General features: G+C 44.8%; 1 long non-coding RNA gene across 1 annotated transcript; it reads right to left on the reverse strand.

Moving 5' to 3' along the window:
- Window positions 1-4,009: 4,009 nt before the first annotated feature.
- LOC118174048 lies at window positions 4,010-21,867 on the reverse strand. Its single transcript, XR_004754515.1, has 3 exons — window positions 21,617-21,867; window positions 20,993-21,133; window positions 4,010-4,113 (listed from the first exon to the last, which is right to left on the reverse strand). It is a non-coding gene; the product is annotated as an uncharacterized LOC118174048 (long non-coding RNA).
- Between the last annotated feature and the right edge of the window lie 50,222 nt (window positions 21,868-72,089).

Below are 72,089 nucleotides of genomic sequence, written 5' to 3' on the forward strand. Positions count from 1 at the left end.
GCTGAGCTGCTGCTCCTCATAAGAGCAGCTGTGCTGCTGATGACTGAAGACCCTTTAAAAGTCATTGCCTGCAAATTCATAAAGCAATATGTAAAAAGAAGAATGAACTTTACTACTAACATGTGATTCTAGGAGAATCTTGGGACATGGGATTTGCTTTTTGAAATGTGTTATTTAAATATGAGAAAAACAGCTTGAAAATGAGACCTCAAAAGTCCAAAGAGCTCAGAGGCTTTTTGAAAACTATTGAGTTTCCAAGTCAATTTCATAACTTAGAATGTGGGGAGGAAAGACCTGGTTTTTGAGTATGGCTGTCAGTGCAGGAAGACTACTGACCTTAAACTCGCAGAGCAATATTGGGGTTGAACTTGAGAAGCACACTCACTCGGGGGCAGAGCTTGCCCTAGCCACAACCAGGTAGCCTCGGGAAAACCCTTCTGTGTCTGAGTGCCTGGAGGCAGCAGTGCAGGCGCTGCTGCAGCTGTGGGTGAGCAGGGCCCCGGGGCACGGCGCAGAGCAGCTTTGCACAACATGCAGACCAGCTGCATATTGGCCTGGTTTGGATGTACCACTGCTGTAGGCACCTGGTGCTAGGAGCACAAGACAAAGCAAGCCACATGCCCTCTGCAATTTTTTTCTACTATTTTTTGAACAGTTTTCACACACCTGCGTATCATTCCAGATGTATTTACTATTATAGATGCTCACATTGTATAAGTGTGATAAAAATGATGGCAAACTGCTTAACTGAAGCTTTGTCTCCTGAAGGAATAAACGAATTATTTTTTTCCAGCTGCTGCAAAGCACACCTCAGCACAAGAGGGGCCGTTTATGTTTAAACACACAACGTACGGACAGCCGTCTGGTGGTTTGCTTTCACTATCAGAAAAGAGGCTTGTAATGACTAAAGAATAATAATCATACAAACATCACCTCAGGAAAGCACTTTAAGAAAGGCTTTGTCATGGAAGCACTGTAATTGCACAGCTCGCATGCTATGCTACACGAACAGAGCTAAGCATGTATTTGAGAATACTGAACAGCCCGGACAATTGGAACGACTTTGCCTATAAAATAAAAATTGCACAATGTCAAAAATGACAAAGTAGTAATTTGTTAATACAGCTTCCAGCAAAGATATGAAAAATGTATTTGCTAATAAAATAGGCATGGGAAAGCACTACAAGTGGACAAGGGCCTGGCGAGAGACAGGGAAATTGGAGATCCATCATTCTTCGCTTGGACACTGGGGGTAACTCCAAAGCAAGCTGCATGTTGCACAACATTCCTTACCAGGCTGAGCACTCTGGAACAAGCAGCGGTGGGACCACCATCTGCAATCTCACTGGCCGAAGAAAGCTGGGCTACTGCAGAAACTACCTGCAAGAACTCACCGCATTCAGTGGGCTGCCCAGAAGTGCCAGTTCAAACTCTCGGGAGAGCAACACCCAAAGGCAGCCAGCAACGCCACCGGGGATTTACAAAGGGTTCCTACTCCCAGTACATGCGGATGGCAAATCTGAGGAGCCACTTCATTTTGTAAGGAAATTAATTAATTCATTAATATCACTAATTAGTATTTGTTCCTTTTTAATCAAGTAGGGTTACAGACTGGAAGATGCTTATGCTGTTTATGTGACCTTTCTGTGCAAATTCCAGCAGTTCCCTGAAGACAGATCATTGATGACTGAGGCTGCAGAAACGGCTTCATTTTGTTTCCCTGGATAAATAGCTCTTGCAAATGGCCAATGAACAGGAAAGAAGAACTGCATTGCTGTCATCTTCAAGTCCTCTATGGAGGCTGGACTCGAATAATCCAGGCAATGCTTGCTAAAAGCCTGTCTTTTAGCATTTCCATACGAAGCGATTTCACTTCTTGGTTGTGGTGAGATCTAGTATGGTAAATTAAATAGTGTTTCTAGAAATAATTGTTGCTAAGAGCTGAAAGAGGAGACAAACAAAAGTCACATTTCTTGTTTTCTGTTTAGATTACCCATGTTTAAAATACAGCCTGTTTTCCTACTAAAATTTATTAAAATTATTCACTTAAAGATTAGGATGGCCGTGTGAACTGTCCATGGCTTCTCTACAAAGCAAAAATTAGAAGCATATATTGTCACATGTAGCTTTCAGGCAGGGATCTGTTCCAACCTCAATACCACCACTCTGGTGCAGCTGTAAATAAGCATCGGCAAAGTCACGTAACCAAAACCAACCCAAATTTACTCTCCCTTCCAGCTGTGGGGTGGGGGGCAGCTCTCCAGTCCCAGCCATGCTGCCCTTTCTGAGTGTTTTTACAGCAGTGCATGGTGCTCCTTGAGCTTTGGCACAAGTTGACCATGTAAGCTGTAGATTTTAAAGGAAATGACAAAACTGAAACCATTACATTTCTACTTCCTCTGAAATTTCAGGATCTTTCCTTGGGAAAAAAGAATTCTGCTGCCTGGCATCACTCTTCTGTGACATAAAGCCCAGGGTGGGCTCTAACCACTGTAAACAGAGGTTCAAACATGACCACCAAGCTTACGCACGGTCTTAGAGCCCAGCGATGCCCTGACCTAGCGTCAAGGTAAAACGTTTACAACACTAGAGGTGAGCGGCTTTGGGAGCACAGTTTATGAGACCAAATTTTAGATCAAAGTATTTGTTGTCCCGCCTCACAGCACACTGAAAGAAGGTAATTAAAAGGGTTCGTACAGCGCTGGGATTTACGGAGAGCAGCAGGGGCAGACGGCTGGGAGGGGAGGCCAGGCAGACCCCGAGCACCTCAGGCAGCTCCTGTCACCGCAGCGGGACGGAGCGGCCTGCTGTGCTTCTCTCCGAGCACAGAAGCACCGATCTGAGCTACTACCAGAGCAATCCCATCGATTTCCTACAACACCGTGCTGGTGCAAACCATGCCGAAGTGGTGGGCCTGTGCCTCGGGGCCCCGGCAGAAGGGGGGGACCCCGCGGGCGTTCAGCACCCACCGCCAGGGCCCTGCACGAGGGCCGGGCCGAGACCAGGGGCGCAGGCGGCGGGCTGCTGTCAGCCTTCAAAACCTGCCCGGTGTTCCCTGTGACTGGGGGGTAATGAATTGTTCCTGCGGCCCGAAGCGTTTCGCGTTACAGCTCTGGTTGTGGGTAACCATAGGGAACACGCAGCGCACATTTCCCACTGGGAGCTGTTCCTAATAACAGATGTGCTCGCCCTGTTGCACAAGCCTTGGGTGCATGTTACACAGAAGGGCTGGTAAAGACCAGAGCGAGTAATGTCGGTTTTCTTTCATTTTGGTGTTTCTATTTGATCAGATTGATTTAGAGTAAATTAGAAAACTGGAGAACTGTGCTTCTGCGTGCATGCATCTACGTGTGAAACAGAGAGAAAGAAAAGGACTCAGAGGAAAAAGCAAACCCAGGCCCTGCTATCTGCCCGAGAACCATTGCATCCATCTTTCTTTGGGTCCACCCAGGAGGTTTGATGCCCAGGCTTCAAACCTTGCTCACTGGGGTTGCTCCGCACCCCCAGACTTCCCATTTGTCCCAACACTTTGAATTTTGGAAGGAACAGAGTGGTGCCAACCCTTCCAGCAGCCTTTTAGTTTGGAAAGAAAGACCTCATGAAGAGAATTGTACTTCATCAATGATCTCCACTCCCAATTGCCGACTGCAGCAGGGTACAGACATCTGCACATTATTCAACACCTCCTCGTTCCCCTCCCCAGACAGCAGCGGTGCTCTCTCCTATGTGTCCTCATCACAGTATGGTTCTGAACAAAGTGTCGCTTCCTATGGGAAGATAAAACACCTCTCGGTGTGCTTTTCCATCCTGTTGCTAATGATTCCACCAAGAAGCAGCGCTAGGTGCCAAAGCTCTCAAACAATTACTGCTGCAGCGCGGTGACCTTTCCGTGCAGCCATACCCGAGGACACGTCTCGCCCTGGTGCCAAGGCCTGGAGAAGAGGGAGCAGAACAAAGCAAAGGAGCCCACAGGAGCCCCGTGGGCTGAGCACAATGTGAGGCTCGCGCCTTGGCAGGCAGGCAGCAGAAAGGGCTCTGAAGAGGTTCTTCAGGCGGCCATCAGGTAGCGGAGGTGAGGGACAAGGCTGCTCTTCTTGGTGCTTGGCAAAGGGCCTGGAGCAGATGAGGAGGGGGAGTTTTTCTGAGGCCATCGGGGCAGCAGCCGGTAGCAGGGCAGCTACAGGGGCTGCCCCGTGCTCCCTCCACACCCTCAGGGGACCGTCGGCACAGAGGGACCCAAGGGCATTGCTTGTGGGACCTGAGGTACCGAGCCACAGGTGAGGCTGCGCTCCTCAGCTCCTGCAAACTTCTTGTGGCTTCTCAACCGGCCGAAAGAGCTGGCTTTAACCAAAATAAATAAATAAAAAAAAGGCCAACAAAAAACTGTTGACTAAACACTGCAGCCTTTCTTCCACATGTATGAGCGTGTACTATAGATGAGCAAATGGCTTAATTTGTACCAGACCAAACAGCATTCGCCTGTGCCTCGGCCATCAGTCTCTTCATTAGAGCTACTTCATCAGTACCAACACGCAAGGGAGCCAGTGTTTTAACGCTGCCCCAGTGGCACGACCCTGTGTTCTTTACCTTGTTTCAGCTGGTAATTTACCTTGGCCCCAAACCCAGATCTCGACTGCCGCTGCTCCCACCTTGGCAGCACTCCTCCCATCCGGAGCCCCCGAATACCCCCTGAGGACCCCCCCCGAGCCGGTCCCTGCATCCAGCAGCCGTGGTGCGCACACTGTGCCAACCTGCACAGCCCGGCCTGTGCTGCAAGGGCAGCCACCGGTGCACTTCTGTATTTTTATTTTGTATTTTACGCAAATCTGCGAACAGGTTGGGACTTCAGGGCAGTTGCTGTTGAGCGCAGCACTGCTGAGCTGGCAATGCTGCAGTGAGGTTTGTGTTTTCTGATGTAAGAAAGAGGCCCCTCCAGCTCCGAGCACTGGGAGCATCTCTGCGCCTCACAAGCAGCCCGGCTCTCCCCAGTACATGTGTGGGGAGTGAGTCTGCAGGTGGGCTGGAGAGGGCCCTGGCCACGAGCTTCAGCCCCTCTGAAGTCACCGCTTACTTTCTGTCACTTTTCCATCACAAGGAGCTCGCAGTATATGCCTCTGCTTTGTGTGTTTTCAATTAAGCACAGTCAAATCTTCCATCAGTTATTTCCGTTGGCAGCCCCTGCGACTGTCCCAGATTTCTCCCTGCACACTCCAATACTGGCACAGATGACAACTCATTTTTCACTTGAGCAAAGATCCTAAATACACTTTACATGGTGCAAAGTCCACAGTTTATCTTCAGCTAAACATAAAAGAAAAGAATGACTAGAGAAAACGATGAGCAGACAGTAGTATGTTCATTCGGCTTCCAAGCAGACACAAGAACCATTCAAAACCTGGTTTCTTTTTAGCATTCCCTTTCACCTAGGCTGAAAGAAAAGCACCTTTACCGAGAAGGTGCATGCTGCTTTCCACACACTAGTACAGAAGTGGAGTTTTGGTTAGATGTCTTTCAATCACCCAATGAAGACATTAAACAAGTTAAGTATTTCTGTTCCTTGGAGCTGTCACCAAGAGAAATGTAATGGCTCTGAAAATAAGGAACAAGTGAATCGCTCCCTTTCTTGCAGTAGATTGAATATACGCTATCCAAAAATAGCTAATGTACATACTTTTCTCTGGAAAATGGAGGCAACTTCCAAAATCAAAGGTGTCAGCCAGGGATAGAATTGATGCTGCAGAGGCAGCAGAGACAGTCAATGGAGCTGTGAGCAATTTTCATAGCAAAGCCCTGGCAAAAGATCTCTAGTTTTGGATATGATCACAAACCCAAACCTTCCTCAGGCTCACGAAGCCTTCAGCCAAGCTAAGCCATATAAGAGCGAGCTGCAGCGGGATGCTGCCTAGCTGTGGAGCTCAGCCCCTAGCAGGTGAGGAAGAATTAAGTGGCTCAGCACCTTTCCAAGGCTTCCCTTTGGTCCCCTGCAAGCACCTGACCAGGGGAGCAGGTCGCCGCATCCCTGCACACAGGGGAAAAGGCAAACACACGTTTTGCTAAGCTTTAACGCTAGGCTTATGGAAAGAAAGTCAGACATTTGCTGAGCACGGTAGAACTTGACAGATATCTCCAGCATGTAAGAAAATTTAGTCATTCATGAATCTTCACAGCTGGAGGGGATGGTAACTATTTCCAGACAGGTTGGTGATTAAAAACTTCCATTTTGCAGAGGCGTCTTCAGCCTGCAAAGACAGACCGTGGCTGTCTCAAAGAGCTGGCACCAGCTCCCAGCCGCTGCAGGTTTTGGGCTTTGGGCAAGTCCCTGAGTGAGGAGACCTAGCAGGGCAGGAGGACGGACCAAAGACCTCTGAGGTCCCGTCCAACCTAAGTTATCTCAGGGTCTGTAGGATTTCATCCCTTTCCTCAGCGCTAATAAGATGTATATGAGAACAAAAAACTGTGCCTTCATACTTTCTTTGTTCTTATTGCCCATTTCTCACCCAAGGCTACAGCTTTTGATGGCCACATGATCATTTCCACAGCTGCTCGCTGAGATGTCACATACAGAGCATAATGAATTCCAGGGGGAAAATATACAGCAATGAAATACCAGGACCGAGAAATACATTAAAAGTATGAATCAGAAGAAGTGGTTTCAATCAACCTTACATCTGGTTTCATCATTTCTTTCACCGTATCTGACTGCCTTTTTCTATTCCGTGATGCCAAAGTCCTAGCACATCCATGTCATGAGATGAAACGTCCCGGCACATCATCAGCTCCAGGTCACTTCTTGCCCTTTCCTCGAGAGCCTTTTACCTTGAGGCATGGGGAAAAGGAGGCATCAGGAGTCTCAGGAAAAATAAGGGGCAATAAAGCTTTTTTTTTTTTTTTTTTTTTTTTTTTTTTAACATTTAAAGATTTTTGCAGCCGGAAAGATTGAAACTAGCTGAAGCTAAATTCTGAGAAACATTTAATGCCTGGCTACAAAGCTTTACAGAGCAGCACCTCCCGTGCTTTCCCACAAGAGCTGAATGCTACCTTAGTGACCCGGCAGCAGACGTCTTCTACTTGTGTTTCCAGTTCAAAGGCCAACAGGCATTCAGAAGAAACACGGCCGCTTCTTTCCGGTGTCTTTAAAAGCCATTTACAGCAAGCAAGCAAGCCATAGAGAAGAGTGGCTGGGCAACGTGCCCAATGCCTCCTGTGCGAAACCTCAGCTCTCCGAGCACCTCTGCTGCCTGTGCAAGGATGCAGATGTTCACAGAGCAGGTGGTGGTGCAAGTTCCTTGTACATAAATAATGAATAGAGAATACTGGGAGATGCTGATTCTTTAGCTTTCTCAGGGGCTGGATCACCAGAAACATGGCTGTGTTTGAATGGCTGTTTGCCTTCATCAAAAGGTCTGCAGCCAGGTGGGTGAAGCACTTCAGTGCCTTGCTCCAGTGGATTCAGCCAGAAATACTGCATAGAAGATTTGAATTAGAAATGGAGAGCTGTTTCCTCACCCTGAACTTAGGTTCTTCTCTGCATAGACCCTCTAAAATCTGATCTCGTAAGTACCAGGCATATTTTGCACTGGTCCTCCTGCTCCTCGTGGCAATAACTACTGGACATAGTTGGTCAATAAAAAAAAAAGTGAGGAGAGAGTTTTGCACAGGAAGCATTGCTAACTGCTCAGTGCTCTGCAGACTTCCAGGCCTGTGAGGCTGCTCGTAGGTGGGAAGCGAGCTCTGCTGCGCTCACGGGATCTTGGCTCAAAGTCCACGAGGGTCACAGAAAGAGCTGCGCTGGATTCGGTGAACTTACAGAGGACTTGATTTAGATGTTTTTAAAGTTACATGGTTATAACCTTTACGCACTCCTCCCTCATTTCTTGGCCTGGCCGAGGTCAATGGATTTCATTTTCTGAAAGTATCCTTGCCTGGAAAAGCTGCCGTGAAATAAAACCCAGGGTGGTTTTATTTGGCAAAAGCTCATCAGGCAAGCTTTCTACAACCTGAAGCCAAAATCAGTTGTGTGGTTTGCATAAATATTCTATTTTAATTCCAACCTGCAAAGTCACGGGGATTTGGAAAGTAACTCAAGCTTTGGCCCATCCCTATCAGGAAATATTAACCGGTGCAGCATTGCAGGTTTCACTGGGTATTTTCTTAGGCTTGCAAAGCCACCACTGAGCAGGGCTACCTCGTGCCACCCAACGGCCACCTTCCGGCCAGCCGCACATCTACCGCAGACGATTGTGATGTCATGCCCTTTTCCACGACATCACAATCTCCTTTAAACAAATCACATCCAAAGGTTCCCACTTCCCCAAGCACCGAGCCCACCTCATCTCGCATCAAACGCTGGCCTCCCACCAGGGATGGGTTCAGCTCTCGGAGCTGGCAGCCATCTGTGACCACCAGCTTCCCCACCACCGACGAGGCGCTGCTAATGAGCGGCTCTGTGCCAGCCGGGCAGTGCTCCCGGGGAGCTGCCCGGGCTGCTGGACAGCTCAGCATCCTGCCACAGGCAGCGGGCGGGTGACGGCAGGACACGGACAAAAGTGCGGCGGAGGCTTTGTGAGCGTTTGTCCCTGCTCTCAGGGGAAACCGATTTGGATTCCGAACCGCAATACCCAGAAAGAGCCCACATAAAACATCTGAAATGAACGATAAATATGTTTAAAATAAGGCGCACAAGACTTGTTCCGATTTGGGGTTTTTTGATTATTCTGAATATTCAAAATGCCCGTGCATACGAATTTTGGGTGTGAAAGGCAGTTTTTTTAAGACGGCTGTCTCTCTGCTGTCCATCACCGCAGCAAGAGAAACAGGGAGCAATGTGAACATTTTACAGCGTCTTCTGGATGCAGCATAACGCACCTGCATGCACAACACTGAAATGCTGATTCCAACCATTAAGAGCTGTATGTATATCTGGTCACTGAGAATGGAGAAGCATATGTAAGGAATGACTAATACTATTTTTTTTTTAATTAGAAAATGAGCAAATTGCAAATTTCATAAAGGTTTTAAAGGTCAAAGACACCATCAGCATTCTGCATCAGTTTTGCTGTTAGTCAGTTCACTCATGTATTTAATAAAACAGCCCTCAAGACAACATTTCAAGGCAGTGCATGCTCTTCGCCCGCACAATGAGTCATTTTCTGAATGCTCAGCTCTTCCTTTAAGCTCGGTTGAATAATATTTGCTTAAAACTCTTTCTAATTCTTATTTGTGGAAATAAAAGGCTTGGCTCAGCCTTGATGTGCAAGGTGGCTGCAGCTCTGCTCCTTTCAGTATAATTGCGAGATTTTGGCATCAGTGGAGAAATGGCAACTCAGAGTAGCTGCGAGCTATACAACAAAATCAGGCAACAGGAAAGAGAAGGAAAAATATTTAAATATTTAGGGAGGTGGAGCCACATCCTCAAGAGGCTTAGATCTTGACGTGTGACATAAATTACAGTGTGCTCAACTATTTGCACATTCAGTTGAAATTTAGTGAAAAATTCCCTTAGAAAGAGGGGAGGGAACATTTGGTAACACTGAACCATTTAAATTCAACCTAAAAAAAAAAATTGGAAAACATACAAAACAAGAAAAGAAGAAATTGCCCAGTCCCTTCTCTTGCTCCAAGTCAGGATCAATTATAGCTAAATCATTCCTGATAATACGTGCCAAACTTATTCTTAAAGACTTCCCATGATGGAGTTTCCTTAAGCTCTCCTGGCAGCCTATAGCAGTGCCTCACTATTTTAATCATTAGCTAGGTTTTCCTGATGTCTAGCCTAAATTGCCCTCACTGAAATGGGATGTTTCATCAGATTTTCTTTCTTGAATAGAGAGTTTGATTATATTAAAAGGGCCCTGCATAAAAATATATGTATACAATTTGTAAGAAACTGATCCATTAGAAAAAAAAAAAATGTACAGATGCTCACTGCAAAGAACAGAGGAGTGGCATGACTGTTGCCAACGCTCACGCAAGATACAAGAGACTCCAATGAGGCAAATTGCTTTTTAGAGCACAATTAGCACATGAGAGAAATAGATTTCGCATTCTGGAATATCCTGTAGCTTATTAGGTTACTGTTTGGGCAGATGAGTTTATAACCTGGCTCGAAGAAAGAGGTCTGGGAAAGGAGAGCAAAGGAATTTTGAGACAGTTCTCCAACTCAGCGAGAGCAGAGTCAGCAAGGTCAGCCCCCTATCTGGGGAAAGAGGGCAGGGGCTGGCAGGTTTTGCCCCCGAGCTTCACACCTTTGCTCCCGAACTCCTCCTGCTCTCACCCCTGCCCCTCACCACCTCCCAGAGCCGCAGCGTCCCAAGCCACAGGGAACATTTCCCCTGCCTGGCTGTGAGGGCCTGCCAACTGGGGGTACAATTTTAGGAATATTGCCCTTTCCATCCCTTGTGTGGGGTATAAAGCATCCAAACTGAAAAGGGAATAGCGCCTTGGGCTGGCCTGAACTGGCACGCAGGGTCACAAGAGCAGCTTGCACATTTACTGTGCAAGTTCCGGACACAACAGGACGACACAGGAACCGCGTCCCGCAGTGAGCACGGGCAGCCCTTTTCAGCATTTCTACCAGCACTTTGGTGGAACCCCACTTGCAGCTCCCCAAAACAGCCTTGTCGTGGTATTCGCCAGCAAAGAGCTCCAGTACGGAGGAGATGCTGCCGAGCACTCTGTGCCACCGCTAATTTTAGAGGATGACAGGGAGATGTGCATGGCACCAAGAAGGCTAATGATACAGCAGGGGTGTAATGAGGATAGCCTTTGGATTGAAAAAAAATAAAACCAACCCAATGACAAAAAAAAGGAAAAAAAAGAAGAAAAAAAAAAAAAAAAAACTCAAAACTGAACATGGGAATCAAACGATGCTTGATTGCTGCTTGGGCAAACGGGCACGGCTCCAGGCTGGGGGCTGCGTGGCTGAGACAGCACCACCAGACCCCGCAGCCATTCCCCCAGATCTCCACCTGACCTGGCGGGGCTGCGTGGAGAGGGCTTCACTGCTATCATTCCTCTCTGATCTGCTCGTCTCAGTCCTAAAATGAGTCTGCATTAGCATGACAGGGTGCAAGCAAGTGCACACAGATGGTGCAGTGTGCAATAGGCTGTGCAGAGTACTGTAAAATAGAAATCAATTTCCTTACAGTCAGTGGAAGCGAGCCAGGGTATATAGCTACAGCAAATGAGATCAGAATTGGGACCACATTATTTATTTACTAACTATGACAATTAGGCAGTGCAGAGAGAGTTGAAGTTTTTTTTTTTAAATGTATATATAGTGATCTAGTCCAAATATTCAAACAATAGAAGTAAAGCATACAAATAGTATTTAAATCAAGGATTTAAACAAATGATAACATGTAATGATTTAAGTATTACTTAGTGCTTCTCAGACTCTCTCCCTATTGTTTAGTGCCTTGCTGGAGACAGTTGCTCTCACGCACTCAGACAGAACAGAACCCGCGTTGCTGCTTTCAAAGCAGTCTAGGAGAAGAAAATTGCAAGAACATTTTCAGGTTAATGAGTAGAAATCACAAAATCCAAGACGAACATGACACTAATCGCTAAATCAATGCGACTCAGAGCACAATTCCACCCTGCAAGTCTCTTCCTCTCACTGTGACAGAGCACAAGACGAGGAACGTTCGTCACAGAAACTACATTTTTTAAAAAAAGGACGTGGACTTCATCAAACCGTGCAATAATTACTGTTACCAGTCCCAACGATTAACACCTGGGGCAAATTGCGAGGGCTTCGGGGACAGCTCGGGAAACATCTCGCCTTGTTTCCACCGAGCGCCGCATGCCGCTGCGCTTTTGTTTATGCCAGATTATTTGCTGCGGAGCCAGAGAGCTTCGCGCAGAAAGGGGCCTAAAGGATAAGCAGCATCCGTAGCAGAGGCTCCTTGCTACCCGGGTTAGCAGGGTTTCTCGACCCCACTGCAGTCGGGGGGGTGCGGTGGCCCCCCCTTGCTGCTGAGGCTCCGCTCCGGGGCCTGGGGGTGCCCCCGCCACGGCCCGGCCCGGCCCCCCCGAGCGGCCTCCGAGCGCTCCGCGGCGCCGCCTGCCGGGCCCGGGCACCCCCCGCCAGCCTTCCAAAGCGGGAGCGGACACGGGGGGGATCCAAAGGGGAGGCAGAGCTCTGCCCAGTCCAGGCCGACCCCCAGGGGATTAAGTATTATTAATCGTCTTCAGGACGCAATAAGCTGCACTCAGCCATCTTCCATCCGGGCAGGTTTCACCCTGCGATGCCCACGCAGCTCCCCTCCCTTCTGTTCGAGCCCCCAGACACTGCCAAGGGCTGCCTGGCTTCTGCCCCGTCCTAGGGGAAGGGGATCCAGGGGAAGCAGCCCTCGCCCGGCAGCACCCACAGCACTCCTCAGGGTGCAGGAGGTGGAGGTGCCCCATGGGACTCGCGGTGCACCACAGCAGCACCTTTGTTTGCCACAAAGCAGTGACCGGTGGAACACCAGAAACACTCCTACACAGGGTTTTTCTCCCACGGGCATGGTTTTGTGGCTGCCCTTGGAGCTCCACCTGGGTGCCCTCTCCCACCCTTCAGTCCTGCAGCACTGCGCCTGGAAGAGCATCCCTCCGTGCACCAGTGATGCACCAGATCCCTCCAGCATCCACCCCGTCAGAAAATCTCCCCCAAAGAAAGTAGCATCAAGGCTGCGTATCTGGTGAAACAGATTTCTTCTTGAGGGAAGAGCTGAAAGCAAAAGCAAGTCCTGTGTCATCCTCAAATGGAAGGTCAGAGCTTCCAAGTCCAGAAAAGGGAGCAAAGGTTCCAAGCAGTCTTGGAACTGAAGGCCACTTTCTGCCACATTCAAACACAAGGCAGCTGGCAAAAGCACCAAGGCTCATCTCACCGTTACAGGGGTTAGAGACAAAGCCGAACCCAGCCAACACGGCGTGGCCGACAGCAGCCCAGCCGTTACGGAGTTGGGTTACTGCTCCTTAAAGCCCGAACGCAGCAGTTAGAGCAAATAGGAAATTGTTCTAGGGGACGGGACCGTAGCATAATATTTTCTAGCTGCTAAGCAGACAGCTGACACTTCCAAGTACTCTATATATTTTGAAAACATTACTGAATAAGAGGTATTTTCCATTAATATTTTTTGCATCCTTCCCTCTAACCAGCAAACATATTTCTCGGGTCCTTTTACTACTAGAGAGGGTCTAGTTCTGGAGAAAAGTCAGTACTTGCAAATGCAAATATTAACACAAGCAGTTTGGCTTATATTTCTTCTTTTGGCAACACAACATGGGTTTTTTTCACCTACAAGCATAGCTGTTACAGTCTGAACAGCAAGTATTAAATATCAGTGGAAAAATGCTCAGAATGAATCCAGTGAAATAAAAAGGGGAAAAATGAATATCCCAGTATTACAGGAGAAGGAAATTAAAGTAAATTTGTAAAATTTAAACAGCAGAGCTTGAGTTTCATAGGTTAGAGAACAGAAGACACTTTCCAAATTGTTAAATTTCTATGGGTCCAGAACCATAGGCTGGAGCAGCTGAATTCTTTCTCCCAATGAGTACATTCTGGTCTTCTTCAATACAAGGTGCATGTTTTTCAGTCTGTTTAGTCTCTTCTTAGTCTTATTCAAATGTGTTTTTGAAGCCAAGCGTGTCTACTTATGTACAAAGAGCCTTTTGCTACTATTATTTTCAGTTTCTAATTACATAGAACTCATAAAAAAATCTTCCAAGGATAAGCTGAAAGATTATTTTCTTTTGGAGATGCATTCTGATTATCTGCTTTTCTCAGAAATCTATCAGTTTCCAGCTGGTGCATTAGGAAGCTTAGTCCCTTAAGTGGTAAGAAATTGTCAGTCAAGCAGGAGAGCTCATCAGGGCGAGCACACGGGCGCTCCTCTGCCAACCTCTGCCACCTCCAAGAGCTGCGGCTGGCCCCAGAGGCACCTTCCCCATCCCGCAGACACGCTGTGCATCAGCCTGGGCTGAGAGCAGGAGCCTGGCGCACAGTTTGCCCAAGAACCAGCATTATAAACACAGCTCCCTTTGTTCCTAACTGCACGGGGCTTAACGTCCAGCACGGCGCAGCGTGGAGCAAGGAGATCTCGCAGCTCAGCACAGCCCGGCTGGCTCCTGGCTACCTTTCCTAGAAGGAAATTGGCCCAGTGGCAAGTCACACATTTTCTAAAGCAACACATAAAATCCGTTTTACCTCATTTGCTTTTGCCAGCTCCAGCTTCCAGCTATTGGTGGGTCTTTCGCTTCCATTCCTAAAAAGCCTGTTAAAGCGCTTGCCAGACCTCGCATTATTTTTCTTTTTCATTCCTGATGTTGCCTCTAGATTTCTAAACATTGTTTTAAATTTGAGGACCTCGGAAGCCTGAGAGGCCCCGGTGCAACCCAAAGCCCCCCTCGCACTGTGCTTAGCCACTGGGATCTGCCTCAGCACCACCCCGGGGAGCCTGGAGCACACGCACCTCGCTCTGCTCGATAGGCAAAGCCATGCTCATCACCTCCCTGGCTTACGGTTCAAACTTTCCGAGAAAAACCCTAGCATACAAAATCCCACGACAAAGTGCTGGTTTGGGTGACCTGACCCAAACGTACCGACGGGGAAAGCCCAAGGGGCTCAGGTCCCAACTGAGGAACCAGGTGCCTGTGCCAAGAGGATTTGGAGGGGAGACCCTGTGCAGGAGAGCAGCCTCTGGGCGAGCAGCAGCTGGGCACAGACAGACAGAGCTTTTATTTTGTGGCATTCGATCCCATGTTATCTCAGGCTCTGCAGGCACAAAGAAGCCCAAGTCAGAAGCAAAGCAGAGCTACGTCCCCAGTCCCGGCCTCCTAAGCCCCTTTCTGATGGAGATGAAGTGATGCTGAGAGTACCATTTGTTTTTCTTAAATTCTATTTGATTTTGACATTTGCAGTCATATTACTTTTCGCTGCAGGTTTGGTGCATGCATTACGAAGCAGCTCGCACACAAGGCGACACTCCCAGCTCTGCGTGGATGCGGGCAGGCACCGGCAGCAGCGCCCTGCCTGCTCGGCCTCTCCAGGGAACAGGCGAGAAGTCATTGCTGGCTTTTTGTTGATGTTGTTTTTGTCCTTATTCTGCTCAGTCACCAACTAAGAGTCACTATTTCTTCAGCTCTATTTAAAGACTTTGCTTGAAGTTTCACAATTCCCACCCCCCTCGCCTGCCTCAGTCTCCCAGGTGCGCTGCAGAGCTGCACCCAGAGCATCACCTGCTGGCATCTGCCCTGCACAGAGCCCCGTTACCTTCTCTCTCTTCATTTTAACCTCACTTTCACCTGCCTTTTCAGGGCCCAGAAAGAACAGGTCAGAACAGAAATACTTCTCTCAGCTTTCAAACAGGAGCACAACCTCATGCAATAGCTGCAAGGTCTCGTGGGCCGCCACAAGGAGAACACTGGTGTCAGCTCACTGAGTGGTCACCTGTCCAAAATATGCTTGTAACAAAGCCTAAAGTCTTGCCCCTCACTTGAAATAAACACTGTGCATTGTTTTTAATATAATTTAACTTAATTTGGAAGAGGGAAAACCGGGGAAGGAATACATTCATAAAGCCCTAGGCCAACAACTAAACATTTTTTATTTATTTTTTCTCCCTTCCTCCTGCATATCTATTTATGATCAAATAAAGAGCCTGGAGTTTTCAGATGTAATTTGAAGAGTTAGGTTCATGGTCATATAGAAGAAACATGCTTTCCTATTGATTTGCCACTGTTACTCATCTTTTTACTGTTATCAACAAGACAGGAATAGAATGAACAGGCAGCTAAACAATAAGGAAAAGTTCTGCAGCTGCTTAAAGCCAATAACCTAACTGTATTATTGACGAGGTTATCAAAATGTCAGATGTGCCAGCTCAGCTGGCATTCTTCTCTGCCTTTTTATTAAAATCTCATTACAAAGTAAAACAGGCAAGCTGGGCAAGCAGAGAGTTTAGCATTCTGTTCATTTTCTAAAAAAATTATTTAGAATGTGGTTTCAAAAAGCGGTTTTCAATCTGCATCTTTACATAAATAAAATACGTACAAATTAATGGCTTCATTGGTCTCCCCCCATCTTTCCTCCCTGTGCAAGGGATGCTTGTCTCCTGCCTTAGAGGCACAGATACATGTGCTGTCTCTCTCCCCCATGGTCTTAACAGAATCAGCAGGCTTGTGAAAGAATATTTGATTTCTGGGCTAAGTTTAAAATGTGTATCGCTGCTCTATACGGACTCTCAAGACAAACACAGGCAAGATGCAAGATTGATGCACACATTGCTCCTGTCCACTCCAGAGGTTTCTGGCATAGATACGAAGCCCTGCGTCATTCTGCATCTCTGGCAGACTTTTTTTTAGCAATGCCTTGTCTCACAACATGAAAGACCAGCTCTTCCAGCAGCTGCTTTTGCTTCTCAGCCAAAAAGATGAGTGAAGCCAAGTTCACCAGCTTCATCTGAAGAAAACCAACTTTAACTGCTCTTCTGCTGTTCTACTAACCCTATTTAAATGAGTAAAAAAAAAAAAAAAAGAATCAGCCGAGTATAAGATGAAGACAGCAGTGACAACAAAAACACATTACACCTTTGTTGCCTACTGTGAAAGTCCTAAAATTTGCAGTTCCCAGCACAGGTTTGTCTGCTGTGATCTGTGGCTCCAAATGTGGCATCGCCTTGGCAACATTTTTTATACTTTGATTAAGGAGCAACTGATGCAATATTTCAGGAGACGGGGAAAAAAGGTTTGATACTGAGAAAAACATTCTGGCTGTTCTGTATTGTCCTTGAGGACTTCACTGTGTGCCGTCACTAACTGCTTAGCAACAGATTGATAGTGGCTTGCAAATCAATCTTTTCAGAGCCGAAAGCGCAGTATACAATGCTGCGTGTTCCAATTGAAGAGATGCTATTGGGAAGCTATATAAGCATCAATTATGGTTTTTTAGATGTAGTTAATTATAGAAGGGAGAACTCTGATCACAAATCAGCTTTGCTTACTCCCCCTTCTGCCTTTTAAAAATCACAAGAAAATTACTATAGATTAGCAAATTAGAAATTGCAAAAATGTAATTATCCAAAATTAAGATGAGTTGGCAAGCACTGCTTCTGAGTGGATTTGTGCCAGAGAAATGAAAGAAAATAAAACCGGCATCCTTTAAAAAGTTTTAAGTTTAACTTTAGTTATTTTGCTGGGCATTTTGTTTGTTGTTGTTTTATATAAACTTTGTTGTTGTTTTTTAAAAGAGCTCTATTTGCAAGAGTTCCCCAGGAACTCCCCAAAACGTACACAGACATCAAAACAAACAAGAAGTGGACGATTAAAGTAACATGGAAAGGAGAGAAACTACAGAGAACAAAGCTGTGAAAATAACACGTGCCCACTGGGAGTTTTCCAACAGGAAGGAGCAGCGCAGACATCGTGACATTTGGTTTACGAAAGGATGAAGATTTGAAGCACACAAGCTCTGTCTCAAGAAAATCACGTGTCCCTCCCTGACTGTGGGGGCCTCGGCCCATGGAGCGATGGATGGGAACATCCCATTGGCACCACAGGCTTCCCCCGACCGCGGCTAACGCTACCCAAGCTGGGACCCAGGTGGATGCTGAGACTGCAGGCAGGAGGAGAGCTATTTGCACATTCAGGCGCAAATTTGTCTCTGAGCAATTCCTTGATCTACCCCAAAACTTATCTTGAGGTATTAATAAAGTCACTCAAGAGGAGCACGTAAGTGACATGAATCTGTATAGCCAAATCTACCTGATGAGCTCCTTTGTACCGTTTCAGTAGCCAGGGAGATCGATATTCTGGGTGCTGTACACTGGCTCCTTTAGGGAAACGTCTCTGTTTTTCAGCTGCAAACCCACTACAAGCATAGAGGGAAAGCATCCTGCTTCCTTCCTCAAGGAAACCACAGCATTACCCAAACCAAACCAGCGAACAGCAGCTCAGAGACATAGTTCTGCCTTTGGTTGTGTGCTTCTGAGAGTAACGTGCAAGTGTGATACAAGTGTTGAAAAATAAATAAATGATGCAAATGAAAAGAAGAGAAGCCGGGGCATGGCCGGTGCTCATGGGGTGGATGCATCACTGCAGTGATCCCTGTTGCCCACTGGTGTCTATGGATCTGTGTACTGGGAAACCAGAGAGGGAATTCAATGCCCTGAGCACATTTCCAGAACTCTAAACGATGAGAATTGACCTCCTGAGAACAGGATAACAGGAATAACCAGCCAAAAGATTGCAATTAAAAAACAACAACAACAAACAAACAAACACCAACAGCCAAATCCCCACTGAATTCCACAGCCAGCTAAGCCCCTGAAGCTTTTGAGAGTCTTGGAAAATCTGACAAAAGTCAGACCCACGGTGCACAAAGTCTCTTCCAGGAGCTGTTACACAGGAGCAATGCAGCTCTTCACATGGCTTCCAGAACGAGCTTTTGCCACCAGTGCACCCCAGAGTACTGACTTACACGTGTCCTTTCAGGGAAAGCATTACACCTTCAGGACGTGATCTCTTCATAAATGATGCATTTGTCATTTAGCACATAACAGTCTTCTCCCTACATTGCTTCAGTGACTTTGTTAGAAGTCTGACACGCAATTCAAAATCTGAAAGAGGGTTAGTTCATCTGCTACTCTACCAGTGACAACAGCTTTATAAAATAAACGTCACTCAGAAAATAAATCTATATTTATTTTGCAATGGTAGAACGAGTATCTAAATGCTATTATCATTGCTGCTATCAAGGCAGCCATGCTAGGAGCAGAAGGAGCTTCGTGGTGGTACTGATGAAAATTTTCTCAAGCAAGATCAGCCTGAGCCAAATCTTGCCTTGCACATCTATGCTCCACCTCCATAAACCTCTCAGCAGTTTAAAATAAAAGCGGCTGTATTTGTGTGCAGTAAAACGAACAGTCAGTCTCTGAGCTGAGCGCTTGCTTAAATTTATTGCAGTTGCAAAATTCATCTGAAAATCAGGCCAGCTAGTAAGATTTCTCTCTGGTCTTGCTTGTGGTTGAGTGAAAATGATGGAAGTGACATTGAGACACTTTGGATTCTTCAGGTACTGGCTAAGACTTCAATGTGTGAACTTATAGATACACCTCATGAGGTTTTTATTGATAGATCCTAATTCTGGCTAATTAATAGTTTGTTTAAAATATATTAAGAAATCACAGTGCATTAGCATAAAGGAATCTCATTTGTGTATGTGCATTCACAGGGAATCTCATTTCTCTGTTAGAGTTTTTTCTGGTTCAACACCTTGAAATAGAGATTAAAAGCTTCCCTTTCCTGGCTGCATCTTATCAAGCACAATTTCATATCTCTGTAGCCTTCTACAATCCCTCAACTATATTCCTTTAAATTCTGGGCTAATTGAATTTAAAATTAGTCCCCAGTGGGGACTAAGTAGAAGCCAAGTAATTTAATGGTCAGACAATTAACAGCTCCATATTAACTAGATTTTCTGAACAACAAATGTTTTTACTAGAGCAGCAGACTGTCATACTGGGCATGTGTTTTCTTTTCTGAAGAAGCAGTGAGAATCACAGTTCAGTGCTATCTGCGAAAATGCCAGTTTCATGGTTGGGGAATGATTAAATGTTAAGGTTTTTGTTATTATTATTTTTATTTTTTTTTTACCCCTGACAGAAGCAGCTTTGTGGGCTCCCTCAGCTGGATTTTCTTTTAGTAACTTCTTGCTCAATTTTGATGTCCAATAACTGCATCTGCGCCCTTTTTGAAGTATGTTCCTAGCAGCCTGGGTAAAACATTACACCTTCTGTAGCAGGCAAATGTTTGGTCATATCACAGCATTAATTCACATCAGTTTTGAAGCTGAGTTTCCATCTACGCTGAGCATTTTGGAGCCGTGGAAATGTCAGCATTTTTAAGAACAGAAGACATCCCACATGGATGCAAATATAACTCCATAGCAGCACCTCAGTGGTATGTAAAACCACTTCTAAAATATAAAATAAATTCTCCTGGAGAGGCTATTACTAATAGCTGCTTCTACAACAGAGGCTCACTTACATCTCTAAGGGTCCGTTAACTTTTCGTACCCTTCATTAATTTAGCTACACCGGTGGAAGTCTAGTATGGTCTTCATCTATGGAAATCATCTCCACAAGAATAGAAGAATTTGTCTTTTTCCCCAAACGGTTCCCCCTTTTAGGCATCACTTAACTGTATTATCTTGCAGAAAAATACCTTCTTTTACTTGTATTTAGATATATTTTAACAAAAGATTATTTCCTGGACCGTTACAGCTCCGTATTTGCAGTGCACAAGACAGCACTGCGATCGATGGCCTGCTACCCACACCGCTCAGGTGCGCCCGGCCACGCGTGTCGTGACGGCTGTGTTGTGTCGGGCCAACAGTAAGCCCTCACTTCCCAGATCGTCCCAAACATTCTCTTTTTGGTATTATTATCTTGCTTTCATTATTAGCTTTGCTTACCGGAAGTAATAAAGTTAAGACTTATGTGGAAGAGCCTGCGGGGTGAAGGTCTTACAGCTCCTAGTTACCTGAGGCGCGTTACACAGCCTTCTCCCCACATGCTCCTACAGAAACATCACATTCCCTTCCTCTGCTCCCAGAGTATCAAAAATGCCTTCAGAAATTCCTTTACAAAGTAAGGACGCAACAATAAAGTGAGAAAAAAAAAATAAAAATCAACTGACAATCCTTCAGTACCATCTGTGACAGAATAGACTTGACCACCATTATAATTATTTGGTTGAGAAACATATAGAAAAGGTTAAAAAAATAAATACTTAGCACTTTCATGAAATGTGTAGGTACTTTAAGAGCCATTCACTGCATTTGGGCTTAAAAGCTCAGAGGGGTTTAAAGCAAACCACAGGTGACAACGAGGTAAAGGCTGGGAGGCTCCAGGTGGGGGGTACCACGGGGCAGGGAGCTACAGAGGCTTTTTGTAACCTAAACCAGGAAGCCCCCTTTCCTGGTTACAAATCACAAACATTTTCTTACCTGTGGTGCTAGACCAGGGTGAAGGACGGCGCGGTGACTGGCGCAGGCTGACGGCGCTCCTGCTTGCCAAGGGAAGAGCAATGGAAGCCCCAGGCCTGTCTCAGCCCGCAGCCACGACGTCTGCATTTGTAATCCACCACCCTACAGAAGGAACAAAATACATTTCAATTGCTAAGGCAGATCAGGCATTTAACTGCAATCACTCTTTAATTAGCTCAACATCTTGGTTCATAATTAAGTAGCATGTTAAGGAACGGACTGTAAGCTCCTAATTGCCTATGTTCACGTGAGGGGAAATCATTGAAGTACAACTGCAACACGCTTTCTCTTTAAAGTATGTGTATATATATATGCATATATTTGATAACATGAATCTCTCAGATGCAGAACATGATTTTTTCTACACACATTTCTTTTCTAAAAGAAACCTTCAGCACCAGCTCTTGAAGATTTCTTATTTGACCAGTCTCCTTTCATCCCAGGAAAGGCAATTCTCCTTTCTCTAAATTTAATAAGGACATCACTTAAACGCTGCCAGGAGCTAGCAAGTCCCAGTAAGTCACTCCTGGCAGAACTCCTGCACGGCAGCAGAAGGCTTGGTCCTCCTACCCAGGGAGCACTTACCGTCAGCCCCAGACCTCCACATGCCACAGCACCAGCTCTCAGCAAACAGGAGCACCACCAGCGGCCCAGAAGCACCCCCTGACTGCCCCCCGGCTGCCCTTCAGCCTGAGCCCGCCCCAGGACCACCCCCCTAAACTCAGCCCCCCGCTCCCAGCTGCGCCCAGGATGGCTGGGGCTGCCTGGCTGCAGCTGCACGATTCCCTCCTCCAGATCCAGCCCTGGTTTTGCTCAAATAGGTTTCTGTATTGCAGATTGTTTAGAACAGGTTACCCTCACGGATTCTTGGAAACACAGCTTTTATTTTTCCTTTCCCCAAAGAATATCCTGCCCTGATGCAGCAGTGTGGTGCTTCTTACCCAAGCGCCTCCTTGAGCCTGAACCAAAAACATCTTCACACTGCTAAAGTCAGCACTTTCAAAAACAAACATCCAGCGTGGTTTCTCTATTTATTCTCTTTCCTCCTTCTCAGATTTATAACCTGCCACATGTAATACTCTTAAAATTTTAAATTAAGTACCTCCATCAAACACTCTATACAAAACATAAAAGCATTTCTTAGATGCCTCGCAGGTCTGCAGCTAATTGGGAAGAGACAGTGTTGCTAGAAATCTCCCTGGTGTTTTGCCTACGAATAAACACCATCAAACACAAGCCCAAAACATTATTTCTCTATGGAACGTGTATAAAAGAGGAGGATCTTAAATTTAGTAATGGGAAGTCTGCGCTGACTTCATATTGCAAGAGTAATACAATTACCAGAATTCGCTGGCAAAAACCCAGCGGCAGCTTCGGGCAGCGCCGGGCGAGGCGGAGCGGGATCGCCAGGAGCGCTGCTGGCAGGGGCTGCGCCTGCACAACCCGGGGGGCTCCCAGCAGGTGCGACAAGGGTGGGAAGGGGAATGTGCCCTGCTAAGGCTGCTGGGGGTTTAGGAGAAAGGTAAGCAGTGGATTATTATTCTGTAAATACTTCACAGTTTTTTTTTTTTTTTTTTTTTTTTTTTTTTTTTTTTTTTTGTGATAGAGCCATTACATCCTCTGCTCCCCAGTCCCCTTTCTTCCAGCTCCTGATGGAAGGAGCTTTGCTCCTCACGATTTTTATTCTGCTGGCAGCAAGTGCCATTTATAACTCAGACAGACTGTTTCCATTTTTACATAGACCAAATTCCATTGGCTTCTGCAGAGAAAGCCCTGAACTACTTGGGCAAGAGGAAAACTCAGCATCTCCAGCTAGATATATGTCAACTTATGTAACCTGCACATTTGACCATGTTTTTCCTTCTCTTTTATCCCTTGTGTTTGAGGATGTGAGTTAAACTCTTGGAATTTACTGAGATATTTATTCGTTCTTTCCAACGTGCTGTTGTTTTTCATGGTGTAAAATGCACATCCGAAGAAAAAGAAAAGGCAAATGGAATGAGTTTAGTGTGAATGTAGGAGGTGATAAATGGATATATAATCAATTTTGCAGAAGGCAGAAAACTGATCTAATGCAATGCTACATACAGAACCATGTAATGCAGCTTCCTCATTTAAACCACACAAAATCATTCCATCTATCATTCTGCCTCATGCACCCCTCATATTGCGGTGGGATGAGGAGCATCCAGAGCCAGAGGAAGCAAAAGTCACCTTCTGGGTCTAGAACTGTGATGGAGAATTCATTCAGATCTGGCCTAAATTTGTAACTTCCTCTAGCACTTCTGCTGCAGAGATTGCCAAAATCCCAGAGCATCGGCACTGTAGTTAACACTTGTTACATCTGCACTTCAGTTTCACTGAATCCTGCTTGGGGGACTAATTCCTAAAATTTTCTTTGAAGCCTCACAATTTATACAAGCATCAGGAAAAAAAAAGATTCACTCACCTGAGCCCTGCTAAGGTTTAGCATTACATGCTAAAGCTTGGAACCACACTTAACTGGTGCATTCCCACCACATTTGGGGTCTGTTCTAAGCAAGCATTTTGGTCCAGGCTCTTCCGATGGCCACGCACTGACCCATGGTGAGGCTGTGGCACACTCGGCGTGCTCACCAGGAGGGCTGAGGCAGCTCCTCCTAACAGCAAGGAAGGAAGGAATTAGGGAGAATGAGCCTCAGGGCTTTCCACACACCTCCAGAATTGTTTAACATCTTTAAAAGGCTGAGTGCAGTGAGCTTGGAAATGTGGTGTCGGGCGAAAATCTAACGAGAATGAGTTACCCATGGAACCAGATTTCATGAATGCATTTTTTATTCCAGGACTTTGGAGCTCCCTGCTCAAGGATCTGCAGGTTAATCGACTCTTGTAAAAAGGTTATATTTATGTTTCAATGTTTATGTGTTAAGAAATAACAATTTTAAATCAAGTTATTTGTTGGCATCGCTGCCGGTCCAGACAAAATGGCACAGTCATTTGCTGCAAACGACAGCTGCAAGGAACTGGAGAAGAGTGAAAGAAAAGAAAAAACACAAACTTTGCAGGTCTTATTTTTAACTCAGAGGCAGCAAGAAGCCCCAGTGCCGACTGCTGTGGGCAGTGGCTTTACATTTCAATGCGTGTTCAGGATGGAGCCGAGCTACCGTCCCTGTGGGGGCTCGGGAAGGGCCTCCAGCAACCCCCTTCCCCAGTGCCCACCTCTGCGGTGGCTGTGGCCACCCCGGCTGTGCCACAGGCCAAGCTCCTGGTGGCCACCGTGTCCCTGTGGCAGCGGGAGAGGTGCCCAGCCCCTGGAGAACCCCCGGGGAACGGGGGCCTGGCGGCTGTGCGCAGCCAACGGCAGGCAAAGACGGAGCAGGCCGGGCCTTTGGGGATTTTCAGTTCTGGGTTTTTGTTTTCACGTCCGGCCTGGCTTTGGTTTCGATCTAAGCTTTCCAACTGGAAGGAAGGCTTTGAATTCCGGTGTTGCCTGACGTGGTTTTAATAAGCTCAGTCCCTCCTCATCTGCTGCATGGCAGGAGCAGCTCAGAGCCAGCCCCGCGAGCTGGGCGTGTGCAAACTTTTAAATAAAACTCAGGCTTCTCTTCCCAGAGCATTTGCTGTCTTACAAAGAACAGCAGTGGAAGTGCAGCTCTCCGCAGTTCTTACGGGTCGAGGGTGGCAGCTTTCATTACCAGAATGACTACAAGTCTTGGTTGGAAATAAGGTGGTAGTGCATGAAAAATAAGTGAAAATATTTTATTTAAGATGCAGTTTTAGGTGAAGTCATTTACTTCTGCACACTATTAATTTTTGATTTTTTCTGCTGCTGCTCTCCTTCCACTTCCCTCTAGAAAACAGCTATTTAAAGCTTCAGTTTATGGTTAAAATCCATATGCAGAATTTAAAATAAGTGTTATTGCATCATTAAATATCAATTAATAAATGCTTTCCATGTGCCATTGTTACTAACTTCCACTTGAAGTTTAACTCTTACCGTATCTGCATGTAGCAAGTTTTTGTTCCATTTCTGGTAGGAATGGCTGTTATAAATTCTGTAATTAAAAAACAACAACAACAACAAACCTGAAAGGTTCCCAGTCATTATACTCACTCACTCAATATTTCAGTCCAGAATGTTCCTTGAAGAAGCAAACAGTATCTACATATTTATGTCTGAACAGAAAGAAAAAAAACTCCTTTGAACAGCATCATAGTGAAACGCTCAGACATTTCCACATTTTGGTGATAATTAGCTACAGAGAAAATACATAATTTTCAGTCAGTCTATGAATTTTCTCCTTAACTGAAAGAGAAATGAACTTAGTGTTGGCAACTTGTGACATTTTCATCTCACCAGGAGATACAATTTTAGCCCTCAGTGAATCTGAGGAACCAGCTCTGCTGAATCTGGTGACACCATCACTTGCTCTATGTAGATGACTGCAAAGATTTAATGCCACGCGCTCCTTGCTGGTACAGCAGAAAACTTTTGTGACTACTGACTAGCTACAAAAACTGTTTGAAGAATTTTATTCTTAGAAACTATGCTTCCAAGGTTTATGTTAAAATAACTGCTCTGTTTGCATGCTGCCTTGCAGCTGACAATCTATCAAGGGCAACTAAGAAAATTGTGTATAAACTAACACAAGCCTTATGACAACAATAATTGCTATCTACTAATACACACAAAATAAATGTTCCCATTTACTCTGAGAAATGCATGCTTTCCACTTCTTTTTTAGAGAAGTGCCTTGGAGAAGTTTTTTTCCATTATACCACTTCTTTATTTGAGTTAGCAGTGCAGTAAGATTCATTTGCACTGAGTGCATTATTTGTATCCTGGGTGTGTAATGCTGTCTCAAGAAAACATACAGATTTTTTTTCTTTAGATTTTGGGTAAATTTTTCTTGCAAGATTAGTGGGGTCTTCAGGCTGAATGCTTCATAAAATAATGTTTATATGAACAGCAACATTTCTTAACAGTGGTTCTGTGAAGTATTTTTACTGTTTTATTCACTTAGCTTTCCTTTAACTCTCCACATAGTGGAGAAAATAAGGGATGTCCTTTAGGATAAATTATGGATGGTTGCCTTTCCTGTTCCAAACACACAATTTGCTGAGCAGTCAGTGACTAATGCTTTAGTTTCACTGTTGACAACTATTAGATTGACACTGCTGCAGAAATTTATTCTGGGCATATGATAATGACTTGCAGGGTGTGCTTCCTCTTTTAACATCTAGTACTTAAGCAACTGTTTTCACTTCTAATTAATTACATCAATTTAAAAGGGAACTCAAACACTGTATTTGTCACTTTTAGTTATTTGACCTTCTAGGAATACTAAATGTGGAGCTGGTTGTTTTTTTTCCTTCTCTGCAGCTCTTCCCACACGCTGCAAGTGGTATTCCAAAGTCTTGGATTTTAAAAGAATTAACCCACCGAGAATAATTCCAGACTGAGGGCTGATAGCCATTTGTTATTTTGAAATGATATGAGACTGTATCTATATTTGTTTTCTTGCCCTTGGTATTCAATATTTTATGATGCCATTCTGTATCAAATTGGATAAAGTTTACAGGCACACAGCTTTTGCGAACTGTTTGCTAAAGGGATGTTTTCAGCCTTGACTGGGGAAGCCCATTCCTGCAGTGACCCTAAGGCAATTAAGTGCGATATGCAGATAGTGGAGCCTTGCAGAGGCTTTCGCTGGTGAGGGGTTATTGAGACCAAAGCATACTTTAACCTCAGCAGCAGCTCAGTGCAGCCTTCCTGGGGCCTCTGGCACGTGTACTGTTAATGCGCAAGTGACCAGACCTTAGTCTTCCACTGGTGTAGCTCTAGCATTTATTCCCACTACATATAATTTAGCACCTGTGAACTGGAAAAATGCAGAGAAGCATGTGATGAAGACCAAATGAAAACAGCAGTTTCCTCTGAAGCAGAGTGGTAGTATAAAAAAGTTTCTGAATTGTTGGAAAAAAAGCAGTAGGAAATTGGTCTTCATACCTGTATGTTCTACAAAGCAAACAACCCAGTGCATGCACGTGTTTGGTAGAGGGGTCATTTAACAGAGCTAAATGTTTTATTAAAATCTGTTAGCGAAACTGAGTTACAGTTGAAACAATATTGAGTGCCAGTGCTATTCATACCTTTCACACAAAGCTCACTTCTGTTTAGCTAATATGCAGGAGAGTGAGCACCAGAGGTTGCTCCAGTACAGGTTTGTCCTTTGGAAGGATAAAAAAAAATGTCCTTGTCCCTAGAGAGGGCTGAAGAATAGAAATAAGCAAAGTCTGGCTGTGGGAAGCCTTGTGTGTCCCTTCAGATCAGAGAGAGTGAAGCAAACAAACCCTGAAGTCACCAAACAGCCTGTAAGTTATGGAAAAGAAGTGGCAAAATCCAACAGTGTTTTGTCTATCTGGTATCTCTGTTTACCTGAACTAAGAGATTATTTTCAGAAAAGACTACTTCAGATAAAGAAAGGAGACCCAGAAGTGCATTTTGAAAGTTTAGGTTAATTGTAAGTGATTTCAGGGGATTGTAATTTACCCTGCAGTGGTTAAGAGTGCACTTAGAACACATGTTCCACATCGGGAACAGGCACAAGGCACGCATCTTTATAATCTGACAAAGGAATGGACACATTACTTTTAACTAAAATTGGAGTGACTTCATTTACTTTCAAGTCATTTAAAGGTAAGCTATGAAAATTGGCATGTGCCTCATCTGACCAAGGGCCATGCACCATGGCTGCAGGCAGCAGAGCGAGATGCGCCCTGAGGAGCACCGCATGCCTCTTGTCAACTGGTCTTTAGGCACTTTAATGAAGAGTGTTTAAATATTTTACAGATGCAGTCAGTTAACCATGAGGGATAAATGTTTGCTCGAGATCTCACAAAAAAGTCAACAGGTCAGGACAAAACTTCAGGTCTTACAGATCACACTGTCGTCAGCCCCGTGGATGAAAGAAACCCCAACTTCATCCTCACGTAAGTGGGGCTGGACAAGTGCCAGCATCTGATGCTAATAGCTAACGAGCTAATCTCAATTAAAACCCCAGAATGTTTCAGAACTGTGCTGTCTTTATTTCAGGGGTCAGGAAGCAGGACACAGCACACGATTTCTCTTTGACAGCTTGATGAAATGACATCTATGCTTTACTGTTCAGTGGATGCTGACCACCACTGTGCAATGGACCTTATTGTTAGAAGTTAAATTAGAACTTAATACTGTTTGACCTGAAGCCTTTAATATATATATATATATATATATTTATTTCAGTTGCTGTTTGATATCTAAATCCATATAAAGTCTTGAAGTAAAACATTAGTTTTTTTTCTTTTCTTTTTTTTTTCATATGTAAAAACCAAACCAAACCCAAGAGCTAAAATCCTCACTAAAACAAATACAAGTTTCCTTGAGGCTTTATGAAAATTGTATCCTATTTTCCCAACCAAAATATTTGCTAACTTAAGTCCCAACTACTTCTAGTCATTTCAACAGAAACTACATACCTGAACATGAATTTACATATTTCCTTCATATATTATAGAATAAATTAGTTACAAAACTGAATTCAGGAGAGTCCATGTGGACTTGAAGGTGATAAGTAAAGATTTTAACATTAAGGAGTTTTCTCTCTTAAGCTTTATGGATCTTTTGTTTTTAATGAGAAAATAGACATTTTCTCTTAAATTTAGTCAGCCTGGGCACTTTAATAAATAAATAAATATATATATATATATGAATTTTAGCACAAATTTTTGTTGTCAAGCACCTGTCACAAATTCTATACAGGTAATTATGAATACATAACTATCTTAAATAATTGTGTTAACAGCCACTTTTCATGAGTTTGAGGTATGTACACCATACACAGAAGAAACACAAAATATAAACCAGAACATCAGAGAAACAAAAACAACTTGCAACACACAACTAAACTTCTTTCGGTTATGAAAGCTATTGTTTCCCTATTCCTGGAGCCTCAGCCAAGAAACTGTATAGTCCATAAAGCTTTTAACTGGAAATCAATGTATTTTAAGTAACCTGAAGATATTTTAATGCCAAACTACGTAAGGGAGAGAAGTTGGCAGCTAGTATTTTCAAAGGACTTGGCATCCAAGCTGGTTATCATGGCATTTTTGCTGATCAGTAAACACAGTGTAATTTGTGTCATAGAGATAATTTGCAATTAAAAACTTATTAACAAAGTGCAATGATAACAAGAGGGATAAAATGCCAAGATGTGGAATTGCTTAATTATGTGAAATAGTTCTACCAAACCCAGGGCTCCATGGAACATTTTTTTCTCTCTCTAATGAACAATCAGTTCTCGCTGAATTCTAATTAGCCTCAATAATGTTGATCCCACTAAAGTATTAGTGGCAGAAAATGCAAACTGAATGTTTCTATTAAACAACTGCCTTCAGGTACAACTGTGCTGTGCAAATGGTACAGCAACTGCGGAACATTTATGTCCCAGGCACTCTCCAAACATGACGGGGAGCTATCTCCAGAGGACAGGAGTGCTACCTGCGATACACAGAATGATCTATTGTCACCTCTAGCATGTTGCCCAATCATTCTACCTTTCAAGTAGATTAAGCTCGTGAGCTTATCCAGACCTGTTTTAAAGCCCATTTGATCTTGAAATAGGACTGAAGAATCTAACAAGAAGAGGCTTGTAGGAGATTTTCTTGTTTAATCAACATTGGAAATATAAGAATTGGAAACTCAAGACCCCCCTTCAGCACCTTGCTTTTGCCAAGATTACAAAGTACTGAAGTATATGAAAATGAGAAGATGACAAGTCTTCTACTCTGCCAAGCCCGAACTGCTCCCCGTCCCCAGCAGTGAACAAGCAAACAAAACCACGGCTCTTGAGAAAGTTCTGGTAATTTTCATATTACAGACGCCAGATCCCTCATCCTCCCCTGTATCAGGTTTCTTCTCCGCTCAGGGAGCCGGGTGCTAGCCTTGCTATTTCTGCCGATTCCCTGTGCCGCAGCCCCTGCAGCAGCTGCACCCCCTCCTTGGTGCTGCTGGACCTGGGGCTGGTGGCCCCGTGCCCGCGGAGCCCCGGCTCTTGTGGTGCCCACGGCTCTGCGCCGGTCACCCCCGCGTGCACAGCCTGGCACACAGATGTGTGGGCCAGCCTGGGCAACATCAGCTCCCGCAGTGCAGTTACCTTCCGTTAAACTCTTGTAATATTTCAGAGTCCCTGTGCTATCTTCAGGCCTTTCCTAGAAAGTGAAAACCTCTCCCCCCTTCTCCCCGAGTCTTCCTAGTGTCGCCCCACAAGGAAACAAAATGTAATGCTGCATTAAATTGGGCTGGAGATCTACAACGTAGGCTGCATTTGTAAGAGAAGCAAGAAATAACTCTCTTGCTCTGGTGTAGTTTCAGAGCGGCTGCATTCCTGAGAAGAGGAGGGAATTTGATTAATAGTTCAACCAAGAAAGTTTGATATATCTATCAGAAAAGGCAAAAGTGATTGGTTGTGAATGATGTCCACAGTAAGGAACACCGAGATTGTAGTGATTTTAGTGTTGCATATCTTCAGTATTTCAATAAGGTTTTAGTTTTGCAGTACAGATTTCCTATCACATCCATCTGAAATAGTGCGTGGCAGCAGATGAAGCGTCTGTGCATGAGAATATTTGTGGAAAGGGTCTTCCCTGCATTGTTGGGTTGGTTGGCAGAGATACTAAATTTTAAGCTGAAACAAAATCGGATCCCATCCCTTTAACAAAATTCTTTCAGCCTCCAATAACAGCGTGAGTCGCTCTCTCATACTTCAAGCCCTTGAACTGGAACAAAGCACTCTCTCTTGATCTACTTTCTCCCACTCCTCCTTGCCAGCCTCTGCTTTTTTTAGTGTACTGAGGCATTAACCCCATGCAGATTTGCTGCTTTACATGTCCCAGCAGCGAAGAGAAATGAAATGCACGCTAACAGAGAAATAAGATCCACTTCAAGCAAAAGTCTGCAAGAGGATTGGGCTTTTTTGTATTCAAAGAGAGAGACGGACACCCCCCACCCCCCCTTATAATAACTTAGTATGGGTCAGACCACATTAATGGATCAGTAAGTGCTGGAAGTCCCCAGAATGCGCTAAGCCTTTACGCTGAGATGGAAAATAGCTGTTTGTGTTTAATGTCAAACAGTTGGACATGCCTGCTGCAGAATACAGGCTTTGTTCCCTCTGATGCCAGACTGGCTACTTCGAACGCTGAAATATGTTACCATAGAATATTTTTAGTTATATAACCATACTAATGAGAACTAAAATAATTCTTTTCAAGGCCATTCTGGTATTCAGACAGAAGCACAAAATGAAGTCATATCATTTCAGAGCCATGTTATGGTTCAAAACGGTTATTGAAAGAGTGCTCCCAGGGCATTTTTCTTGTCTCTGAGGCCGCAGGGAACACCAGCTCCAGCTGTGGAGCCATTAGCACCATGCCACGAACTATGCACGAGAGCTGTAAGGAGCTCGTTCAGGTTCTTTACCCGAGCAAAACAGTAAAGGCAGAGCAACGGCCAGATCTTCCCCAGCTCGGGTGGCAGCTACAAGCAGCAGGGACTGGCCGTGATCTCAGCTTCCTTTCACATCAAGGACGACTCATTTAGAAGGGTCAGTGATCATTTCTCTGCGGATTATTCATGGAAGCTTCCCAGCTCCGTATATAAACTCCTTCCCATTGCTTTGGCATTTCAATCCTATGTGCAATTTTCTTTCTTTCTGGGTTTTGTTCAAAACTGGTAAGTTAACATGCCCTAGCACCTAATCTATGTACATCTTCTATAGCCAATTCCCTCCTGATTAGCTCACCTTACCCAAGATACTCAACATCACCCTCTCCAAAACACCTTAACTTAGTCACCTTCCATGAGGCAATCACTTTTTATTTTTCTTGTTTTAAGCCTCAAGACTCCATCCTCCATTTTAATTCTGAGAGCAAACCATACAAGAAATAGAAGATGCCAATATTTTTCAGAGGACCCAAAATTCCTTTCACACCTGGAAACAGGCCATTAGCCCAGTTCCTCTCCCATAAATATATATTCTTGGACCTGTACGTGAATACAGGCTAATTTCTCAAGTCTTGGGCACATACATCTACGTGACAGAAGGCACGACACGGTAGCACTAAGCTCAGCACCCAGTTCAGGTACACACACTCACCTCCAGCGCTTGCGGCTGCCGTGGTGGGGTGCTGAGGGTTGGCTCCCCCCATGCTGGCCACGCCGCCTGGCTCTCCCGGGCACCACGTCCCTGTGCCCAGCTCCCTTCACAGAACACGGGGCTGAACATCCAACAGAGACAAGGCTGGGTGAGGCAACTTGAAAACCCGTATTGAAGGTCATGAGCCATGTGGTTAGTTTCGAGAAAACAACGGTTCAATGGCAAAATGCATGTCCTTTTGCTTCATGTTTTAAAACACAAAGTTTACACATTGACAGATACGTATCCTTCAGTACAAGAAATGCATAAGCATGACACCTTTTTTGGAATGTTAAAATGAAAAAAGAAACAGGAAGCTCAATAAACTCCAGTTAAAGTGAAAGAAGGTTAAATGGGAAGGAAGAACACCAGTTTGGCAAGTTTGTGTGCATTTCCCTGATGAATTTAAAAGTTGGTTTGACTCCTGTGAACTCATCCGTCAGCAGTGAAACAAACAGCTGGGTTGCCCACTTGCCCAGCAAAGAATTCCTTGAGCCAATTATTCCAAAAGTCATCATTATTTTTTTTTTTCATTTTTCATATTCAAATAATAAAAAAGGCATGAAAACTAACTGTTCGAATTAATTATTCAGATCTACTGACTCGCAAAGTCAATATATATTATACAGCAGCAATTTCTGACATAGAAACAACAGTGCAATTCTCTGTTGTTGATATTGGCTCTGGCTGAAAACTACCAAGTACAAAACAGTCATGAGCATTTGTTTGAATACACGCTATAAATTTCCTTCACTGCCGTGGGTGACACCCTGTCCTTGCTCTCAGCGAGTACTCCTATTAGCACATTTCTGTTTGGAAAAGTATGCAGAGCAGAAACTTTGTTCGGTGGCTCTGTTTATACCAACTCTGTGCCACTTCGCCTCGTCATCTCGAAAGCCCCTTCCCTGCCCCTGGCCACCAGCAGGCAGCCGCGACGCCACGCGAGGGGTGGCCCCTGCCCGGCACCGAGGGGACAAAGCCCTTCCCAAGGCAAGTGCCCAGTGCCTGCATTGCCCACCCCAGCATGTACCCCCATCTGCTTCTGGACAAGCAGCTCCCTAGAGGCATCAGGCTCTTTCAGTAAATTATAATTTCATTTTAACAAAGCACAATATTTCTCAGTCTTCACAATGTGCCTTTTTTTTTTTTCTTTTTTCTTTTTTCTTTTTTTTTCTATTTCTTTGAGGTCTTGCTTGCAAACCCCCCCGCAGAGCTCGCCAGGAGATAGCCATACTGAGGAAAGCAGATGAGAGATGCAGCAGCACCATGCCTTGCAGTCACCTTCCCTGACTTTGCCTTGTGCTATCCAACAAAGCACAGCATCTCGCAGCACCAACGATTTTCTTTCTGCCTGGACCAAAGACCTACCCGGCTACTCCTCGTCTAACCTAGCAGTTTTCCATTGCTGCCCAGTTCAACCAGTTTAACCTTCTCTCACCTTTCCCCTCGACACCCATACACCATAACAAGGCCATTGCCACCCCACACAGCGCACCGGGGGGACATGGGCACCCTCGCTGAGACCCACGTCCCACCTGAGCCAGAGCCGCAGGTACGTGCAGGAGCATTACGAGGCTTGGATCCCCTGGATTTATTTTAGGCCACTAAAAGAAAATTGGCTGGCATTGCAGCCAGCTGGGCAGCCGCGAGCCCTGACCCCCCAGCCCTGACCCCCCAGCCCTGCCTGTGCTGTCCCAGCACCCAGTGGGATGTCGCACACCTCTGCACTGCTGGGAGCACCTCGCCTGTGTGTCCAGTTGTGCATTTCAAACTCTCAAAAGCACATGGCAAAAATAAGGTGAACAAACTCATGTATATGTCCTTTCCCCAAGGATTCATGGCTTAATTGCTTACAAGCATTTGCTTATCCAGTGAGTGAAGTAATTAACTACCAAGCGAATCATGTCAGGCAATGCATGGTCAATTACCCACCAGTTTAGAAGAAAAGTAGTTATGTACCGAAGTAAGCTAATTAAAATTCTTGCTGTTTTGCTTCTCAGATACTTAGATCACAGTTAAACAGCATCATTAGCTAATTAAAATCAGAACCAAATGAAATCAAAAGTCTGACATGTCTTAAATTAATACTGATTTTTTTGGTAAAAGTTAGATGAGTAGCCCAACAAAACGTTGCTTTGGAAATTATTTACATTTCTCTAAAGTGAAAGTACATCACACAGTAAGGGTTTTCTGGCACAGACACGTTTCATAGCTTCGATATTATGAGCACTCATGGGAAATCTGTAGGAGCTGGCTGTTGCAGCTCAGGGTAGCTGACAGATTTACCTTGTGTGCTTCTAGTTATGCATTTCACAGCAAAGACAAGGAACTACGAAGCATTCAAAATCTATAGCACTCAGCAGTGACATTTTACACATTCCAGTAGGTTCTCAGCAGCCACTTTCCCTGTGAAACCTGACCGTACAAAGCCAGAGCTGCGAAATGCTGAGCGGGTCTCCCCTGCAGCATGTGCAGCGCCTCACCTCCAGAACGTGAATAGCGGCTTTGTTTTCGTCAGGTTTTAAGCAAGAAGCAAGGAGAAGTTGACAGCAGGCTGTTAATGCATGCCTTGCCAAAAGGTCATATTCAGCGTGATAGCACAGGTTTTGCAGACACTTGTCGTCTTTAGCGTCACCCACAGAAAAAATCCTAAATTTAAATGCTAAGTAGTACTTACAAGGAAGTTATAAATTCAGACTCCCACTCTGACACAGTTTAAGGCTGGCTAATGCTCAGTTTCCTATGATTTCAAGCTAAAACTTTGCCTGATTTCTCCTGCTCATATATCACTTCTCTGCTCAAGTGCACAAGAGTGGCTTTGCTGCACGGAAAACAAGAGATTCTCCACAACAACTATCATGCAACAAATATTTGCAGTTTGAAAACTGTCTCTACTTTTACATGCTCATCAGATTCCTGGAAATCATTAGGAAGTTCACTGATCGCTAACAGCCGGGTGCACACGGGAACCAGGGAGCTCGCTGTGCTGTGGGACCCGCGGTCCCCTGTGGGACGGGGGCACGGAGCGGCCGGGGGCTTGCTGCGAGGCTCCCGGCAAGGCCCGGGATGCTGCTCAGGGTTTTGCACATTTGACGGGGTAGAGGTGGGTCGGTGGCTCCAGGCACTTCCGAAGTGCAGTAATAAGTCACTGTCCTCATGACCGCATGGTGAACTCTGCAGAGATGATTTAATCGGGTTCAGCTATCTGCACAGCCTCCTCTCTCCTGCTCCGCAAGGTTTGCCCTCCTCCTTGGAGGGCTGTTTTTTTCCACTTGTTCAGGCAAAGCCAACAAGTTTGCGGAGTTGCTGCAGAGATGCTGCGAGAGATTTGCAGAAGTGGAAATGCAGCGAGAGCCCCTGCAGATGGGGCTCCAGCTCTGGTCACCCTGCGTACTCGGTGCGGAGCTGCCTCGCTCCGGTGGTTTCTGAGCCTGGTGCCTCTGGACTGCTTCCAATAATGAGCTCAACTCTTTGTACGAATGACCTGTGCCTTATTAGTAAGCAGCGCCGCGTCGCTAGGGGATGTGGGCTGCATAAGATGTCACCTCGGAGCGGCGCCTCGAAGTGGCAGAGGCACCGTGTGCACGGGGTATGCCTATTCCTCTCCTGATGCCTCAAGGCACGTAAGGATTTTTAAAGTCTATTTCTAAAGAAAATAAATGCCTGTGCTTACAAACAGTCCGTTCAGCAGGAGCACAGAGAGCACAGTGTTTAGCGCTGGTATCAGAATTTTCTCAGAGTTCTTTGGGTATTTCCTTTCCAGCCGGCACAAACCAGTTGGCTAATGCGAACACATGCTAAAAATCAGACCGGGCTGGGAAATTCCGAGCAAAGTGCTTTCACACACTTGCTACAATCTTACACATCCCCTTGGCAAACAGACAGACATTTTTCAGCACATCTTTCATATATCTATTTACTTTAATTAGTGACTATATGTATTCCTGGCCATATCTGAAAGCAGGAATTAAGACGTAATCCCTCAATAAAGAGAAGCCAGTAACTCTGAGACTCGCAGGTCCTCCACCTCTCGCACCACTCTGCACCTGGGTTTATCTGCTCCTGCACCGCACACGGAGCCTGCAGTTGGGGCAGACGTGGTGCAGAGCTGAGCCCGAGCAGGGTTTGCTCCAGCCCAAGAGCTGGATCCAGCAGCGATTTCATTTTGCCCTTACTCCACTTGGCTGCTTTTCCCAGCGCAACACAGCAGGCACTGCCCTCCACTATAATCTCTAATGTAAATGTGCAGATTTGCAATAGGTATAAAATGACCGTCTGCTTTCAAAACCATCAAGAGCTATTTGTTTTTCAGGAAAAAGTAAATACTTGAAAGCTGATACTGTCGAATTCTACACTACCGGACTGCTTCAGAAGTCTAATCATTTATTTGTTTCATTTTAGCAGCCACTAAAATAAAATCTAGCCACTAAAACTTTGAAATGACCTTATCCAATCTTCTCAAAATCTTATAATCCCTTAATCTGATGAAGCATTTTGGCCTCTGAACACTGGAGGGATCAGTGCATTAACTGCATTTGTGATAATTACTCCTCAAACTCTCACAGAAGACAAAAAATCTGAAAATGGCATTTTTAGTCTAAACTTTTTTTGTGGGTAGTAAAAAAACAAACTACCCTACCTTTATTTCTGAGGTAACAACTGGTTTTTCTGGATTTTCTTTTCATCTTTTTCTGCATTAGGCATTACTGCCTGCTGTGCCACTTCCGACATCTCTTGAAATGCAAAAATAATAAGGACATTGTTTCAAATTCTTCATTAAAAATTACTTTAAAAAATGTTGCACATATTCATGACTTACCTCTTCTCACTGATGGCAGGGAGCCAACATTTTTATTTCCTGGTAAACACTACAGGCCATTACTGGCTTTTAAATCATCCTTCCTTAATAGAGAGCTTGATTTTGTGAACAGCTGGTAAGACAGCAATAGCAGGACGTCTTTTCAAGGCTTTTGTAGATTTTCTTAATCAACTTTGACCAACGACTTTGATACCTGTGCCAGAAGCAATACGATGCATTTATAAAAGCTGCTAGCCAAACTGCATTAAGAGAAAAAATCCAGTAGTGTCGTCTTTGGCAAGTTAACTTCACCAGCAGCCTGAGAAACAGAAGCCCACAGCTGGGGAATGGGTGCACTTTGTATTTGCCTTTTAAAAGGTCCCAGTGACTATATCCCCAGGGGGAGAAGCTCTGACCCCAGAGCAGTGCGGCGCTGCCTGGCCCCGTGGGGCAGCCGCGACCCCGCAGCCGTCTGTGGAGCGCCGCGCTGCAGAGAGCAACGCTGATTATCCCCATCACCACGGTGTTTTGTTCCTCCGGCATTCTCCCATCACAAGCAAAATGTGAATCTGCACATATATGAGGAAAAAAAGTCATTTCTGTAAGTTCTGGTCAGCCAGAACGGACATGGGCAGGCGTGGGAGTGTAATGCACCTTCTGCTCACAGGGTGGCTTGCCAGCAGCCCTAAGTGGCTCTTCCATGACAGCAGGGCTATTGTGCAAGCAGCTCGGCCACCTGTGTAAGGCTTGAAAAGATCCCTTGCGGATTCTGCTAAGAAATGATCATTGCCTCACCTCAAGTGCAGTGGATTTTATTCCAGGCTTTGTGATGGATTTGCAGAGCAACTTCGGGCAAGGCACTCCACTGCACTGTGCCGCAGCAGCTCCTATCACAAACACGACGCCTACATTTATTAGTCACTTTGCCACCTCCTAAGGAAAAACAAAACAAAACAAAAAACAACAAACATTGCAAGATTCAGGCATTACCAATTCTGAACCCCAGTGAATAACAATTTCCATGGCAGTCCACCTGCAGCACTGCCCTGTGAAGGCACTGACTCGCCAACTCAACTTCTCCCTTGTTTTGCTTCTCGTTATCTCGCCAGTCAACAATAACCAGCTGGAAGCTACAACTCCCATTCTAAATTGAGAGGGTGAGCTGGGGCTCACTAGACCATTTCTGTCAGCAAGCTGTAACAGTAAGAAAGAGGCTTGTAATCCGTGTCTCCACAATTCATCCATGATAATTAGAGAAATGCACCCGATGAAAATAAGCAAGGTCACTTGGCCAGGCCATACACGGCACAAACAACCAACGTACAGCAAATAGTTCGACACAGTTCCAATTTCTGCAGTTGTGCTGGTCCTGCTCCTAGCCACAGAACAAGCTCTTACCAATAGTTTTAATTATTTCTTATTTATAATATTTTACAACACTTATAACATCTATAGACTGGACCTTGGAGGAAATACTTTTCATTTGCTATCGTCATGTTTGTGATGCCTAGACATGTTTAGAGACCACAGCCATTCTCACAAATTAATTTGCTGCTCCTGCAACTGTAAAGCTTCCTCCTGGGGAATAACGAGAGTGAACTCAAGAAAGAAGATCTGATTGATTACAGCTGCATTTTTATTACACTGCTTGGAGAACTAAATATACAACTCCATCAAAATGAAGGTGCACAAAGCCCCAGACTGCCAGATAAAATCTCACAAAGGGGCCTTTATGTTATTTTCACATTATGCTCATGTTTGGCATACCTGTTTTCTGTTAAAAACATTTTTTTTTTTTTTTTTTTTTTTTTTTTTATTCCCATCTGATACAACAGACACCACATCTGGCAACAAGCTGCTTGACCATGCCTGGTCATTCTCAGAGCAATTTTTCCCAGAAGCATGAACGCTTTTTTCACAGCTACCAAAAGAAGCAGGCAAGTTTCTGTGGTCATGGAAGCAGCTATTTGCTATAATACTGCACCAAAGCATATCTCTGCCTGAACAGTAGAGAAATTAAGGAGTTCCTTCAGATTTCCTTTGTGAGAGCCTGAATTTTCCTTGACTGAGCTGAACAAAATTACTCAACGAACATTTTAAAATTTCATAGCCGGCCAAGAAGTGAATCTCCAGTCCGCTATTTGACGCTGAGGTACGTAACTAAGATATCCAGCCAGGAAACACAGGGACTGCTGCGTGGCCTGGGTAATGCACACCCAGGCCTGGGGATTTTGGGGTGGGCTGCAGCTAACCCAGCACACCCAGGCAGGTGCGAGGGGCGGCCCGTCAGCAGCTGTGATGCAGAAGCAGTTTCTATTCTCATTCCTAAAGCTTTCCGCACATACAGCAGGACTAGTACCAGTCCCACTCAGCGTGTTGGATTTCCCTTGATGACTTGTCTATTACCCTGAGGAGCAAAAGTCCTGAGAAAAAAACTGCTGTGAATTCAGTCCTCTCAGGACTCCTCTCTGGTCCTTGCTGGCTCCTCCTAAGGGAAGATGCCTTGGTATCTAGCTGGGAAGCCTGTCTCAGCTGGGAAGGGCCTGCCATCCTCTCCTGGGAAAGCCATCAGACAAAGCCCTCTGCTCTTCCTTTGTCGTCCTTCAGGGACCCCCTGGAGAAGCCCTGCTGACAGCAGCCCACTGCCCGCCCCCCGACCCAGCCTCAAAGCCTCGGGGCGGCTGGAGCCCTCACATTTAGGGATCTACGGTATGGGAACAGCACTCACACGCTGAGGGCACATGGACAAGGGCATTTAGGACAAGAAAAAAGTGGACCTTGATCTGCTGGAAGAAATGAGTGGTTCAGATGGCTTTTCCAGATCTTCTGCTAGGAAGAAAAAAAAAAAAAGGAGAAAAAATGTTAATATAGCATTATCCATAACTTTTATTGCTATGTCGAAATCAAAAGCACTTTAATGATAACACATCCAGATAAAAGGCTTCTAGTGTAGTCACTGCTTAAGGAACATAAGAGCTCAGAAAAAATTTTCAGCGATGACTGACTCAGTAGTGTTTTGCAGGTGAATCTCAGATTATAAAATGAAAATGTGAGCCTTATAATAAAACCTCTCTACACATGGCACTTATTACATTTCAGGTTTTCCTTGCCATTTAGTGCCAAGAAGGACAGGAAATCTTGTTGCTGGTCTCTGAAAACCCAGAGTCCCAAAATTCATTATTGAGTCAACAATTCTCCTTTGAGCACTGTGTACCATTGTTCATTTCTCCAGTCCCCACTTGGATTTAGTTAATGAAAGTCAAACTTTTTAGGAAATACCTCCTTAAATCAAAGAAACTGTTAAAGATGGTATTTAATTTTATTGCAAGCAGTCTCCTCTATTTGCTAAATTGAAAAGTATTTTCACCTGATACTTTGGAAATGAAATCATGACCTTTAATAACTCCATTTAGTCTAAATGAATAAATAGAGCTAGAAATGAATTGAAAGAGTCTTTCCAAGTGCTAACCAGAGTATATCCCATATATCTTGTAGTCATTAATAGCTGATGAATTCAGCTAATAATGTCAGAGGACATTGTCAAGGTTGATGGACCCCAAACTTGCCCTTGTTTTGACAGTACTTCTATAGTAGAGGGCTCTCACAGGGAAAGCAATTACCCAAAAGAGATTGGTTAATAGTGGACTTCTTCAAGGCAATTTGGATGCATGGGCAATGGTAGATGGATATAATGGGATTTTTTTTTTTCTTTTAAGAGCACAAATTATGACTCACCCTAATTTTCAGTTCTGGTTATTTGCCAGTATTCTGTGTCAACCAGTACTACTACAGGCCTTTATGACTCCCCACAGGGCCATGAACAATAGACTGGAGAAAACTCCTCCAAAGTTTTGTCATAAGTTGATGTTTGGTCTTCACTTCGTTAACCTTCTATCACCTAGGTCTTTCTGGACTCCTTTCCAAGGACTGTGGACAAGTTTCCCTTCCCACAAATACAATCCTAAATAAAAAGGAAGTTCACAAAAATAAAAAAAAAATTGCATGTTGATAGAGTCCTTTCTTTCTTTCTTTCTCTTCCTTTTTTTTTTTTTTTTTTATTTTTATCGCAGTAATTTTGCTTATTTTTCTGAAAGACCTAGGGATTCCTGAAAGAAGTGCGGCTGGTGACAGCAGTGGCTGTGCTACAGGGGTGTGGTGCAGTCTTTCTCGTTTTATTTTTATTTTTTTTGGTTTTACAAATGAACAATGCATATTTGTGTGAAAACAGCAGGCAGAAGGGAACAGGTAATGCTGCAGGAGAGTAAAGCAGGAAAGAAGAGAGATTTAGCCAGAGCCAAGCACAAACATGTTGCGAGGCTGCAGGACGAGTTGCTGCCACGGCGCGGTGATTTCTGCCACCTTCTGCAGCGCTGCAGCTGCAGGCGGGCACCAGCGTTCATCAGTACAGCCAGACATCCAGCATCAGTGCTGATTTTCCACTGATCACATTGTTTCATTTGCAAAGCCACTGCAGCTACACGGGCTTGGCACTCAGATCTCCCGAGGGCGCCAGGCAGGGTGAGGAGCAGCAGAGGCAGGAGCCGTGCGAGCGGCCGCGCACACGCGTGTGCACCACGGGGCAGAGCAGGAGGTGGCTGCAAGACACCTGCACCAGCTGGGACGATCGTCTTTGGCTTGCCCTCAGTGTTCACTACATTGATTATTGTCTGAGACAGCCTCGGTATATTCACAGGGATTAAAGTGTTATCCCTGCAATTTACCGTTGGCGTACGCATGTGGTGTGGCTGAAGTTCACGACGACACTGGCAGTCTTTTGTTTTTCATGCATGGTTTGAACCCATTTATATTGCCCGTGTCTTTCTCCCTTGGACCACTGTTTTAACACATCATCACCAGGGTTATTTCTTTAAATGTTTAGTACTATGCAAAAATAAATAAATGGCAGGCACTAAGGAAATCATTAATCGAGCATAATGAAGACCACCGAACGACAAAGATGAAGCTCAGTTAACAACCTTAGGAGGACATGCTGACATCTTGCATAAGATTAAATGCAAAATCTGGATGTTATTAACAACTCACCTGAGTATATAGCTCAAACGCTGTCTGCTAATCTGTCTTTCTATATTTAGCAGAGTGACCTGACTTCAAGCAAATATTCACATCCCATTAAATCTAGTAGGATTTAAGCATGTCCCCAAGTGCTTCACTGACTGCAGGCAGCTTATTCACATTTCTGAATGCAACTGGATACAAATTACATTATTAAATCAGGGGCTGTGATTGGAACATGGATTTTAAAAATAATTTGTATTAATCTAGAGAACCTTTACATTGAGAAAAATACATTTGTTTTGTAGCATTTTTAATATAAAGGCACTCCACATGACTTTTCAGGGAAGTAAGAACTGGGGCTATAACTCGCTTAGAATTGGTATGGAAAAAAAAATATATTGGACATGTGTACGTGTTTTCTGTTATAAAACAGAAAAATTCTCTACAAAATTATGTCTCACTTTGCTTGGAACAATCTCCACATTCGTCTTCCCAATGAGACAAATAAACCTCGGTAAGGCAGGAGGAAAAAATGTATTTGTAGGCTTCCTGAAGAACACCTAGGATGGAAATAAGAAACTAAAGGGGAAGGCACGACCAAGCAGAGTGGGGCTCTGCTGCGTCGGGACTGGGGCACTGGTGGTGCACAGGAGGTCAGCACGTCCTGGTCCCTGCTGTGCCTGCTCCTCCGAGTCCCTGGGGCTACATGGAGTGAGGAGAAAAGCCCATGCTGCCCCACCACCACTGCCGCTCCCACCTCGCCTCTGGGCGCTTGTCTCTGTACCTGTTAGAGCAAACACCACACCAGAGAAATCACCAACACCTCTGGGGGATTATCCGTGACTCCTTTCAGAGACGATAAATCCCTTTTGCCTTAGCATCAAAGCCAACAAAGGTGAACGAGCCCATTCATGGTCATCCTGCTGCCCAGCAGCCAGAATTCAAAAACTTAAAGGGATAACTTGGTGTCTTCAAATCCCATAGCTGAAAAGGGCTTGTTCTGGCTCCGAGCCCTCCTTCCTTCAGGTGGTGAAACCTCGCTCCTGTCCCCATCACATAGCCCGTGCCGGAACGAGCAGCGGATCACGCAGAGACCCTTCTCTGGGCTGGTTTCCATCACCCAGCCTGCTGCCTGCCCCCACCTCTTCTGTCACCAGCAGCCAGCAATGCTGCCACAGGCTCATCACCCCCTTTCTGCCTTTGCCTGGTCCATCTCCTGTCTTTTTCCTCCTCCCCCCAATCCAGGAGCTACAGTCTTTCCCATTTTCACTTCTTCTGAAGACAAAGCAAAGAAAACTTGGTTGCTGTAATGTTAACAACACATCTCAAAACCCCACAAAGAGCATCACCACCACAAGAGTGCTATTAATGGAGATTTAAATTTTGTGGCACCTGCTGAACTGTGAACGAGCTACAAAGTGAATTTTTATAAATCAGTAGACATTAAATACAATTCTTTGAGCAGGTAACAGTTAAAAAGCATTATATAACATGCACTCTCATCATGTAAATCAGAGAGGCCAGATTCCCATCCCAGTGGAACTAGCATCCCCTATTATAGCGGGGGAATTACTTTAGACTTGCATGAATGCAACTGAGATTAAAACCTGGCCTCTGGTTTTCAAGCCCTAATGAAGTTCGATTGTACAGAGTACTTGAAAGATTTTTTTTAGTCTGTAGTGTGTACAATCAGGAACATTGGTCATTTAAAAGATAAAAAAGCTAAATACAAAAACTGAACATATGTAGATGCTTAGGCCAGTGGGAATAAAATTCTCCAATTAAAATACTAATAAATGCAGAATATCCCCTTCCTTAATTAATTGGTTAAACAAACAGTGAGACTAGGTGAAATACTTCTATGATTATTTAACACAGAGAAAAATCAAGAAGGTTGACTGAATAACAATTCCTTAATTAACACACAATGAAGAACATTTGAGTTTTAATTAATCCTTATTGGCACTGCAGTAACTTCCACAGAGAATCTATTCCGACTCATTTCATAGGCAGGCGTTTCAAGTTTAGGTAATTTTAACATTTGGTGTCCAATATAAATCTACTTATTAAAACTGATAAAAATACATGGGATTAAAATCAGATACAAAGGGCAAGTACACTTGGGGAGTTATTTCTCTACATCGAGCGCTGCTGCTGTTGACAGAACATGGCACGCTTTACTTCCTTGCCCTGCTGTCGTGCTGCGAAGTCTCACCCGCCTACCTTTAAATCCTCAAGTAGGATGTGATTTTCTATCATTGCTATTTGGGGGGTTGAATCCTTTCTTGTAAGTGGCCAGGAGCAGACAAACCGAAGGAGGCTGAGCTGGAGGTGCCCAGGCAGCCCCGCGGGGGGTGAGGTCGGCCGCCCGTGCTCTGGGAGTGCTGCGAGCAGGAGGAGAGGGGCACGTGCTGCATCCACACCTGAAACCGTGGCTTTTGTCCCAGAAGGGAGCTCAATGCTGGCAACCTCTCTGCTCCTGCAGACAATACCAGGACTGCAGCTGCAGCAGCCTTCTCCTCCAGATGGCTGCCACTTGGAGCAGCTCCTGCAAGGAAGTCGTATAAAACTTAATACACATAACTAATAGGTTTCCGCAGGAGTTTATTTAAAACTCATATACATTTAATAGAGTTCACTATTTGATAAAAGGCATATAATTTTCTATTGCATTCCTCCGAATTTCCCAGAACACCTATGGCTTTGTAGCTGTCATCTGCCAACCTTTCTGACTCGCGAGCTGCTCTGCAGGGGACCACAAAGGGTAGCTAAAGATAGCAAACTATTTCCAGCAGTCCTAAATTCACAAACAGGTCCGTGCCTTCACTAGAAAAAAAAAAAAAAAAAAAAGACTGATCTAAAAACAGGGTTTTCCACTGAACTCTGTAAGACCTGTTCCATTTGCTTGTCATCTAAAGTCTATCAAATGCCTCATCACTAGGGAGCAAACCTGCTAAGCAAAAAATGAATATTTTTATGTCAATTTTTTGTTGATGTGGGCACGGGTAGGGCAATGGAACAACTATTTAGACATGCTTAATGACAGCACTCAGTTTTACAGACAGGACTGGAAAACAAGTATTTTAAAAGACTTCTCTAATAAGACAAAATAATTCAATAAACAAATGTTTTTTAATGAAAAATACCCGCAGCTTCTTTTTTGAGAGTTGTATGTTACAAAGATAAGAAACCGCTGCTCTGATCTGGAGACAGGATCATGGGGTGCTGGACAAGGCTGTGAATGTCTGGAGATTTCTTTATTCTCCTTAAGACATAGCAAGGTGTTTTCTCCCTCCTGACATGCTGAGAATTTTTCTGTTTTTCTTGGCTCTGATCTTATGTTATTACCATATGTTCACTTAGGGATAAGCCAAGCTCAAACAATTCAATAATGTGCTAACTTCGTAAAAATGTACCATGCTAAATTCATAAACAAAAGTCGGATGGTCAACAGAAGAGGAGAGAAAGGCTTCAGAAAAAATGCAGAGGACAGATTTTCCTCAAACTAAAACATGCTTGGAAGAGAGCCCATTCAGCAATGGTGAGATCAGAAATGAAAATCTCTGATTTATTTAGGTCTACATGATGCATCCCACTTACCCTATTTCAAAACCTTTATGGAGAGGAGCAGTGGAGTTTATCCAGGGGTCTGGCCCCGTCTCCATGAGCAGAACCATTCCCCGAGCTGGCGGGCAGCCCAGCTGCACACCCAGCCTCTGCACAGCATTTGCAGGGGGGAGCAGAGCCGCCTGTGCTGACATCTGTGTGTGGTTATGATATTCCTGAGAGTTTAGTGAAGTCAGGTCATTCACAGGAGCTCAGCAGGAGGTGGAAGGGGAAGACTTAACTCTCACAGCCGTTTTTTTCCAGAGGAATGCAAAATCTAGCAGGCAGCTTCAACCTGACCTCTTGGTTCACATCTACAGTTATACGGGAGCAAAGTCAGGGGAAGTGCGCGGATGCAGCAGGACAGGTCTTCTCCAGCTCTCTCTGAAGTCCCTGAGACTTCCCAAGCTGCACTTCTCAAACAAAGCTGTCAGTGCCCTCCCTACATGCAGGCAGTATCACTGTTTATAGCAAGCCCGTTGCAATGTGCATGTCTTTGCAGCCATCTGGAAAAGCACCTTGTGCCCACGGCAAGAGATGTGTGAGCAGAGCACGAGCACAAAGCAGATAAATGAAGAAGCAGCAGTCAACAAGGAGCCAGCGGTGAAGTCCCTGGGCAAAACCTCTCTTGATTCAGGGCCTTCTCTCCCCACTGTTGGGATAAATGTCTTCAGTTACAGGAAAATTGATCACTGCGTCCATTCTGGTCAGGAGAATCCTCCCCTGCAACAGTCCTTTCAGACCAAGCCCAGCATTCAGTCTTGCAGAACTGCTTGCAGCTGTGGTTGGCAATGGCAAGAGGTGGCCTTATAGTTGAATTGAACCAAGAACCAGGTCAAACTGCCCAGTGGCTTTCGCATTGCCCCTGGAAAGTTGGCTGTGAAAGTTCAGTCTTCCCTTGGCAGCCTCACGGAGAGCCTGAGGCCAGGCACGTTAAGCAGAAGCAATGGAACCAGGTGGATTGCAGTCCACTTGTTCCATGCAAGGCCTCATATTTGCACAGCTGTGCATCTCTGCAGAGTGTGAGCGCTTTCTGAGGGGCTCAGCACTTTAACCTTACCCTTTTTTTCAGGAAACCCAATGCCCAAATGGGAAAGCTGAAAATATATCCTCAGTGGAAACGGAAATGTATGAATCAAATCACCCTTCAGAAAAAAAGGGACTTTTGTACAAGAAATCCCACAGCACATTTTTTTTTTTTTCCAGGGGCTTGTTTGCATTACAAATGAAAAAGCCTGTCTCATAATCAAATGTGAACCAGAAGAACATGGCATCCTAGAAGGCGTGCTTGTCTAGACAGCCCATCAGCAGCCTAACCACATAACGGGCCCAAAAGCAGCTGCAAAGCTGTCAAAACAGCTCCTTGTGTAGCCTGTCACTGAGCCATACCCAAAGCGAAGCCTCTGCACTCGGTGATTATTGTACAAGGATGGGGAACAGAAGTAATACAATGAATGCGGAAACTGCACTCTGCCGCAGCCTGTTTGGACAGTTTCTTCAAAAATGTAATCACAGCATTGACTGAGCTCATGAATTTCAAATGCCTGTCGATTATGGTTGGCAGCAGGACCACAGAAGCCTTCCCAAAAAAGCTTGAACTTAGTTATTATGCTTTATTAAGAGCCCTGCAATACTAAAGTGAGAGCTGTGTGAAAGTGTTTGCAAGCAGCAAAACGCTTGACATTCATCCTTGACTATAATTTCATAAAGAGCAAGCATGAGGATATTTACTGGCTTTTCTGGGAACATAAATGTTTTAGGAAGGAAGGCTTGAAAAGCTGCCGCGTGCTAAAAGCATGCTGTGCATCTACCACTGCGCAAGCACAATTTGGGCCTCCCTGGTTTGCATACACACCTGCAATGGGGCATGCTGGACCTGCTCCCTGGTTTGTGTGCTAGCTAATGACACAAGCAGGATGTTTTAAAAGCATATGCTACTTAAATGATTCTTTAAGAGTGCTCTCACAGCCGTGCCATCCAGCTTTTCTTGCTTATACATATGCAAAATATACACGGAGTGATTTATTCCACGTCCTTCCCTGCTTCTCATCCTACCAAGTTCTGGGAAGGGTTTTACTGAGTGAAAGCAGGAGCCTTTGCTGGATTACCGGGTCTGTAATACCCTCCTCAATGCAATTTTTTGAGTTTGGCCTGGAAAAAATGTACATCTTGTTGAGGTGGGAGCCTTTTTTTTTTTTTTTTTTTGCCCCCTTGCTGCCTTAATTCTGCTGAATGGCTTCATTCCCATGCTTTGTATTGCCTGCCTGCCATTTCTGACTCTGACAGCAGGACGTTTACTTGCAGAGGCTTTCTGCCCTCACCCGTCCCGCTGTCACCATCCCACAGATTCTCCTGGTTCATCTCTGCGGCCTTCTGACTGTGGAGCCACCTGCTGCCATGCAGCCCCTCCCAAAGCTTTCATTTCCACCACTGCATTTTGAACGCCTGTCCATGCCGGTCTCCTGCTCCTCTCCAGCAGCGATCCCAAGCCCCAGGCCACAGCCTGCTTCGAAATACAGGCTTAAGTTGCGTCTGTCAGCCTTTGGTAGGCCAAACCCAACCCCACGCCTCAGTCTTTACTCATTCTGCATAATGATCTTGATTGCAATTTTCTTTCAGTATGAAGCTGTCTGTAAGAGCTTAATTTGGGCAGAGCTGCTCTAACAGTTGAAAACACAACTCAGAGAACATTTAGCAATACCTGTGTTACCGTCACGTCTAAATCAGGGTCTTGTAAAATGCCTTTGTGCATCCCATAAATGTGCAATAGGGGAAGTACAAGGTCTGGAACGTACAGGCTGGGGGCCTGAAAAGGGGGAGAAAGAAAATCACAAAACTACCTCTAGGAAAACCTCTCAGCAAAGGAAGAGATCCCAGTGAATCTGTCATACCCCTGCAGGGGTTTTGCAGCCCTGACTGCAGACTAAACGACTTTCAGTTCCCTACAAGCACGGTATAAAAGCGAACGGCGAGGACTAACAACTGCACATGTGGACTGGAAAGCTGCCTGCCACGAGCTGCCCCAGCCGTTGTTCTCCGTGCAGCCCCTCGCCGTTCCCCTCCGGTCTGTCCTGAAGGAACCTGGGCCGACGGGTGGCTCTCAGGCCCATGGACAACCACTAGGAGCTGCCCATGAACAGCGGCTGCCTGGCAGGAGGCTTTTGTACAGGTTGGTCGCCCAGCCACTGCAAAGGCATTTCCACATCATCAGCACCTGAAGGTTGGTAGGCTGCAACACGGAGCAACCCTTTTCAGCAACCACACCCTCCTAAGGAGAAATAAGGCTTTGGTGATTTCTGTGATGTCACGTCACAGCTACAAAGATTTTCCGGAGGTAGTCAGGTCTGAGTGATTTATTGTTGGGTGAAGCTAGGAGCACTTCCAGCGTGCAGCGAAGTCTCCCATTTGCAGAGAGATGGATGGCTGTCTGCAGAAAAAGCAAGAAAGTCTGACCCTGGGAGTTTGGAGCCGCGAGAGAAGGAGATTAAATTCCCTTTGTTCTTGGTCAAGTTCACGAGGAGGAAGGAATGCTCCAGAAGTTTCAGAAATATTAAAAGAACCTGGGCTCAGGCTCAGTGGGACCTGTCATTGCTTGCCAAGGGGGTCACATAGGTCAGAAGAGATTTATCTCAATCTATTAACTTTCGTGATAACATGAAACAGCTTGTGAGGAGGATTCCTGCTTTATGTGTGTCCTCCAGCTGCTCCTTAGCAGCAGAGCTGCATTCCTGTGAATCCCGCTTGTAAATGATGCAGCTCTTTGCGTGACCAGAAATTGTAAAGAGATCCATGTAAGGGCGGACAGGCACAAAATCAGCAACATGTTTTATACCCTGGTTTAAAGGAGAAGAGATCCTGTGCCTGGAACATCTCTGTTCATCCATCCAAAGCTCCGGTTTCAGCAGAGGACACAGTGACGGAGCTCAGGCCCAGGCACAGCCCATGAGTTTTAACCATGTGCAGCCCCACTAAGCGTTTCCTCCTTGCAAAACGGACAGCACTTTTAATGCTGCCATTTCCAGGCCCTCTCCACACAGTGCCGCGTTTTGTGTACCGAGGGAGTCTCCACACTCCTTCCACCCACGAGGCCTGGTGCTGAGGTGACCCTAACGCAGCAGCAGCGCTGGGCACAAGGGCAGCACGCCGCAGGGCACGCAGGCACCGGGGCGATCCCTGCAGCTCGCCTGGTCCGCTCCGCCTGGGGCACCTGCGTGGGCAGCACTGGGAGGGAGGCAGCTTGGCTACAGGGTGCCCGACTATTTCCAGAAGAAGCACAGAAAGGGATCTGGTGCTCCAACAAAAAACTCCACCTTAAATACCTATTGCTTTACCCAAAGGTATACAAGTGTTTTAGTGGAACTTCTGTAGGTTTCCATGGGAGGAAGTATTTATGACAGCTGCATAAATTATAGAAATAACTGAAGATATTGCCATACTAAATCTGAGAAATTAGATATTTGACCTAGGTTTGAATCCCAGCCATCTATTTAATTACTACAGACAACGTATTTATCTATCTGGCCTCCCCAACATCTGTGGCAGTGAGCTGTACAGTTTGTGTGCGGATAAAAGCGGGACTTTTTGCAGGCTATCAAGCTGTTAGGCGGCAGATTAAATTATCAACCTCTAGCTTTGGCAATATATCAGAAACATGAACATTTGTTTCCTATCCGTTTTCTCCTTATTGTTCACAACGCCAAGCTAGGGGCATGGCATGCTCACAACTATCCAAGTGCATACCGACATAAACCCTCCCTTGTGAGGCACGAAGACAGAACATTTAGAACAGGAATATATGTAAAGAGGGGTTGCCACATCCTTTACTTATGTTTAATATTTCTGCACAGTCAAGAAACCATGAGGAAAGAAAGAGCAACTGAATTCTGGCAACCATCATTACTGCAGCCCCCATTTACAACGTATCATTCGATCTCAAACCTCATTTTCTTAAACTTCTCGTTCTTATTCTGCTGCTACACATCTATCTGTGTACTATCTCTCTCATCAATATGTGGGGCATCTTTCTGCGGTTTACAAACCAGAAATTACTCAGTTTTCTCAGCTTCCCTTACCAGCATCTTGCCCCTTAACACAGCAGTAACAGCATCCTACTCACAGTAGGTAGCTGCTGCAAATATCCACAGAAACAAAATCCAGGAGCAAAGCCCTTTCGGTAAATGGAACTGAATGATTCATGCCTCTTAACACTAAAAAAAATTAAAGAGGAAAATAAATTAAACACCTACTCAGAAATTAGAAGGCCCTAGCAACAACAAAGCATGCAACACGTGTTTTGGTTTTAAACCCACGCTGAGCTCCGTCCCCCCTCGGCAGCCGCGCAGGCCCGAGGCTGCATCCAGCCCCAGAGGAGGGGCACGGGAAGCCCAGCACCGATGGAAGCGGGACCAGGCACCAGCTGGCTCCCGGGGCCACGATGGCACCTGCCCCTCTGGGCAGTTTGCAGCTCGTGCCTTAAATCCTGCTCCTCCCCGAGCTGGGTTCAAAGGGCCTGAATTTTACAGCCAGCAGGGACTCCGACATTTAACAAAAGGCCAAAGAAAGTCAGTGAAATTCCTGGCCGCACTGCAGTGTATATGTTCCTCTCCACCAGGGACATGTTGAGTAGGGGAGGCAGAGCAAGAAGGGCTTGAGAAGGCTCACCTCCTGCTCTAAACCCCCCACTATTCATCCAAAAGATCACATCAATACTTCTACGATGATGAGCATAAGGAGAACCATTGAGGGCCAAGCCAGTGGTCCACTGTCCCCACAGCACCCAGGACCTTTTGCAGAGGCCCAGGAAAATGTGGCAGGACCTGGGCAGACCTGTCCGTGTCCCCAGGACATGGTCACGGCTGCAGGGACACAGAGACAGTGAAGACCTTGGATTTGAATAGCCCTAGGCTTTTCCTTTAACCAAGATACCCAGATCTCTCTTGAAGGCATGTCAGCCTTCACCCTCTGGAAGAAGTCCTACAGTGATAGCACATCCTCCACAACCATTCCCTTTGGTTTATCTGAATCTAAACACTGCCAGCTGTCTTCAATAGCTTCCAGTTCTGCAGCTGGAAACAGAAAATTATTGTTTTCTATCAGTCCTCTCCGTGACATCCAGGATTTTATAGATCCCTCTTGTAGTCCCTGGCAGTCATTGCTGTTCATGGCTGAAAAGCCTTTATCCATTCAGGTGTTCCTAAAAAAAATAGATATATTTTAAAAAAAAATCCATACCCTTCCATAATCTTTTCCATACCTTTTGTACTTTCAGAGTTTCTTACTACAGAACTATTCAAGATTCATCAAAGGCATGGCCATGTTTTCTATGCCTTTTTCCTTCCTTGATTATCCTACTCCTTGCACGTTGTGTGAGCACCTCTGAGCACTGTGCTGAGGTTTTTGTAATACTGCCTACTGTACCCACGATACTTGGTTCCTCAATGGAACCAGCCGTGTAAGTCTGTTAATTTAGAGTAAATTTCATCTGCCCTTTCAAAGTCATTTGGTATTACGAGGGCCATCTGCATTTATCTGCAGTCAGATTTGATCCTCGTTGACCTGGCTAGCTCGGTCACATCCACAAACGTTGCCACCTTCCCCGGAGGAGCAGGCCTCCTGGCGCTGCACTGCCGGGGTTAAAGCGTGCTGCAGCACAGTTACCTCACAGCCGTAAAATGCATGCTCTGCAGATTTGTACCTCTTCTCCCAATGTCATTTCATGAGTTAGACCTTACGTCACTGCAGTTAAAATGATTCTGTGACCGGGCAAACGCATTGCTTTGACAATAATTATATAAATTACATAAATTTCATGCTTTATTACATTTCTTCCGCCCCCAGTGCCTTGAACTCCACAGCAAGACGTACCTCTTAAACTTCCCCACCCCGCTTTGGCAAGGCTCGAAGTCAGATATGGACCCCCTTCCTCCCGTGCTGGGCTGCTTTATGGCCCCTGGGGCCAGCATCACCTCCGGGCTGAGCCGGGCAGAGCCATCCCAGGCTGGGCTGCCCGCAGGAAGAGCGGACAAAACAGGATGCCTTCGAGTAGGTTAACAGAGATGATTCACTAAGGAGTAACTGAAAAGCATGGGAGCATCTCTTTGCTAAATATTTTATTCCAGCAGAGACATTAATCAAGCTTCCAAGGAACGCCTCCCAAGGCTTCACCAGTTGCTAAAAAGATTTGCATAGGTAAAAACCACTGCGATGAAAATAAATGGGTTTTAAAATATCAATAATGTAAATAACTATTTTCATTCTTAGATGTTTCTAAACTTTTTTTTTTTTCTTTAAATACAAGCTTACATTCGTAAGACTACTGTGCTAATAGTGTGCTTGGAAAATCAATGTAAGAGGTGAATAATGAAAAGACAGCAATTTGAGTATGTAACCTAATAGCAAAAAGCAGGCCATTTATGTCAATATCAATTTCAGAGCAACTCTTACAGCCCAGCAAAATTCTGATTTCTGCCATTCTGCCTAAGTTTCAATTGTTTTGAAAGAGCAGAACACGTTTTTAGGACTGGAGGAATTTTTACTGGTAGGTGAACTAGCCTGATCAAAACCTGATTCAAATCAGCATAAACAGTTCCGAAACCATCTGCAAGCACAAAGACATCTTCTAGTCAGAGGAACTCTCTTCCCACCTTTCAGTAACGGGGACACCAGACCTTTCTGAAGCCAGGACACATTCTGTCAGTTTTTCAGAGAATACACACACATCTTTTCATGTTCTTCTCATGGCTTTTTTATTCCTCAGAAAAGCTTGAGTTCTCCACAGATTTTAGATATGAACATGCAGAATTACTTCCCAAGAATTGAATCATTAGCTTTTATAGATCCAGTGGCAACACTTTAAAATAATGACCAAGCCATTATTCATTCCCACGACATTTATTTTAATAACATTAATCATAATGAACTCATTTGGTATTAATGTAGGTGTCACATGGCCTTCTATAGAATTCCTAGGGCATTAATTAGCCAGGCCATTATTTTTATTATTTTTCTAAAAGTTAATCTAAAATGTGCCTGAGAGGTTCTGGACAGGCCGAGCTCAGGAAAGAGTTCTCTCTTAGCCCAGGGAGCAAATACGAATGGCTTCCCGAAGGGTGGGCAGGTTCTGCCTGGATTTCGGCTGGATGGGGTCCAGCAGCCGCTGCCCCGTGCAGCTCGTGGTGCCCCAGCCCGGCCCCGGCCGTGCCGCCGGGAGCTCCTGCAGCCCCGAGCCCAGCGGGCGCTCAGCTGCTGCTCTAACAATCATATTTTGTGGCTGTGCGTATTCATAGCCGTTTTTTCTCAGGCTTGGACATGTTGCCAAGAGACTGAGAAATGGTGCCAAACTGTGCATCTTTGCAGGAAGCTGTAAAAGGAACCTCTTCTTTCTTTGGGCTACTTTTAAATCAAGCGTGTTCTGTGGAACCAGAGCTGTAGGATATTATCTTAAGAATATTCCCATGCTCTTAATACTCATTCTCTTAAAAAGATAAGTAATGCAGCTGATCCAGACTCTTCATTCCCTAATCCAAATGCTGCCTTGTCTATAAATATTTGTGTTTCAAAACTCCTCGCATTGCCAGGAACTATCAAGGAGAAAAAAAAAAAAAAAAAAGGAAAAAAAAAAGCAACATACTAGACTTTTAAATGGAAGGTTAAACCTGTGAGAAAGAAACCTGCTTGTTAGGTAAATCATTTTTGCTCTTAAGTGAAAACAGTCACACTTGGACTGGTTCTCTAAGGAGGAAGATGTAGCCATTTAAAAATGAAAAGCTCAGTCCCTGTTTGCACCTTAAAAACCCAGCATGGGGACCTGGGCAGGAGGGAGACAGGAGGGTAACAAAGCCACACACCCAGCGCCCCTGTGCTGGAATCCTCAGCATGGATTGATTCGACATCCACGTGCCCCTCGGCGACAGCTCCTTTGAGGTGCAGCAGAGCAAGGAAATAGCACAAGCTCTGGCTCCTTCCTCTGCTTTCAACAGAGTTTATAGCCACCTACGCCTCTGAAATTCTTGGATTGTCATAATCTTGGAGAAAATACCTGAAATATCCTGCAGTAACACAGTAAAAGACTGATTTCCAAGTAGTGAAAACTTAAGTATGAAGAAAAGGCTGACTACAGACTTTTTTTTGTGATGAGAATTGCAATTTTGGCTGTTACCAAAAACATTTACTTGGTAACAGGAACAAGTTTAACACTCGGTACGGCTTTTGCAGTTGCAGAATTAGTGTTACACAGACAGGACCTTTTACAAAACACTTCATATTATCTTAGACAGTTTACAATCAGAATATTTTCAGTTTTATATTCCAAGCCTATGCAGAAAGTACTTTCCAATAGTACTTTATTCACACAGTGAATAAAATGCCTACATAATCCTGGAATGAGTCAACCTGAATGCAACAGCTAATAATACGGGACCTCAAACTGTTCAGTAGTTAGACCGCAATCCATTCTCCACCTGTCTCTGCATAGGCATGAGAAGAGAAACATGCTCGGCAGTTAGACGGCTCTGATTCCTATCGCAGGAGTGGGAACTGCTCTGTACCCAAAGAGCCGTGCAGGCGCTGGCTCAGTGACTTTCCTCCAGGGTGAGATCAGTCCCGGTCCCTTTGAAGGAGTGGAAAGGCTGCGAGCAGTTGGGTAGTGCTTTAATTGGGCTGCAGCAGGACCCACTGCTGGGGAACGAGCTGCAGCACCAAGGAGCCCGTGGAGGAGCCGTGGGGCAAGACTAGGCGACATGCTTTATTTAGGCAAGAAGGGGGAGAAAAAGAAAAAAAAAAAGAAAAAAGAAAAATGGAAGGGAAATAAAAAGCCCTGCTTCATCTGTAACTCATTGGTGCTCAGAAAGATCTTTGCAGCGGGGACAATGACTCCATGTGTGACAAATTTACACCTGCTCTTTCATGCCAGTCTGTTCAGTGCCTGAGAAGGAGTCAGTCTGACAAAACTTGCCAGGCAGAGGATAAAACCGGGCCTGCAGAAAGAAGAATGGCTGTTCTCCTTTTCACATTCCAGCTAAAATGTGTTGCTCACAGGCAGGTCCGAGGTGTGCTCAAGTGTGCCCAGCGCTCCCCCGACACAACACAACCCCTGCGGCTGCACCAAGCCCCCCCGCCTGGCACACGGGGCTCGCAGCAGAGCCACAAGTCCTGCACCCCAACCCACACACCTGGGAGCACAGGTCCCAGCTGTTTAGTCGGGAGCAAGAGGCTGAAACATGACAGACCCAACAGAACAAAACCTCAAGGCAAGGGCACATCGGGGGAAGCCCAAGCCAGTGGCACTGAGTGCCAGCCCGCTGGGAGATGCTCGTGAGTATCTCTGTGCAGTGCACCAGAGTAACTCCAGCTGCACGCTTAGCAGGCTTCCTCAGGGCAGTCCGAAACAGTGATCTCACCCAACACACTCCTTTCAGATCTACAAGTGCTTCTCACATCCAACACTGTATTATACTACATTCATTAAACTGCTCTGAGCCTCAGCACTTCAGTTATTTCGATTGCTGTGGGCTAGTAGTATTTCAGAATCAAATGTTTTATATCTCCTTTCCTATGGACTTTCTATTAAACTATTACAGTCACCACAGATTTATTAGCAGACATTTTATATACAATCTCATGCTTCAGGGTTTCCAGCTTACATAAGCACAGTTTTATACTTACCACAGGAAATTTTATCTAACAGCGATACCGTTTGCACAAAGAGGATATGCACATCTCTCCTGTGATGCACGTTTAAATTCTGTAAAACCAACAAACCAACAAGAACACCCCACCCATTTCATTTATCCCTACAAAGGAAAAGTAACCGGTGCCAGTGAGGCGCGCTACAGGTGCCCAGAAACTCAGAGTCCCTGTTGGGCACAGCTATGACCACATACAGATGACAAATAGAGGGAATTAAAATAAAATAAATAAAATAACAAAAAAAGCATCCCACAAAACTTGCTCTAGGACTTTCTTGCACTTACGCTTTCAGCTCGCAACCACCCATGCTTTGTGGTTATATCCCACGCACATGCCCTTGCAAGTTTCAGAAAAAGGTCTGAGTACCTGGAATGCTGCTGAGTACCTGGAATGCCTCTGAGCCGTCCTGCACCTCCAGAAGACTGGGAGCCTCCTTGAGACCCAAAAAGTATTATTTTCTTGTTTGCTTCCTGTCTTCCTAAAGCACCTGGTCTTTAATCTAGACTGTAAATGTGAAAGAAAAAGGAGTAAAGTAAACCTGCAGCATTTTGGGGAAAATAATTTTTTGTGCTTAAATAAAAAACAGGGAAGGGAAGAGGGAAAATCAGCTTCACTGGCCACGCAAGGCAGGATGCTGCTTTCCACTGTGGTTCACAAATGATCAAGATACAATGAGAAGAACTTGAACATTAGAAACAAAATAATGAATATTTTCTTAAGGTATAACAGAGAGGCCTATTGTACGGATATACAGGCCTGAACTTTAAAGCACTGGACTTTGGTATAATCTGACACTTCCTGAAGGGAATAAAAGATAGATAATTAAGTATTAAAAGAAAATCTTTTGAAAAGAAAAGACACCCTGAAAGGAAGTACCAAAACATTTCATTCAAAAAAAAAAAAAAAAAAAAATTGAAATGGGATGTTTGACACCACCTGAATTTGTCATCTCCTTAGTGTCTTCACCCTCTTAAAAAACAAGTTTTCAGCAATGATGGCATGATTATATGAAGCATTTAATTTCAACTGATCTGCTCATTGAAGAGCTATTCATCGTTTTTTTTCCAGTTAGATCTTCACATAGCACAAAAGTAGCTTTTATGATTTTTCAGTATGTCATTTGCAGAACAATTAGTACTAAATCAATTACAACTTCAAGTGCTAAATTCCAGGAAAGAGTTCAGGACACCTGTGGAGTCCATGAGCAGATATTTCTTCATACATGATCACAAAAGAGACATAACCATGCCCATATCATGAAAACATTTACTGACTTATAGCTTTTCTTGTTGTTCAGATATAATGTAAGGAAGCAGCTATTAGAAAAGCTTTAAAAATAAAATGTTAACAAGTCATATGCTGAGGAACTGATGTAAAACAAATTTTCATTAGTATATATAACACAATGGAAGTTTCTGATTTGTATCAATTTCTTAGCTTCATCTACTTACCTTCTTGCCATACCTGAGACACCAGCTATTTCTCTATCACAGCCAAAAAAAAAAATCTTTATATGGTTTTAAGGTGCTTCTTCATTAACCAGGCTTATAAGAGACAATACTTACATTGGAATGGTTATTCAGGCATTCTCACAAAGTTTTTGAAAGGGGAGATGAAATTCTAAGAGCAAATAAGTTTCGAAATATGCTCTCATATTTTAGCAATGACATTTGAAATCAATATTTTCCATTACCTCTATAAATGGTGGCAAAATGTATGGTAACATTTCAGGTGCTAATATCTTACAGTCTGATCTATATAGAATATGTACTTTTTGTGGTCTGATTGTATTGATTCCTCATTTATCATACAAATGAGGCTACAAGTTCATTAAAAAAGGGAAAAACAATTGCTTGGTACTTTATACTTGTCACTCAGGAGACTGAGTTAGATTTCAGTAAACTTATAGGTGAATAATAATTACAGGCATGTGCACACTTGTCTTCAGAAGCTGCATAAATCTTTCTATAAAACCTGCTCCAAGTTTTCTCTAATGCCTGAAACACTGAAATAGCATTTCTTGGATGCAGGAAGAAAAAGGACACGCTTGTCAAACCCAAAACATTGAACAACACTCCGAAACAAGTTTCACTAACTTTCTCTTATCAGCCACATTCATTGAAAACCTAACAATACAGTGCTGCATGCAACCGGTCTGAGTGATTTGTGGAGACAGAGAATGGAATAATATTTTCCACAATGGCATAGAGCACAAAAGAGAATGCCATGCCTTCTCTTCTACTTCTTCTACATGTATTTATTATTTTTGCACAACTGAAACTGAGCTTGAAAATTTGAAGATTTGGAACCTGGAGCACATTTCCTATTTTATGGCCATCCACAGCACCACTCCAGTATTATACAAATATCCTGACAAACAATACAGCAGGGAAGAATAATCAATGAAGGACTAAGCTCATACTACAGATTGTGCCACAACTGTGAGCTAGTGTGTATCCAAAGGAAACAAAAGCTCTCCTACTGCTGACGGTACGCAGAGATTGCTCTTGTGGTTTGTGATTCTACTCATTAAGATTCCTGTTTATATACCTAGTGACAGAGATGTGTGGCTTAAACAGCCTCCAACAGGCAGGTTTATGAACAGTTCTTACAAACTGCAAGTCTCAGGACATATCATAGTTAAATTGGTATTTTTCTCAGGCAATGCAGTTCAGGAAAGGTGGCCTTCAGTATTGGGACGTCATGGGACATCAGTATTATTTGATAGGACCAAAAGGAAAGTAACTCTTGAAACTTTAATGAAAATTGCACATAGCTTTTGAGCATCATAACAGAAAGTTGTTCAAATGTAAACTTTGGATTTACAGAATAATGCCTGGATTTCATTCTTGGAAGGAAGACATGAAATACTAGCTGGATGGTTGTCTGAACTGAGATTTCAGAAAAGACAGTCTAATTTCCAGAGCCCAGGCTTTGACCTCTGTTTTGAAGCTGACAGTATGTCCATCCTGTTAGAGGCTTAGAATGGTCTAATACTTAATGGGATTTTGACATTTCGAAAATTTTAACCCAAGCGTACGCATGCAGAACCATCAAAAATATCACGTAGGAGAATTTGTGCCACTATGGAACTGTACTAACTTAGATTAATAACTCAGAGGGGAGCACCTATAAAATGTTTACCAATTTTGTACCTTTCTTTGCTGCAGAAATAAGGATATTGAGTTTTAAAATCACAGCAACCTGGAAGAACTTGAGGCAAACCATCAGTACATAATGAAAAAAGTTGTGTCATTTCCAAGGCTCTGCATGAAAAGACACACACGCGTTAGGTACATTTATGTCTTACATTATAGAAGTTTCAGTATTCTCTGGATATAAGACTCCCAATACTTTTAAAAAATGATGTCCTTGAAAAGGTAATGACTATGTCAGGCAATGAAGTTAAAGTAAGAAATGTGAAAGTAATAAAACACTATCCATAAGTAGCAGCAGGTGTCCAACCCTTTCACCTGCTGACATGTCGAAATGTCTTTTTTTCCAGAAGATAAGCTGTGAGATGACTGTACTGGAAATTACATTTTAGCTCCAATGAATCACATTTTCCAGCCTGAAGTCGCTCACAGTGAAGGCAGTATGTGCCTGAGGACTCTTCACTTCCAGAGCTAATGCTTGGAGTGGCTGGGAGAAAAAACAGCGCCAGTGGTTGTAGGATGCATGGGTGCTGTTCAGATGTACCTCAAAGTCTCCCACAGAAGACTGTGATCATCCCTGTATTTTTAATCTTCCAGAGAATTTAACAACAGGAATTTGTGCTGCTCTTGAACATGGTACCCCGCAGACTCGGTTACAGACTTCTCCTCCCAGCCATGAACCATCCACTGTCATCTGGGGAGGAATACTCTACAGCTATTCCCTCTTGCAGGCTCCATCTATTTTTCTCTTCCCGTTCACATACCACCTAATGCATGATTAGCTCTTCCCCCTAAATCAATTCTGGGCCCCACAGCGAAGTTTCTGTCCTACCTGGCAGAGCAGAGTTCCTACCAGCCTACCTCTCCCACGCAGCTTTCTGGATGTGCCCACCGGTTAAAATCCAACTCCCATTCCTTACTTGCCATTACCCGGACTGTAGCCCCCTGCTCTCTCCCTTTACACCTCAAAATATCTTAGTCTCCTTTTACTGTTACGTGCGCTATGGTCTAATAAAAATGTGGGCATGACATCACTGCTGCTGCCTCTCTGGGGAGATAACCACAGAAGCAGTAAAGAATAACAGACAAATTGTCCCATCTTGTCTTAATGCTGTCACATAAGTTACCTTAAAACTTTCTTTCTATACATCGTTTTGTCTTTCTGTTGTCTTCCATATTTTGTTAGTGATTATAATTATATTTTTAATGTAAGATGAAAGGGACTTAGCTAGACGCAGAAAATTATAGTTCTCTGTGTATTCATGTAATTGAATGTTTTCCTTTTCTTGGATATTTACATGAGCTATTAATTTTATTTTCTTTTAGGTACGGAACTTGGAGCTTCAAAATAATCATTTGGCTTATTTGCAGAAGATACTGATTTAATTATTTATAAGAATTATGAATTGAGAATGATGAATAAACATCTATGACAATTAATAGCTTCTTTGTTGAATTCTCATATGGAACCAGATGGTCTAGTGATGCATGTAAATAGATCATTTATTTCATTTGGAAATCTGAATATTGAATAAGAAATTAGGTATTTGCAGTTAAAGACCTTACCAAATGTTAAAGCAAATTCAAAACAAAATTGGGGAATAGATTATACTCTTTGCCATATGGAAATAAATCCAGAGGCCTATTCAGAATTAACAGCCTAGTTTAACACATGATCTCATCACGAATGCTCAATATGCATGGAAGAAAAATATTTGTCTGTTTGAACTTATTAATCATCGCCGTTTACATCAGAAGTCTTTGTCTTGCCAGCCACGCAAGCTGCTGACATAAGATACAAACTTCACTGGTGGTTACTAACCTCCAGTTTTCACATGACTGCTTCAAAAAAGTGTTTACAAATAGACACACCACAACAAGTGTCAGAGTTAGATGGGGGGGAAAAAACAAGACAAAAACTGAACAGCAATGAAGGTACGTTCCTTCGTTGACATGCCAGCATCACTACTTTTCAAGACATATTTTTAAGGAAAACAACATGCATATGAAACCTAGATGCCAAGCAAATGATGCTGCTATGACATGTTTGCAAATAACCACAGCAACAACAGTCACTAAGATACCAATCACTGTGGTTTAACGGATGAATAGTACACGCATGCACTGAAGTCATTGATAAATAAACTCATGGATGCACTGTAAAACTGATTTCCACTGCCCACTTTAACAGTAGAAAAAGTAAATATGGCCGTGACCTTTCCACAGATCTGTGCAGCACCAGCACTCTAATTAATTGACTCGGTATAGAATACAGAAATTGTTATTACAGTGACCCCAGAAAAGTCATTTACGTCCAGTGACAGAAAGAGCCAATTCTCATCTCACCAACACTGGCATAAATCAGCTGTCAGCGAGCACGTTACCAGGGCTAAGCAGTGCAGTGGGTTGCAGAATCGGGATCCCCGGCTGCAGGTGGGTGCTGCCAGCACAGGGAGGCGAGGAGAGGAGAGGAGCCCAGCCCAGCCCCACCACAAGCGCTGCTGAGCAGGGCATTAGCGAGCTCCCACTGATCATGGAGCAGCGGGGACACCCCAAACCGCCAACCAAATCCCCTCAGTGACTCCAGATCATTGCCCTTCAAAGCCCTCTAAGGACGCAGCCTGCAGGATACAGGCAGAAAGTTACAGGAAGGAGTAGAGAGTTTGCTGGGGAAAATCATGTGCTTTTTTTCATGTTTTTGAATACATATATAATTTTTTTTCACATGAGTAGACACTACCAATTTTTATTTCTAAATTATTTTCTTCTGGGAACTTGGCAACTCTACAAAGAATAATTGCATACCAGTGGTTTGATAGGATAAATAACAAGAAATATTGTACATCTCCTATAGATTGTCTTTACCTTCTTTTGTTGCACCTGAAGCTGGTACTAGGGGAAATGAGGCAGGACTAAGAAAAACCCATCTTATGGGAACAGCTGACTCAGAGAACTGATAATATCATAAAAGACCTCACCTCCACGCCAAGCATGGGTCTTCAAATGTGCCAAAGCTAGACCTAGCGTGACTAACAATAACACCTGCTGGCGACCCTCTCGATGGGCTGTAGGAAACAGACTCAAACGGGGTTTTATCTGGTCTTTGCCTACATGCCTCCATGTGCTGAGAGAACAGATATGACAGATGGGCAAGAATTAGCAAAAATTATATTGTTCCACAAGCAGGAGAAAAATGTTGGTCTTGCCCATGTGTCACTGTGGGTTTCATAAAGTCCAGTTTAGCACTCTGCCCATTGAGCCTGTTCCTCCTCTGGAGCTGTCCATTTCTTTTCATAATTTAGTTTAAAAAGTCTGTTTTTTCACTGTAAGTGCCATGCTTCTGTTTCACGTGCCTGATGTGGGAGCACCAAGGCCAGGGTTCAGGTAGCAAAACACCTGTATTCCTGAAGGACAGTCCCAGGACTGCTTTACCCGTGCCAGGAGGTGTCCCTGTGCAGAAGCCCCCAGCTTCTCTCCCGCTGGGCAGCAGCAGGCAGCGAGCACCCAGCGCAGGGCGCTCAGTGCCACACGAGAGAGGTGGCACCAGGACACACGAGGGGCACGGCCCAGCCCCAGCCCGGGGTGCTGGGAGCAGGGACCCAGGCGAGTGCTCGGAGCTGATGTTGCTGGGCAGCGGGAGCTGCTCGCAGCACAGAATGCTCTCGGCAGCTGAGAAGATTTATTTTTCTTAAATTGGGAAGCAGGAAATGATTCCCATGACTAAAGCTTTTTGAAGCCCGTCTCACATTTAATATTTAAAATTATCAGTTTCAGATATATTAACACCTCTCAGCTTTCCCATCGAATAAAGTTGGCCGTGCATTTGTAGCATAGCAACGTGCCCGCAGGCACACTCGAGTTGCCATGGGCGTAGCTCAGACGCACACCTCGGCTTACGCCAGCTTTTCCCCGGGAACAGAACAGGAAAATGCCACTGGCAGGTAAATGCAAGTCCGCTCCCGAGTCAGAGCATGTGAGTGTGTGTGTACGTGTGTGCGCATGCTCGTGTGTAAAAGCCAGCTTTCCTGCACCTTGGCCAATACAAGGAAATCTTATTTTCTAGGTTTTCTACATACGAGAGTTTGGTGCCTAGCACCTTGTAAAGAGCCAACAACTGCTTCTTGACTCTCATTTCCTAAAGCATTGCTCAGGTCATAGGGAGCCTAGCAGGAACACCCTTTTCCTCTACAGACTCATTTTCTTAGTTTTCTTTCCTCTGACGTGTAACCGTACGTGTTATTTTTATGATAGCAGAACAAAACCCCTAGGTCTGTCTGTCTCACACAGAGCTAAACCTGGTCCTTTCACAGACCCCGGTAGCACAGCTACCTCCACCTTCATGCCCAAGCAGAACCCTGACTGCTCCACGCCTCGTCACCCGGGTGAATTGTAATGGATTGTAAAATCCTCACTGGAGGCGATAACATTAGTGCAAACATGTTTCACTGTAAGTATTAAATCTTTAGTGAAAGCCCTCATCATTCTTTTATATTCCATCACTAACTATAAATTAGATTTTATTACACTTAATGGTTATAGGAGCCTGTAGATTCAGCATTCTCTCTTTAGGTCATAATTGCCCATAATGCAGTGTTAATTCTTCCTCCACTTCAGCTAAGAACTTTAATATGAGAAAAACAAAAACACTAATTATTGTGGGCCTTAATTCAGGAGATGCTGACTGAAAGCAGAGGGGCTGAAACAAGGCAGGAGACGGATCTCCCCAGATGTGCCCAGTCTGTCCCATTCACGGGTTCTCCTCCCCTGCCACCGAGCTGTCGCACGCATGGGGCACTCAACACCAACACTGTATTCTGCTGGCAAAATACAGAGAATGTTCATAGACTAAAAAAACGCGACTAGGTGATGACTTTGTGTTTCAAATGCAGTTCCCAGTTTGCCCTTTCACATTTTTCTTTTTTTGAAGAGTGGGCATACACACAACATGCTTCACACCACGAGGTTCTTTTGCTCTTCAGTCCCAGCTTACCTACCTGTGATATTGCTCTTTATTCCCAACTTACCTACCTCCCCAGCCAATCATACAACCTGCTGTGAAGATTGTACCAGTGCACTACTGCTACCTGTGCAAATATTTGTCTAGCTAGCCAAATTCAGGGGCAATCCTACCTGGTCAATAGACACCTCATCTAGTCCAGCGGTGTCCTCAGTTACACAGACTGCTTTGTTGAAATTAAGTGGTAGGTATTACACGGAACATGAGAATAAAGGTTATGCTTTGATTCAAGCAACTCTTGTAGACCTCAGTGAAGATAAACTCCCCCTGGTCCCCCCATGTCAGGCGTTGGCCAAGCATACACTGAAAGACTGCTGGCAAGAGATCAGCCAAGAAGGGGGCAAAACACAGATTTGAAGTGAATTACTTTAGGTCACAGGGCAGCTGCAGAGCTGGAATGGAAAATAACCTCTCTACTGTACATTCTAATGTTTTACAAGCTAGATTTCAGTACTCCACACTCCCTGTCATTTATTTGGTAGTGGGCCAATACAACTGAAATCATATCCTCCCTCTGTTTTGTCTCAATTTTTATTATTTTCTTATGTCCTAAAACTTTACAGATCATTACCACTGGCATTTCGTCATCTCCACCTTCCCCTCAGTGCACATACATCACAGAACTGTAATATTCTATACACATTATTACAGTATATGCCCAAGATTAATCATGGAGAATGAACAGAAATGCTTGACATTACTCTCACTAACATGAAGTAGAAAATTCTTCCAGATATGCATGTGCTGTCTCAGATGTAGACGTAGCAGAGGCACTTTGCAGTATTTTAGTTGCATTTGGTGCCGGTGGGGATTCACAAGCACTGCTACTGCTAAGGCAGACTGGGCACAGACAGTTTGTTCCAATTCTGCAGTGCTGTAAAGCAGCATTTTATCGACAATGGCATGATTTCCCTTAGCAATTGCTGTGATGAAGCTATTAGAAAGGTAAGGATTTTTAAAAATCACAGAATTAAAAAATCTTTAGTTACATAAACTGCACAGATTTTCACAGCTTTTGACTAGAGAATGTAGATATCGGAAGGAACATGGTGTTATCTCCTTTAATTTCGAGGTTTGGGAGGGCCTGAATTCCAGCTGGGATGATAGGAGTTGGGTCCAATGGAAATTTACTCCTATTCAAGCACCGAACGCAGGTGGGTTAAAATGCTGGCACTATTATTTTGACAAGCCCTCAGTTTTGTTTTTAAAATTCTAGGAAAGTCTCACACATTAATAGAAGCACCTGTTCCCAAGCCAAGAGCTAAAAAGTCTGTCTTTGCAGGATGGCCTAGGCAGGAAGAATCCAATACCTGATACATGAGTGATTAACACAAGTGGATGTTCTGGAGATGAAATTACTCCCCCTTTCTCCTCCTCACCCCATACAAGCATCCCCAGTTAAAACCCATGCTGTTACTGAAAGAGAAAGATTAACTTGTTTACCTGTAGATATCTCATGTTACAGACTATTTTTAGATGCTCAGTATAAATTAAAAATAGTAGAGAGCGATGGTAGCAAATGAAACTTTGATGTTAAGGATGGCTTTGCTGTTCAGTCTTGTATAGTGGTTACTCAAAAGCGTACTCGGAGATCTTGAGCAGCAAGCCAAGGTCATGCACAACTCTCTCCCACCTGCTCTTTTCAAAAAGTTTGTTTTCATGAAGATTTCACAGGAAATAGTAAAAACCTTAGCTCATATCCCTAGATGAATCTTTTGACAGTAACTGCACCCACAGAGCTAATCCTGTCTTGAACTATAGACACAAATTTTGCATGACAGCCAGCACAGAGATGAACAGTTCTTGAAATACTTTTCAAACGTGGCTGTGAAGTACTTACTGCAACAAGGCTGAGGGAGGAAATCCTCGAAAGGGAGGCAGTATTTAGTAACCTATTTCCCCCCAGCAAATACCTTGGAGCCTTCTTGCGTTTCATCATCAAGGTGTTTTTACAGCAATATTCCTGGGCGACAGCTCACGTACTCTTACTGAACGCATTAAAAAATTCCCATGATTTGTTAGGAACATGCTATTAGTTTTCTGATCAAGGATTTCAGTTGCTGACCACAGTTTTCCATTACCAAATCTGCATTCTTCACTAATGCATCCCAGAGCCTTATCTGGCACTGACCAGAGGAAAAACAAAGGCTCTGCATGCACAGATGACATTTGGGGTCAAGAGCACTTTATCAAAGCTCATAGACCAAACAGAGGCAGACACGAGTGGCAGGCTTGTCCTGCTATGTGTCTGGGTACAGCCTTCTCCAGGGCGCTGCTCACATGCGACCTCTTGCCCCCAGCCCCAGCCGTTAGCCCCCCTCCCGTCCCACTGGTGGCCAGGGGAGGAGGGGGTTCTCCTAGCACATCAGATGGAAGCGTTGTTCAGTGTTCTGTCGGCTGTGCATCGTGTGATACCAGCAGTGACAGGTATATATAAAAAAAAGAACAAGCCATTTGATATTTAATTAAAAACACCATCTAAGTGGCAGAGCTGTCTCTGTTCGTAGCCGCTGCTTTGCTGCAGGTCTGGGCAGCAAACAGTTACCAGCCTATTGCAACGACTACAGAAGCAAATGCAGTATTTCCTAATTAGCTGTTTTCATAAAATTGATTAACTGTAGGCAGATAGGCAATCACCCGGAATTTATGGAAAGCTGTTTTACAGTCAGCGCATGCAGCACCGAAGTCATTCGGGTGCTCGAGCATCAGGGCCGCCTCTCACGGCGATCAGCTCTGCAGAATTACTTCCTATTTCTGCACAGGACCCCTGCAGGGGGGGGCTGGAAGGCCCCTGCGCCTTCCAGCAGCTGATCTGGCATGCGACCGACTGCTCCCCAAACTACAGCACACATCCTTCAAGCTGGCAGCTTTTTTTTTTTTTTTTAAAAAAAATTCCCCAAAGACTCCTTTGCCAGGTCTGATTCTTTGCAGCTAATTAGTTTTGATAAAAGGAAAAGCTGGGTGTTGGTTCCTCACCCCAACTGATTTTTTTTTTTTTTTAATTTCTAACTTTACTTTTCTTCTTTCTTTCTGAAGAACTTCAATTCCCCTTAAAATACAAATACATTCCAACTAGACCTCAGGACTTATGTTTGTTATTGTAAAAACCCCGTAATGACTCCTGGCTTTCTTATTGACGGGACCTCTTGCCAAACTAGGACTTACTCCGTGCAACAGCTGAAGTTGGCAGCCACAGCTTTCAGAGAAACCTCAAAACTTCACAGAGGATTAACTAAGGTGACATTGAGATTCAACAGCATCTTAACACCATCTGTTCCCTGATAAAATCCTCCTAGAGGGGAGAACTCACTAACTGGTTTCGCCTCAGCCTCGATGCTTTATGGCTCTCCTGCTGTCAGGAGCCGCGGCTGCCCCCCACGTCCCACCTGCGCCCGCCGCAGGCCCCTCCAGGCAGGAGCTGGGATTTATCGCCCCTGCCGCCAAGGGGGCATCTCACCCGGCTGCCGGGTCTCCATCAGATGCATTTGTCAGCCTTGAGCCTGGCTTCTTTGTCACTGCTGTTGTGTCCCCCCCGGCTAGTGTAGCTAAGACAAACGGACTTTTTGCTGTTCAATACTGCACCCCAGACAGAGCTCTGCAGGCACCACAGTGACAGAGCTTCGGGTCTGTGTTGCTACAGGCACCACCTCTACCTGAATGCACCCCCTGAACTTATTTTCTGTTCCTCTTGGGAAGATGCTCGGAGGTCGATGTTCAATAAAACCTGACCTGCTTGCTGCTGGTCCCGCGGCCCCTTGTGTCCCCCGGGAGCTCGGGGCAGCAGGGTGGATGAGCTCTGCTCCGCAGCAGGCAGCCGGCCCCTCACCTCCGGCCGCCCACGGAGCAAGCACCGCGGTTAATCCTGCAAAGAACCTGGGCTCCTCGCTCCTGCCCAAACGCATCTCCTAAAACCTGTTGGAATACAAGGAAACCATGCACCTGAGGAAACCGTCTTAAGTGATTATTTTTTTTTTGAAGTTAAAGATGCAAGGTAAATTGCTTGTGAGTAGCAGCATTGTGGGCTGGAGAAAAGCAGCATAGTTAACAATTTAAATGATTAGCTGAGCTCAGGAGATCCAGCCACCTCCTAAGTGACTATGAATATTCAGGTAAATATGTTTAGCTGAAATATTGAGTCATCAGCAGACACCACATGCACAAAATGTACTCCTGCCTATTTTTCAATAATTTAAAACACGGTACTGGCAGCCGGTACTCTTGACGGCTTGCCACAACACATCTGTAATACTTCTCAGGTATGTTAACCTTCGGGTGGGCTTCCTTTCCTCTGGCAAGCTACAGGATGCAGAAGATAATAGCTTCACATGCAGCACCTAAGTGTTTGGAGATAAAACTAAAAAGCTGGGGATGGAGGGAAGAGGGAGAAAAGTCAGACAGCACATTGCCTCGGACAGAAAGCTCTAATTTACCACGAGGTAGTGCTCCTTAACAGTGAGCCTCAAGGATTTCCAGAAAGCAAGGATGGACATCCAGCCTAAGGCATCCTCCCTTTTCTAGTTCATGTGCAATGAATGCAAGCACAAATGGGGCAGCTCAGCAATGACACAGAGCAGGAGCATCGCCTTGCACCTCACGTGGTGAGGGCAGAGAAGGAATATTTACACAGAAGCAGGCAATGCTTGAGGATTGGGAAGTGGAGATAAAGCTGTGCGGGAAAGGAATGTCAGCTGAGCGGGGAGAAGGGGAAGAAAGAGCAGTGTTTTCATGGTGATGTTTTTCACTAAGTGCTGAGGAATGGGGAGAGCTGAACTGGTCTGGATGAAGTTCCACATAACAGCGATGGAATAAAGATAAATTCCCGAGATCATAGGAACAGGGGAAAAAAGCAAGCAAAAGTCAGACGCAGAGCTAAGAAAGTGAGAAGTCTGAGATGCTGAAAACAAGTCCATAGCAGCCATCACAAGCACTATGGTAAGGAGCTAGAAAGGAGTGCAGGAGAAAAGACGGATCTCCTGTCCAGCCCATTGAGAGCAAGTTGGCAGCTCAGCTCTCGAAGCAGTGCACGGACTGGCCGAGATATGCTCTGGGAATTGGCAAGAAGAGCTGTCTCATGTGTTTCTCACTAAACTTTCTGAAACGCGCTCTATATTCATTGTTTCAAGACATATCAGGCTTTTTATTTTTTTTAAACACATTGTTGTACTGACAGATTGCTTTGAGTCACCCATTGGTACATTGTCTGTCCCCTCTGATCAATGCCACCACGTCCTGGTGTGACACGGTGCAGACAGGACCTCGGTTGCACAGCGCTCACCGGGGCCAACGGCCAGCACCGCAGCGCGCGCAGGAGGCCACCAGCAGCCTGCACCTGGAGAGAGACAAGTGCCACACTGACCTCTGTCTGCTTGGTTCTGGTATTGGAGAACAGGACCAGGAGCAGCTCCGGCCCCAGCCCCATGCTGATGGTGCCTCGTTAAGTGGCTGCAGAGCTGGAGCAGCTCTGGGTCACGCTGCTGCAGGGACAGGGACGCAGGGAGCTGCGCCTGTGCCGAGGTCCCCTACTGCCCCAGCTCACCTCACACCAGACAGCGTGACATCAGCTTACGGTGGCAGTGACTTGTGGAGAAAAGCATTGTTCTGGTAACCCCAGTGTTCACATGTCCAGATCTCCTGCTGGTCTCTGCCGCTCTGGTCTGCAGCAGACGCTCAAGCTGCAGTTTTCCAGCCCGCTCTGAGCAGAGGCCAATACAACTTTGTCACTCTGGGACAGTACCAGGAAGTCAGACGAATAAAGCAGGAGGTAAAGATGTGACTCACAGCTCAAAGGGAAAGTGTTTAATCGTTTCACTTAGAGGCCACATTCTTCCCTCTGACTCTGGCAATAGCTCCCAGCTTTAAACGCAGCAGGGTCTCTGGCAGTCCATGCTGGCATTTCTCCCCCCTCACACACCCAGGGCTGTCTGAAGGAAGGGGCATTTTCATTTGTTTTTCTTTTGAAAGTCTGTCTATTCTTCTAGAAGGGTCTACAGCTACCACATCTCTCCTAGCTCTGTGTTCAATTTGGAAGCCATGCATTCGTAGCTAAAGAAATCCCTGTTCCTGAAGGACACGACATTTGCCAACATCAACAAATGGTTTGTGTTTGTTTCAGTAAAGCCTGCCATCTCATATTTTTAATGTGCTTATGGATGAGGACCAAAGCTTTCCTTACTAGCTGGTGTAGGCTTCAGGCTGCTTGTGATCTATTTCTATAGCTTGGCTGCATTGACTTTTCTCCCAAATCTCATTTCTGTTGCATGGAATTTATGCTTTTGTTCAGCTGTAGCCGTACAACTCCGGTTCTTTCCAAGGCTGCATAAGGCCTTTGGTCATTCTGTGCTAAATTCCCAATAAGAAGACCTCATCTACTGTACAAAGCCCATATTGTTCTGGAGGAACATCTTGAGTACTACATAACCCAAACAATCTGCTGCTGCTTCTCCAAGGGCACGTTAAAAACGTGTATGCGGGCTGCATTTTCAGAAGTAACTCTTTGGAAAGTTACCACCAACAGAAGCAAAGCTATTTACCTGGTACCACCTTCTAACTTAGAACTTATCATCTTAAATCTCTCCGTGACTTCTCACATGAACTGGCCGCAGTGGGACAGAGACCCCATACCACCTTCTCCAAGAGGGCACGAGCTCCAGATGTCCCCAGGGCTCAGCACCACAGCCACCGCAATTCCAAAGAGCTTAACAGCCTGAAGGTATAGGGATGGAGCTACTGCTAAGGGCTGGGGTGAAGTCTGGGCAATAAACAGCAACAAAAACACCTCCTTTAAATGAATACTTAACATACATGGAGCATTTCTGGGGAATTGGTTAGCAAGTGGTTAACCTGGAAGACTAGTCTGAAAGTAGAAGGTACCCATTAGTGAGGTTGGCTAATGCACCAGGAGAACAGCACCATGGTGAGGCTGGTGACAGCCCAGCACATTGCAGCGCACAGCCAGCTTGGAAGAGAAATACTTGTTTGATCAAAGGAATCCCTAGATACTCAAAACCATTTTACTGAAGAGCAGTGAAAAAACATTGTTAAGGAGCAGAGAGTATTGATAATTAACCTCCGACACTTCTTCATAATCATATTCAGCAGAACTTAGGGTTTATTATCAGCTTTAAAACGATCTTATTAATAAACAGTCAGGCTCATTTCACTATTACTTTGACTTGCTTCTTTAATCTGCATTCTCCTCCCCGTCCCATGCAGTTCCCCCACCAGCCAGCGCAGCACAGCCAACCCAGCACAGGCCGTGGTGTATTGCCAGGAGAGCTGGGAAGGGCTACAAACCTCCTCCAGGTCGAGCTTGGTACCTGGACACTGCTGCAAAGATTTGCCTTTTAATGATGATTTTCATCACTAAAGCCCATGATAGTCTTGATCATGAGCAGCAGTCCGCGTTAGGTTTGACAGAGACAAACCTCCCTGCTTGTTCCTCCCGGCTCCCTGCCGCAGCGGGGCAGGCTCGAGGGGATGGGCAGCACAACACAGGAGCTGGAAGGTCCTTCGTGGTGGTGACTGCCTCGGTCACGGAGCCAAACCACACCTCAAGAGACAGCTCATA

Source organism: Oxyura jamaicensis, chromosome 13 (assembly GCF_011077185.1).
Source record: "Oxyura jamaicensis isolate SHBP4307 breed ruddy duck chromosome 13, BPBGC_Ojam_1.0, whole genome shotgun sequence".
NCBI lineage: Eukaryota > Metazoa > Chordata > Aves > Anseriformes > Anatidae > Oxyura > Oxyura jamaicensis.